The following is a 54972-nucleotide window of genomic DNA, read 5'->3' on the forward strand; positions in this document are numbered from 1 at the left end:
ACTGTCACTGCTGTCTGTATCCGAACCAACTGATATAATAATGGATTCTATAATATTGTCAATCTGGGGTTCTGCGGCTGCATAGGTCCCTTTCGATTTTCTCTACGTGCTTGCACTTTACTGATCATTCTTCTGCGCCCATACTTGATAACTTGTCTTCACATAGAGCTTTAGCTTGAGACATAGTGAAAGATGTATTTCTCATAGCCACATAACTTTTGACTTCGGCCCAAATTAACTCAATGGGATTGAGGTCTGGGTGGTAGGGTGGAAGTCGTAAGATGTCATGACCCTCTAGTTGAACAGTTTCGTCCAAGGCCGGACATGCCTTGGTTTATATAGCTGCACAAGTTAAATAATACCCACCTCAAACTTTTCTCACAACCCTGGAAATTTATTTTGTCCCTTAGCACCTCCCTCAATAATTTTGCAGTTGGTATTCGATGTTCTTCAATATGGCACAGACTGATTTTAGCGAGTGTGATGAGTTATTTGGGCTAATACGATTCCTGAAAGGAGGGTTTTACCGATGAGCCATAGGAAATGTTTTCGGGGCGCAGCACATAACGGTACCTCGCCACCCCTCCCGCCTATCACCACACACTCAAGGTCACACGCACAGCTTAAGTCCTCGAACTGTACAGGTCATGATTCCCAGTTCCTTTAAAGATGTAGGGTTTCTATTGGTTGTAGATCCACAAGTATCCTTGTAAGGATCAACACTCATTCTATGTTGCTGAGTGAATAATGTCCACTCTAAATGATTAGACAATGTGTAGTATGTCTCACATGGTCCATTGCAACAGATTTTGATTTGAGGTGTCCAAGTGAGATTTATATTAATAGTCATTTTTTTATGCTGTATCCTCCAGACCTAATGTTGTGTATCCTTTGAACGCAAATCTGTTTTTTTGTAGGGTATGAAACAAAGCCATTTTCCCTATATTATTGGTAGGCCTTTGAAAAAGAGTGTTCATGTAAGCAAGCAACTGTTCCATTCTTAACAATCAGTATTGTATTATCAGCATACATTAAAAATGCACTACTGTTATATCGTCAAGGCCTTCTAACATGTCATTGTAAATAAAATAAAAAGTACAGGTCGTAACACTGAACCCAGAGATACTACTTTTACATTACCTTGGGATTGAATTTTACATATTCTACCATGTTGTTAAGTGTGCATTTTATTTCAACTTCTTGTTTGTGTCTACAGTGGAGTCCCGCTAATCCGAACACGTGTAATCCGAACGTCGGTTAATCCGAACAGGTCCAGGAGGAATTATTTATAACGATAATGAACAGTTATAGGAACTAATTACATAAAAAATGAAAATGGGTGCATCATTTCGTACATAAACAAAGAAAACTTTAATTAAATAGACATACAATATTTTATTAAGACAAATTGTGTACGGTACAGTACATAAATAATGAAGTTAAATACAGTACCAAATTGAAACTTATAGGTTAAGTATGAGTTAAATTACTGTATTAAGAAGTGAAATCAAACAAAAATTGGACGTATAGTACTGATATTATTATTGAGTACAATATTAATTGTTAAAAGACATAAATTCAGTTATTGTCTTCTGTCGCATTGAAGAGTCTATTGGATGACGCGTAGTTTCGTACAACTATTGAACGCGTGGACCCGTACAATATCCAGTACGCTCACATTGCTTAACAATAAAACTCTCACACTAAAATACGGTAAATGTTCTTAGTATTCGCAAACACGTTTATTTGTCAAGAAATACAATGCAACAGTCAGAAAACATGTTTTAATAAACAATGTTGATAATTCTATAACAAAATAGACCCATCTCAAGTTTAAAACCGTATTTTTCTGTAATTCTGGCTAATCCGAACAATCACATAATCCGAATAGGGCTCGGTCCCAATTAGGTCGGATTAACGGGACTCTACTGTACTTGTACAACTGAAATCAAGATTTGGCTGTTTCATTTATACCTAGAGCTTCAGGTTTTACTAGGGAGTCAAGTTTTAGTGAAATCAAGTAGCGTTTCTGTAACCAATTTCCTGTCTTCCAGCTGATTAATTATAATCCTATGAATGTTATAATATTGTTGTTGTAGTTGACTTTCTTTTTACAAGTTTGTAGTTCCCAATTGAATTTTGTCAGTTTGACTTAATAAATTTCTGTCGGAAAATAAAATTTGTTTTTCAAGGTCTCAAATTTAACTAACATGCTCTGTAATATTGATTGATGCTCTTGTGTTTCATCATAATCTTAAAACATATTTTAAATAAGAACTGCTTTTTTCCCTTGTTTTAAACAGCTTGTGAATCAGGTATTTATTAACACAATGTTTAAATTTCACAGAGCTATTTTAATTCCTCTTCAGACATTTCCCCAGTCTGAATAGAAATGATGCCCTCACTACCAACCTGCCAGTTTGCATCACAAATCTGCTGGCATACGTTCTAAACTAAAGTTTATTTTCTTCAAACAGAGCAGAGGGTATGTTCCTAATGCTGTAGTTTCTACAAAAAATAGGTTTTGTGATATTGCCATTTAGAATAATATATGGGGATTATTCAAAAAGTCCTTTATGACATTATGTCTGATTTTTATCAAAAGCTTATGTCAATGGAAAAGTAACAGGAAAGTAAAAGTGTAAGACAGAAAAAAAGTTTCCAAAATAATGGATTAGTTTCTTATTAACAACAGAAAATAATACACAACTGTTCAATCCATATATGATTTTCCATAAAACAAGTATTCTGCAAGATAAAACTCTACATATTTTAAATCTAAATTGAACTAAATTTCTGTTCAAAGATGATAGTAATATTGTGTATCAAGAAGTTGTTACGATGAAATTTTTGTACACGAATCAATCTGAATGAGAAGACACAACTGTATATAATCTCATAGACTGGATACCAATGTTTTTGTATTGGACAGAATTAACCCTTAGAGCGTGTGCTAAAATCGGCTAATTTACCTTTAACGCTCATTTATTAAAAAAAGCCAAAGTTAATTTTTGCGAACACCTTATTTAAAAAATATTTGTAATCTACAGTACATGAAAAGTTATAAAAAGCATAAACAATTTTTTTGGGGTTCAAACGTTTTTATTGTAATTTATTTTATTATTAAATTATTTGATAAAATCATCGAAATCAATCATTGGGGTTTGTCATCTTATAAGAAAATAACTAACAAACTAATTAACTAAATAAAAAACAAGTGCAAAACACATTAGAAATACGCCTCACTAGCTAAACATACATTGACTGGCGCCGAGCCCGTAAGCGTGATCAGTGCTGTGCGTGACCTTCTGCTGCCCCGCCTCCCTCTATAAATAGATGCAGTTGCACCCAGTGACATCCGACCTAGGGTCGGGAGCTACATTGTTGTAACTACATGCGTTGAGCTACATTTTAGTCTGTGAAGATTCCATTTGTGGAATAATACTACATAGCCGCACTCTGGGTAACCATGAAGGCTAAAAAAAATAAAATATAGCTAAACCGTGTTTACACGTCAAAGGCAATCAGAGCAAAAGTAATTATATTGCGCATATGTGTCAACTGCGTTTAATTGGTTAAGACAACGTGTGAAGGTTTACATATTAATAAATAACACATGACGGAGAGACAAGATGTGGCTCAATTTACCACAACTGATGCACTAGATGTCATTTTTAATTGCAGGATGTGATTGAACTGGCAAGTTGAGGACTACGAAATCTTTAACATTGTAAAATTGGTCAATGCTTTAAAACACCTTAACTCAAACTCATTCAGATGACACTTTATTTAAAGAACTTCTATTGTTTTGTTTAAATCTGATTAAGAATAGAGGCAACACATGTGAACAATGTCATTATATTGAATTCACATAATCTTCTGTACCTCAGATATAAGATCAACATCTATGTTCAACACTTCTAACAAACCCACTTGTACCTGAGTCTTTAGTTATGCCCTGTATATTCAAAAACTTCTCCAATAATACAAATCTAATTTGTAAGCAATATCACATGCTTTTTCCATTGTTGTGCTCATCAATGTTTAAAATTCCTTCAATTTTAGAGAAATTTAAATGATTAAAATTAGGGTTAAACCAAATTAAACTAAAATATTTTTTATTTGAATTACACTGAACTAGTCCAATCACTTAATTATTGAAACCAGACTAAAAATCTGTTAGTCATTACCAAAGCCAGGATATACCAAACAGGTAAAGCCTTAACTAATTGAAGTCTGCTGAGATATCAACTTTTATTAATTCTTTATTCATATACATCTGAGACTGACCATTTATTAACCCTCGAAATGGTAGTAATTTTTTTCAATAGATGGCAGGCCATTTTTTAGTGTTTTGTGCCTGTACTTTATACATTTCTACCATAAACCTACATGTATAATACATCATTGTTTTCAGGAAAATGTGGAGATAATAATTATGGTTTAAAAACATTATGCATAAACCACATGTTTTTAAATTGGTGGGATTGTCCCTGGTAAAATGTGATAATATTATAAATACGAGTATTAAGTGAGACAGCCAATTTAATCTTCATTTTATCTAGTTTCAGGAAAATAATAGTATCCAGGTTCCCTTGAAGAATAATTTTATATGTGTATGTATGTGTATATATATATATATATATATATATATATTTTAAACCACAAATAATACACAAATGGCTAAATTTGTTAACATTACCAAAAAAATATGCATTACAAAACAATAAATTAATTAATAACCAATATAAATTTGAAAACAAACACTCCGATAATATACTTTTAATTATTGTGAGACCTTTTGTTTTCAAAGAACACAATCATAAAGACCCACATATATATTTAAAAATGAATGTTTGTCTGTATGTCCTTTATAGACTCAAAAACTATTTGACGACCATTATGAAAACTTGTATATATATATTTTTTTTCACGGAGAAGGTTTATATGCGATGCTCATTGTGTAACTCGTCACCAGTGCTGCAAAAGACAAAAGTTTTCAAAGTGCCTGCACACTATAAACTGCAATTATGAGACAGTTATGTATATTAAATAGCCAAACACTATTTGAAGGCACTAAATTATCATGTTTGTCTCTAAGATAAATTTTTGGATGAGCTTAGAGGTTGTGAATGTTAGACCACTTTATAATAAAGTACATGTATGTGTACAACGGCTATAAACATACAGATTTTCTTGATCGTGGCAAAAAGGCAAACTACATCGGTGTTGGAAATATAATTCACTTGAAACAGAAGTGCACATACATAGGCAAAGCTTATGAAAAGTGTGTGAAGCCAGTTAAACAGCTAGGAACTGAATAAAAGTGGTTAACAGTAATAATATCAACAATTTTGTACATAATTAAAAATACAAGATAATATTCTATAACAGGAGAGTATATCTATGTATGTGTATATACCGGGTGTCCCACGAAGAGGCTTAAACGTTTGATTTTATATTACTTGCACATTTATGCACCGAACATTTTCAAATTATACACAATTCATTAAATAGGTTTTATAAAAATATTCTGTGGAAATTTCAGCTCTCTAGCAATTGTTGAAACAAAATGGTGGCATTATGGAAAACTGTAAATAGTACTTTACTATACTATAGTAAAGAAAAGAAACAAATTATTTATTGTCATATTCTAGAGAAATAAAACATTTCAGTCAGAAAATTAGAACATAGCCTATTAAAAAAACCTACAATTACAGTCCACAATTATTCAAACTGTAATCCATCTACAGCGACACACTGATAACAGCAATTAACAAATGAATCTTAAGCTCTTGCAATGAAATTCTGCATCTGTAGAAGTTGCTCTTCAATTGATTGTTTTAATTCATCATTATTGAAACTACAAGTATAAACTTGTTTCTTTAAATAACCCCATAGAAATAAATCACACACAGTTAAATCTGGGGATCGGGGTGGCCAATGTAAAAAATCACTTCCACAACCAATCCAACGGCCATGAAGGTTGTCATTTAGTAACTGCTTGACAGGATTTGTGAAATGAGGAGAGCACCATCTTGTTGGAAGATTTGATCCATTTCTGGAACTATAAAATAAGGCAAGACTTGTTCATTTAAAACCTGTTCATATCTAGTCATTGTACTGTCTAAGATAGCACCCCACAACTGACAGCTGCCCAAACAGTAATTCCTTTTGATTTGAGTAGAGTCTGTTCAAGAATGTGTGGATTACCGTTGTAATAATTACAATTATGCCTATTTACGCCATTGCGGTAAAAAGTGGACTTGTCTGAAAAAACAATTTGAGTATGCCAATTAGGATCTAGTTCATGATACAAGAACAAAGTTCCACTCTCCTGTCCGGGTCATCTTCAAGAAGATTATGGACTAGGTGACTTTTGTCAAATTTAATTTTGTTTTTCTTAATTATTCTCTGTACTGAAGACTTTGGAACACCAGTTTCCAATTTAACCTTCCTTAGTGATTTCGGTTTACCTGGAGAGCAGAGCATTGATGCGCATACCAGTACTTCTCTTTCCTAATTTGATCCCCTTACAATACTTTTTTACGACACTTTAAGTTTCTAACAAAAGGTTTTTTCCACTTAAGTTATTGTTGGATTGATAGGTGGTTCAAATCCTGGGTAGTCAACCTGAAATTTTCTAATTGCTTCTGTAATGTTGCCAAAAGCAATAGCCCACTCACAACACTTCACTTTTTGTTCAACATTTTAATGTCGAAATGCTTTTAGCCATTTCTCGAACAGTAAAACTGTAATGGAGGAGGTTAGGTTATGTTTTTATACCACAAGCAACATTCTTCAACCAAACAGCTGTTTTCAACAATGAGCGTTAATTAACAGCTGTTCTTTAAAACTACAACGCAGTAATCAAATCAGGTAATTCAAGAAATTAATTTTTATAGGAAGTAAAATGTTCAATATGTCAATGGCTAATTTTGTTTCTACAATTGTTGGGGAGCTTTAATTTTAACAGAATATTTTTAACACCTACTTCATTAATTGTGTAGAGTTTGGAAATCTCCGGTAAATGGGTAAGTAATATAAAATCAAACATTTAAACCTCTTCACGGGACACTATATCCCACGAATATTATAAATGCGAAAGTTTGAATGTTTTGATATTTGGAGGTTTGTCCTCGAATCACGCTGATACTGCTATACGGATTGTGTTAAAATTTGGAACAGGTATAGCTTTTGGTCTGAATTAACATTTAGTGTGCTTTTTACCACCCATAACACATTCATTTCACCAAATAGTCGAATTCAAATTGAAAAATTAGTTTGTTTACATTGGAATGTTATGATAAGAACGAAACGTAATAATTCAGATTAAAATAGCACTAAACAGCTGTCGACAGCTATAATTCGACAAACCTTCTGAAACATCTGTTTACATTACTAATGAAAATAAAAAGATAATGGCGGGCCACTTATTATGCCAAAACACCGGGGGTGAATTTAAACGACCAGAACAGACCCATATTGACCGCAGCAACTTTTTAGTTGTACACTTTCGTCATTGGGATAAAAAGGCTAACTCTTATTATTACTGAAGCCATCAAAGAACTTCAATGGGAGGGAAATACTAATCATATAAAAACTGTTTCACTTTACGACTTCAGGATCCTAAACCTCTGTTCTTTAAACTTAAATCTAAATTGGATCAGGAGATTGGAATAGCTCTGAGTGACTATCGATTATCTCTAGACTGTCTATTATGTCATAGAAAAAGAATACATAGATATATTGTCCAGTTTTTAGTAAATCAAATAAAGTAACAGTGAATTTTGAAAAGGCCCAGGTTCATTATTTACTAGATTATTTTGGTTCTTCTTTATAAAAATTGTTTCATATTTTGACGTGTCTTTTCTCAACACAACCAGTTACTGTTAAGAATGACACGTATCGCATACCCTAGATAAACCCAATCAAGCAGGGGTTCAATCCAGGGGTCTAAATTGTATTCTTATGGATTATGTATGTCAGTAGGGTTCAGATGTATTGTTATCATATAAGGTGGTGGTAAAATTCAAGCATTTAATAAATCATTATTACCCAACTGACCTTTAAAAAATAAAGAATTTGAAATGAAATGGTGTCGATGTGTAAAATATTTAATGTCAACAATTAATGTACAAAAAGGATTTTACCCAAAAGATTAACTACCCAAATCGCTGTATAAATAAAAGCTGTCTCAACCGCAACACACTATATGTTATGTAAAATAGGATGGACAAAAGTAATATTAACACTAGGAATAATATATCATAGTAAAATATATATCAAAGGTTATGTCTGTATCTCACGAACTTAGGTTTAGTAAGAGAGTAAATAAAGTAAAAGTACCACTAATAAAAATTTAAAGGTAGCTAGTATCAAACTAACATAAATTAAGTAAGTAAAGTAAAAATATAGCCAGAGCAATAATGTATACGGTATGTTAGTTCCGTATTGCACCGAACATTGGTTTAATAAGATAGTAAATAAAGTTAAACAGCCAGTAATACACAATTTGAAGGTTAGGTCTGTATTGCCCAAACATAGATTCCATAAGATAGTAAATCAAGTAAAGAAACACTAATACCCAATTTAAGGGTTAGATCCGTATTGCACGAACATAGGTTAAGTAAGATAGTAAGTAAAATAAAAGAACCACTAGCACACAATTTAAAGGTTAGGTTCGTATTGCACGAACATAGGTTAAGTATGACAGTGAGTAAAGCAACATAATACCAAGAATAATACTTGTAAGTTAAGTTCGTATGGCACAAACTTATAAAAACGATACAAACGAAAGGTTAAGTATGATAGTAAGAAAGGTAAATAGCAATATTTATACGTTAGTTCCGTATCTCACGAACAATTCGTAACAATTGAGGTTATGTTATCAGCGCACGGAACATCTAAGCGTTGTGATCGTAATTTGTAGACTAAGCTCTCGCTTCTGTGCTGGTCGGTCCGTCTGACGATTTTGCTTTGGAGCGCATGCGTGAGTGATCGTTCATGCCGCGACGTGTCAAGCTTCGAACATGTCTTGGCATGATAGTTGAGGCGAACTTGTTATGTCTTGATCACGTTATTTATTGTTGACGAGAAAACTAATCCTTTAATAAAGTTTGAATTTATGACTAAAAATAAAAAAAAATAACACTACTCTTTAGTACCTCACAATATGCATCAAGGAATTTTTTACTTTTTAAAAATAATTTTGCATTTGGAAAAGTGTCCAGTTAATAACCAATATCTATTTTTTTTTTATATTTGAAAAGTGGTGCGACGTAACTGAATTTATTACTATGGAAACTAGTTTAAAAAAATTACAAAAAATATCCACACTAAGTATTTCCAAAATTTAGTAAAGCTTAAAACAAAGCTAAATCAAGCTATAAACCATATCCAAGATATATCAGTAATTTTCAAAATGGCTGAATGAAGACAATCTTTCTGGCAAGATTTATGCGTCACTGTGACATCACTTTTGCCAAAATAGAAGAAATTTCACCATTGAAGTCAGCAATTCTTACTGTTTAAAGTGGTATATAAATAGTGTTGATTTATGAATTGTCAACACGTGTGTCAGATCGACATAATGTTGATTGCCAGATAGGCCTAACCTATAATAACGTAAACATTAAATTTGATAATATTTTTAATCAAATATAATAGGAACTAGTTTAAAAAAAAATTAGTAAATAACTAGTAAAATTTCAAAATTTATTAACATTTAAAAAAAATGTTGTTTTCATATATATATATATTTGGGACTTTTCCGAAAACATGACTGTTATTCCAGTTCAGCAAGTAATTTAGTAATAGGTAAAAAAATTATTTTTCTACAAAACCCAATTGTTCTACATATACCCATATTTTATTTCTTTGCAAAAAAATTTTAGAGGTAAAAACAAGAATGTTACATTATGTTGCTTAGCAACATTAATGCAAGTGACAAGTTTTATATCTTGGTTCTAAGTTACAATGGCTAACTACTAGTCCTGTGCTCTAAAATATACAAATATGTATGCATTTACAAAATAATAGTAAATATTAAAATTCATTTTGCACAAACCACTCTTGAAGAAACAATTCCAGGTCTAACTTCAAGTGGAAAATGAAACTTACCACTTGTTTGAACAAACTTCTCACACATTGTGTAGATAAACAAAACATTTACTTGCAAATAATAACAAAATACTTATTGCAAGAGTCATGTACTGTAATATCCAAAACAGTCGGTGGCTGCAAATTAAAACCAATGTTGTGACCTTGTGTGGTGCACTTGTGTATCTATTAAATTTGAAGAGATATAAATAAAAGTTCATTTTACACAACTGGTTTATTTAACATTATGAGAAAAACAATAGATGACTTGGAAATAATCATAGAAGTTAATAGTCATATATTTTTAGAAACATGTGTTTGTTTACATCGAGTCAACATAAAAGAATAATTGTACAATATTTTAAACATCTGCTTAAGGCACTAACTATTCATATAATACAGCGTATTTTATGATGTATATTTATTTGTGGCTAAATGAGTGTAGACAAACCATATAATTGTTTTTGAGAATAAGCCACTTAATTGTCAGGTCTCCAGCTTCTTTTATTGTGTAGCTCAAGATTAGAGTTTTTAAGTATTTTTCTTATTTATTTGGTAGTGAGAGTTTAGTATATTACAATACAATATAGTATTTATTCTTTCCTGGTGGCCACAAATTAACTAATAGATTGAACAAATTATTCATTGAGTTCATTTTATTTAATGTACAAGGTCTGTAACTGAATACTCAATGATTACTCCTTATCTACGGCAGCTACTGTTATCAGATTGTGCATGCACTATCTTGCTACCCTCCATGCATGCAGCTGTCTAGCCAGTGTTCATTGCATGTATTTACATTGTATTTTCCCCTTAAAAATTACATAACGTGAAAAAGTACATAGTTTTGTTTTACATTGGGGAAAACATGTGTGGAGATTCATGGCCATACTTTTAAAAATTATAGATTTTAGGATGTTAACGGAACACACGATCAACAAGGGAAAGATCTGAGAGTTCTCCCCTGAAATCTTGATAAATAGGTATTCCAAATAGTATTTTTTGTTAAGACCACTAGTAAGATTACAATGTAACTCTTTAAAATTACACATGTGATAATGTTGATAGTTGCAATTCCACTAACTATAAGAAACTAAATCAGGTTTCAAGCTAAGTAGTATTAACTGTTTTATAATATGTTATTAATGAATTTTATATTTTTTGTCAGTCAAGAACAAAAAACTATTTTAATGAAATAAAATTTTCCTGTTACAGCGATTTCCACAAATTTTTGTACAAACCTCTGTTTTTTTTTTTTTTAACTAAAAAGATGCTTCGATTTCACTCTCAGAAAAATACAATGACTTACACAGCACAACTTTATACTTGTTATTTTACTATATCGCACTCAGTGAGTTTTTAAAGATATAATAATAAAACGTGTTGAACTGAGACATTTGCTCTAGATATCCTAACCATTTAAATGCAAAATTGAAATGATCACTTTTTGGGAATACTAAGTAAAAAAAACTTAAGTCTGTATGGTTTTTTAAAATCTGGTTTATACTTGACATTTTAATTCTTCACCTTGTCAGACAAAGTGGACAAGTTCAGCTTTAGTACTTTTTACAGTTGCAAGAATGCCTTTGAATGATCCATTCTCTTATTGTGCTAAATAGACCTTTTTGCAGATACATTATATATCACTAGTGCAGGAAAGCTGGTGCACTACATAAAACCCAAAGAAATTCTTGCATAGACATAATTGCCATTCACTGTTTATTGTTCTTGGATGGACATGTTACAACCCCCCTCAACTATGATAGTAATGTAATTCAAATTTATATTTCTTTAATCATGGAGTGTGAGACTGGTGGCCTCATAGCTTAGTTATCACAAATTGAATATCATTTATTAATAATCCAAAAGCACGTTCAGCTTTTTTACAAATTTCACAATATACTTCATCAGAAGAACTCCATATGATCCACCTGCTTGTTTTAAGTAATGAATTTTGGAAAATCCTTTATATATATATGCTTTGTTTCCTCAAAAAAAAAAAACAATCCGAAGTGGTAGGTCACGACGCTGATCAGTAAAGAAACTAATCCTGTCTTTATTTTTTGAAAAGTTGGTTTTATGAACAAATACTTCTCTATTGTTAAAAATTCTGTATTTAATATTTGTGTCAACACTAAGTTTTAAATAATAAGAGCCATTAAGTTCTTAAAGTTTAAAGTTTGTTATTGACAAAGGAAGGTTTGAAAGGATAATACGATTTCGGACAATTGCTATTGTTATATTTTACGAACAAATCCAACTATATTCTTCAGAGCATAAAAAATTCTGTACAATTTTCAGAATTGGGTAAAAAAGAAAATTTCTAAACTTAATAAACTCAGACCAACAACAAAGCTTCCTCTCAACACCAAAAACATGGATCCATAAAAGTACAGAAAATGTAAAAAAATCTTGTCATCACTGTACTATTTGAAACAGAAACTGTTGTTTTATCTAAATGTTGTAACTTTTCCGTGGTCGAAAAATCAGTAAAAGTTCTGGACTTCGAGATTGAAATTAAGTCAGCTGTTTACTAGTTGTCTGAGGAACAGGGTGATATATCTTGGTGCATCGCCAGACTTGTACTAAACACAATTCCTCCCATAAATACCAACTTTAATAGGGAGGAACTCAGGGAAGTATCAATCCTTGGGAAAGACAACAGTCAAAATATTACCATCTGACGAATGAAACGCTACTCTTATACAACACACAAAGATTATGGAAACTCTGAATACTAGTAAATATACCTTACTAAATAAAAATCCAACTGAAGCATTTGAGTGCAAAATAACTGAAACTCTTGACAAACATGAACATTTTTCACACAAATTTAGATAAAGATTTACTTATCATTCCAAAAAACACACATGTATGGCTTTCCAAAAATACACAAATCTGGTATTCCTCCCTAGCCAAGTTGTAGGGAAATGTCTAGTCCTCTTGGGCATCCTTACAACACTTGCACGAAATTATGACTTTTTATTAAAAATTCCAGAAAAACTCAAGGCTAAAAGATCAAACACTAAACGAGAGAACCAAACTTCCTATCCATGTAATTATAAAACTGTTAGAACTATGCACTCAATGTAACAATTTCAAACCAGAATTTAAAATTTACAGTTGAGGGAATCGTGATGAAATCTCCTCTATTGCCCGTTTTTGCCAATATCATTACGGAAGAGCCAAAATCCTTGGCTGGCTTCATCTCAGTTTAAAACAAAGATCTGGTGAGATATATGGATTTCATTGTCTTCCCTCAAAGTGACACTTATCAATGATGTTTTTGTTCCACATAAACAGCGTTTCTTCCTCCATTCGCCTAACCATGGAGGTAGAAGACCAAAACAAACTCCCCTTTCTGGGTGTGGGTAATAAGAGATAGGGACATCCTAAAGACAACAGTTTACACACATGAGCTAACATCTAAATTTTTAATTGAACCATAAGCCGCTGAGTCATTGTGCTGTGTTGATGTGAGTAGTTTGGTTACGTCTACAAGTTGTGCTTTGTTGTTGTGTGTTATCATTACATAGCAATTTTTGTGAAGGCTGATAAATTCCATCAACGGACTTGCATCAAGTTTAGCTTTCAAATTAAGAAATCACCAATGGAAACTTTTGCAACACTTCAAGAACATTCATTGTGCAGAACACATGTTTTTGAGTGATATACTCGTTTCAAGGCTGGCAAAACTTCAATTGAAGATGATCATAATTCAGGATGGTCTTCCACCAGCAAAATAGATGAAATTGTTAGAGCAATTTTGCACCTCATTCATGAAGACTATCGTCAGACAGTAAATGACTTGTGTAGTAGTGTTAGTATTAGCTATGGAAGCTGTCAAGAAATGTTAACAAAAAATCTAGGCATTTATTGAATTGCCACAAAATTTGTGCCTCGGCTTTTGACTGTGAACTCAAAGATACGTCTGAAAGTGACCCCACATTCATATCCAGGAATATAACTGGTGATGAAAGTTGGTTTTATGGTCATGATCCAGAAACAAAACAGCAATCATCAGTGTGGAAAAATCCACTATCACCAAGACCAAAAAAAGCAAGACAAGTGAGAAGTGTAACAAAAACAATACTTGTGGTTTTTTTTACATTAAAGGCATTATCCATTATGAGTTCGTATCACTTAGTGTTACAGTGAACTCTGAATTTCATTATAGCGTTTTGAGATGTTTGAGCGGAAAAATGCATAGAAAAAGGCCTGATTTGTGGAGCCAAAAACTGGCAGTTGCATCACAATGCTCCAGTTCATACTTCCATCAACTCAGTTTTTGTCCAAAAACAACATGGGTACCGTTCCATATCCTGCCTATTCGCCCGATTTAGCCCCTTGTGACTTTTCCTTCTTCCCAAATTAAAAATAATTGAAAATGCATATGAAAGGTTGCTGTTGCTGAAGACCTACAAAAAAAAACACAGGAAGTTCTCAACAGCTTTCCGGAAGAGCAAACACCAGCTCAAAAAAAAATCAGAAATCCAGTCAGCAAAACAAAGTCAGGTAAGAAAATAAAAATTAGCAGACCTAATCCAGGAACTTTCTGTTACCACCTTGTATGAATTAAGTTTTTACACCCAATGAAGAGGGTAGATTTAAATCCTCGAATTGTAGTGTTATACATTTTGTAACATATAACTGTCTGAAATCCTATTATCCATTTAATATTCTCTGATTAAGACTACAACGGTTTACTTAAAAAGTATATTAAAATATGCATTTTATATACAAATAAGTAATTGCAAAGTGCATCGTGAAGTGAACATTATCAAGACGATGACCTGCCACAGCGGTTGTTCATAAGCAAGCTATGAGCAGATGATTTCACAGCTCAAAAGTTCATCATAATTGAAAGTTTGAGTTAATGAAAAATTTATATACAGGGTGGGCCATAAGTCACTTGAAAAAATGCATTGCGATAGTAAATATTAATTTATTATAAAGTATATATTAAATATAAATGTTTATAATTTTAATTGTCATACCAAATATCAAAGACATAGGCCTACCTAAAGTAAATTTTTTAAAGTGTCCTCCATTATTTTCTATACACATGTAATCTTTTAAACATAGAAGCACATATGGTGTCAGTGATGGCTTTGGTAGATAATTCTTCAAATACAGATTCAATAAGTTCTCTTAATTGTTGTAGATCCTTTGGTTTCTCTGAATAAACTTTGTCTTGTACAATTCCGCAAATTGAAAAGTCCATTGGGGTGATATCGGGTGAACGTGCAGGCCATTCAGTTGTACCTCGTCTTCCTATCCATTCAGCAAAAGAAATCTTTCACATTGTTCCTGTAGTAAGAAGGTGAACCATCTTGCTGCCAAATTAATTTTTCACAAATAGGTTCTAGTTGTTCGAATGCAGGACTGTTTTCCAATTCAACTGTTACCTCATATAAAATATCATGGTAATTAACAGCATTAACCGTTTGTTCAAAAAAGAATGGCCCAATAAGTCCATATTCCAGCCCACACACACTACAGGGGCATTTAATTCAGTCTGTATGACTAAATGTTGGTTTACAGAATCCCAGTACACGCAATTATGTCTGTCACTTGACCTTTAAGTTTGAATATTGCCTCATCACTCCAAAAAATGGATTTTTTATAAAATGTATTGTCAGCTTCTTCTCTTATTACATACCACTCACAAAATTCCATTCGCCTGTCATATTCATTCAAACCTTGCAGTAAAGTAGGCCGATATGGTTTCAGCCCTACTGTTTTTAACATTCTTCTAATGCTAGTTCTAGATATACCAAGCTCACTAGATGCTCTTCAGGTGGATTTTTATGGCGATTGGACAAAACTTTGCGCTACAGTCATGACGTTTTCTTCTGTTGTAACAGATTTAGGCCTACCTGATCGTGGAAGCTACAGATCTAGTCACTTCAAACCTTTTATTTAGATTATGAATGGCTTGTCGTAATAATGGCCTACTGTTTGGGAATTGATTCACAAATAACTCTACTACGTCATTGTAATTATGACATGTAACCACCACTGCTGAATAATAAAAAGACGATCTCTTATTGGGAGCTTATTATTCATGATTAACGTAACTATTTAGAAAACTTAATGTACCAAAACCACTTCTAACAAGATGGTATCTTCAACATAACTCAAACATAACCTAATACTAACAGCCGACAGGTTACAACTAGAGTTAAAGTTATACTGAGTGACTGGTAATGTCAAGTGACTTATGGCCCACCCTGTATGATGATTTCTTAGCATTTAATGCAAGTCCATTGTTACTAAACCATAATCGAAGATAGTATAGATCTTGTTGTATATAATTCCACAGAAATCGTTTTGTTAGAGCGCTATAAGATAAAGCTGTATCTTCAGCGAACCCAGTTAGTTTACCATAAAAGAAGCCTTTATAAAGATCATTAATAAAATTTTTAAACAATATGGGGCCCAAAACAGATTATACACCAGATTGTTCCTCTCATATGAGTCAATAGTTTTTGGCCAAACACTATATCCTTCATAGAAATGTGATATGGCATCATGTGAACCATCTGACTGTCCACGCTCAAAGGAACTAGATTTTAAACAGTTAAGGACATTGAACTGAATGCAACGGCGAATATAATGGCGATCCTGAAATCAGACTTTATTCCCAATATAACCAGTTTAAGTATCTATAAAGACTAGTGTCATCAGTTCTAGTTTATACACCACGGAACCACAGTTCATAAATTAATTCGTCCTTACTTACAAAGACCACCTTGAGAGCCATTTTTGGTTAAATAAATTTAACTTAACTATCACAACTTAATTGTATACAAAACAAGTTCTTGCCAAAGTTTTCACTAAAACAGTTTATTAAAAATTCACTGGATGCCTAACAAGCAGAGTGGCGCAGTCAATATAACGACTTGGATTGTAGATATTAATATTCCAGAATATTAATATTTAAATTATCAATGAGACATCCAAGACAATTAAAATATTTTTTTATTAGAAAGCTCCGAGTGAATATTCAGTACAATTTATTACTAAATTGTTAACTATTAAATATTATCTGGTTTGTCTAAAATAAAAACACAGCTCCAAATTAAAATAATGGATTTATTTTAAACCAGCAAAATAATAAGTTCAATGTTTCAAAATTTTCATCACTCTATTTTCCACAAAGAATTGACAAACCGTTTATTAAATTTAAAAGGTCCTTTGCCAAGAAAACAAAATATTAATCAAATATATCAAACTAAAAAAATTATGGTTGCTTGTAAAGTCGGTTTTACGGGCGAAGATTTTACGTGACAACGTCTTTTTCTCGGTAGAATATTTATTGATATGAATATTATTAAATTGCACAATAGGAACAAGGAATTGAATGAAAATAAGAATTGCACAAATTTTAACTATAGAAATATATTTTGTTTACTAAAACATTGTACATAATTTGAAATTAACACATTCGCTACCGAAATGTAAAAACTTTTTCGTTAATATGGACCGGCTGGCACACATATGTGCCGGCTAGTTGATTCTTATAGACCGATGGCACATATTTGTGCCGCTCGGTACAGTTCCAGTGGACCGACGGCACATATTTGTGCCAGTGTAGTATTATTAAATAAAAGGCTGTGGTAACGATCGGTCTATTCTTTCGACTTCATTCTTTCATATCGGTCTACAGGGATGTCTGGCACATATTTGTGCCGCTTGGTCTCTCAGTATGTTCACTTTTTCTTCCTTGGTGCAGTTCAAGGTCTCAGGTCAAAAAAGCAATGACCCAGTCAAATTGAAGAAGAGGCTACGGTGTCATGTTTGTAGAATAAGACAGAAAAAGCGGAAAACAACTTTCTTCACATGTTCCAGCTGCACAGATGAAAAGGACAATAAATTCGGACTCTGCATGCCAGAGTGTTTCAATGAATTTCACAAGTGAAAAACTAAAACAAAATGTGTGTTACCTAAGACATTTTTATTTCCTAACTGTTTTATGTCAAAGATAAAATGTAGCTCATTACATAAATGGAGTTATAAATAAGAGACATTTGTGTGAGTTTTTTTTAATAACATATTCTGCTATTTCCAAAGTGTTTATCCAAAGATCTTGTTTTAGTTTGTACAATACACATAACTACCATGTCAACACTAGTTTTTATTATTTTCCCAATGTGTCCTAACACAGTTATGGCAATTTTTACTTGACTTTCAACTAGAAAAAGTTTATATTTGAGGTTAAGCCTAAGCCTAATTTTTTGCTACAGACCGACCGGCACATATATGTGCCACTAGCCAAAATGTATACAACGTAAAAAAAGGGATGTGGAATCAAGTTATACGTTTGCCTAAGGCTATAAAATGATATATAAATTGATTTGAACAAAGTTGTACTCTTGGGCTACGGTAATGACCACACTACTTTGAGCTGGTCTGTGAGAAGTGCCCAACTCACACAATGGTGGTCTATCTTGATGGACCTACCGGCACATATATGTGCCGGTTGGTAGCGAACGTGTTAATTAAAATTTGTTATTGTAAATGGTAAAGTTGAATAAAACATTTACTAAAATTGGAATTTGAAATTCTTGCTAAACACAGTTAAATTCTAACTCCACACGTGGTGATTGGTCGGTTTAGTTCGTTTGTTTGGTCGCACTGTTATGACAGGTTAGAGGTTATAATTTGTTATTTTAAATGTTTGACTAGCAATACGCGCTGTTTCTTCTCAATCGACTGAATTACGATTGATTGCAGTGATTTAAACTAATAATTTACTTAACACCATCAACATTTGTCAATAGTATGACATAACCTATAAAATCAGTTTTTCAACTTTTGTGTCAATCTAACAATTAATCAATCAATCATAGTTTACGATAATGAAATATCAGTGTACAATTATTTACCTTTATTGTTGTAGTTGTTGTAAATGACGAATCTAAGCACTCCACATTTTCATGAATAAACATAGTTATCTGCTTTATCCCGTGCGGCGGACCCACAGTTATCTGCTTTATCCCGTGCGGCGGACCCACTGGACGGGCATCGTAACGTTACCGGGCGTTACACTTTTTCATGAGTGACTCCGAGCCGCAACCTAATTTAAGACGTTGTCACGTCAAAATCAGAGCTCTCTTTTAAAATAAAATAATAAAGTTTTCAAATAAAAATCAAATACCACTTGGAAATAACTAAAATAAAAATGTTCACTTCTTAGTTCACTCACAATTCAAAAATAAAAATTTAAACTTCTCTTTCCACTAGTTGAACCTTAACTTTCAAGTTTCTGTAATTCAGATTACAACTCTCTCAAACAATTATTAAAGTTCAATTAATTACCAATTAACAATTCACAATAAAAAAGTTCCAATTAAATATTAATAAATTACTAAATTTCCAAATTTCAATTAAAGTTATTGACAAAGTTCAACTTTACTTCACTTTTCTTGCAAGTTTGAACCAAATGTAACTTGTATGATTCTATTATGCTCTATTGTTCATCGAGAATTAATTAAGCAGATTGCTCTGTAGTTTCTATGAATTTAATTTTTTCCAATAAAAAGACAACAAAATTAATTTAATATCAGATATGGTAGAATATTTCAATAAAACATACAATAAATTTGGTGCTTACCTCAAAATCCCTCACGGAAAAAAAATTTAGAAACACAGTGCACTGTAATCAACTTAATTCACGAAAATTACCAAAAGAAGGGTGAAAATTATGAGCTGGCACTTATATACTTCCCCCTTCCAACCAATTCTGATGGACATCCGCGATGTTCTCTCATTGGTCCAGCTGTATCAAACTAGAAGAACAATAGCCGTAATAAGACAAGTTCTGATCAATTCAAGGCAGTGAACCGCCTTCCTAACGATTTAAAACTACCAGTACTAACTTGCCAAAGGATTACATATTCGTTTTTATCCTAACTTCTCACAATCTAATTTAAAATAAAATCCCAATATTTCGTTCCCAAAATTTTCATTTAATTTAAGGTTTAATTTAAAAAAATAAACCAATGTAGCTTTAAAAACGCTACAGTATCCTACCGTGTTTTATCTCTATGTATCCAGTAAGATACATAAGTGTAAATATACTGTAAGAGCAGGCTTAGCCAACTTTTATCGGATCTTACGGACTTATTTACCACTACGACTACACTGAGTATCTATAGACAAGCAGGGACAGTTTTCTGATTTTCACCCTGTGACATACTGCAAATAAGGTGGCACGTTATTATAAACAATTATGAATACATACCAACATTCCAATGCTGTGATTTGACATTTTTACTGTAGCCTAGAGTAAATGGTGATCTGCAGGCTCATGATCTAGGTTGGTATTATGGACAATCAAGGACTGAAGTTTTAGATATTATGAGATGATCATTCCAGTTACATAGGGTAAGCTGTATCTTATTCTACTTTATTGACAGCACAACCATATGTTTAATTAATTTTACCACTATTTTCAATTTGTTTATGTTTATAGTGTGAAAACATAGAATAATCTTAATAGTAACAAAACAACTTATTTTGACCTTGTCTGTAACTGTTGTTGACTACAAAGTAAAATAATATCCAGATAAGAAAATGAAAAAATATACTTTAATTGTATATTAATTAAGTATGCAGTGCTTGGTCAGTACTTTATTTCATATATAAAAGACAAATTTACTATTTAACTTTTACTATGAATTTAAAAGAGTATTAGAAAACCCATCTTAGTTTTCTTTTGACAGAAGTAGCTTCTCAGATCTGTGTGCGTCCATGGTGTGTGTGTATGTGTAAATGATCAAGAAACATGGCAAAATCAACTTTGGAACAAACAATACTGACCAGAGTAAATTACAATGGCAATACATATACATTTTTTACAAATTTTCTTGATTGTGGCAACAAGGCAAACTCAACATTGGTGTCGGAAATATAATTAATTCAAAATAGTGCGAATCAACGAGTAACTGCTAGTAAATGATAATTATTTCTATGGACATTCATTATTTGCCATGTGTATATAATTTTGGGTATAATTTAAACCATACACTTTAATTAAAATGAGTATATTTACACATTGAGTGATTAAAATCTTTTCCTTGAAATTAGTACTGCGGAAAAAATAAACGTTCTTCTTTTGAGTAGCACTGGAAACTACAGTATCTTACTGATATTTTAAAATCACGACGATTAACAGTAGTTATGATACAATCACATAGGCCACGGTACGGAATGTAACTCTCAGGTTGTTGGGAGAAACATGGTTTGCCACAAACACAAAATGAAGCACTTTCCAAGTGATCTATTAACGTTTGTGGTAGCGTCGCTTCACTGAAGTAAAGTCTGTAACAAGGCAACATATCAAAAAGTAATAAAATAACTAATAACATGATTATAAGATTGTGTCTTAACTTAAAATATAAATGTCTAACAAATCATATAGTAGGGGAGCCTGAGATGCTAAATTTACAGTTTTTAAAGCGGATCTATTGGATTGTGAAGATTAGGTCCAAGTTTGCCTTTTAGTGGGGAGGTGTGCAGGTACAAATTTTTAAAAATGGAAAAAAAAAACAGTCACATGGAAATATTCAAGCGTGTCAGACATTCATAGTGTATATGACGTGCTATGTCTTTCTGATAAGCAAGAGATATTAATCTGACTAGTAGGGAACAGAACGTTGTACAAAGAGGTAGGAAAAAAAAGAAAAAAGTTATTCGAGCATGTCAGATATTCAGAGGAAATGTTACGTGAACTCAAAAGAGTGTCCCATTCAAATTTCGAACAATTTGGGCGTGACCAAAAGTCATGACAGATTTTTGAAGATGTAAAAAATGCGACCTTGAAATACACGAGCACATGACTTTTATACAGATGGTTCAACTTGATGTAGTAGTCATCTAAATGATAATCTGACAATTATATGGAAGAACATTGGTAATCTGACAATTAGAAATTTTGGATGTAATAAAACAATGTACATAAATATGTACAATTCTATCATTTATTGATATAACACTATAAACTTATCCCAAACTTCACCCTTTTTTGTTAATGAACTTTGTTCATTATGCCTCTATATTAGGGGTTTTATATGTTGTACAAGGTTTCTCCCCATACGATTTTCTGACGCGCTTGAGTAACACGCAAAATCAACCCAGCAGGGATCACTTCTGGCTGGTTTATACCTTCCAGTTTAACCCACCACTGGTCACAGCAAAAACCGGTGTGTCACTTCAATCTGGGCAACCTTATGGATGTCCAGGAGCGGCACATCACTAACCGCAAATGACGAAATTTCTGGGAATCATGGGCAATTCGATAGGTCTAGTCTACTGTGGGAGATGACTGTTGGAGTTGGTGGGGTTTGTTCCCCAACCTCAGAGGTTCTTGTTAACCTCAACATGGGTGTGCCACCCACTGCCTACTTTGACTGGAGAGGCTGGTTAAGAGCTGGCTTCCCCTTCTGGGGAGACATGACTTTGAGATGTAGTGCCCTAATTTTTCCCCATGTATCTCGATATGAGGCGGCCCCTACTCCCTAACCTTACCCATCCTGAATATCCTGTCACTCCGGCAGCAGCGCAAAGGTTCTTACAGGACTAAGTGCAATTTATAAGCTTCTTGTCCTAAGAGAACAAAAAAAAACACGCAAAATCCCCGCTTGGGCTCCCATACTAATACAAGCTGGAAGATCTACTGTACAAACTTTACTGGTGTTGAAATTGAGATTTTTAAATTGTAAAGACTGATTTCTGAAAAAAAAATATAGTAAAAAATAATAAAAGTAAAGCCAAATTTTATAATAAGATTGCATGAAATCAATCCAGCAGTGAGAAATCTGAATTCTCTCATAAACTAAACTAATTGATATGAAAACTTTTCTCAAACAATCCTCATAAATAATAACCGATACATAGCATTTGTTACAAAAACCACATACATATGGCCACAATCCATTAGAAACTTTTTTTGCACAAAATATAATGTTTTCATAAAAATATTGGAATACGTATAATTTGTTTGTTGGATGATCATCCAGGCTCAGGGTAAATTAAAACAAATAATTGTTGAGTCCAAAATTTTCTATCTAGCCTAAATTAAAATTCTGAAATGACATCCTAAGACTTACAACCCATTAAATGACATAAAAACTATGAATTGTGGTGTAAACAAAAACCAAACTTGAATAATTCATTTGCTCAATGCACCTAAATATGTATATTTTATGAATTAAAAAATGTATTTTCTGTTTAATTTATTTTATTTGTATTATAATAACAATTTAAATTCTTTTAATAAAGGCTGTTAAACCTAATATAATTATTATTAAATTATATAATTATTAAAACCAAAGCCAAGTGATACAAGTAATACACAGAGCTACAGAGTTGTAATAGAACAGAGACAAGGAGATGCTTTTCCCACTCCCCACCACTGGAGGGGGACCCCTCCTGTGCGCAGCTGCTCAGCTGCTCAGATATTTGCTTCTGCGCAGATGTCTTTGTGAGCAATTTATCTATACCAACATGTGATTCATGTTTACAAAATTCTGATATTGATCTACAATAAAAGATGCAAACAACTTGGGGAAACTAGATATTAGAAACTGTATTTGAACCACAGCACAGTGTGACTTCAACCACACTAACAAGTTTACTTCATCAATAATTGCTTGCTCATATAAAGCACAGTGAAGTTTTTCTTAACCCTTTCTGGGCCAGGCGGCAATATATTGCCGCCATAGATCGCGTCTCAAAAGTGCCAGGCGGCAAAATATTGCAGTCGGTGACATATGCGAAAAGCGCCAGGTGGCAATATATAGTCTCCTTGATATTCATTGTTTTTTTTAATAAATACGACGTCAAATGATTAAAGTTTTATGTTTTTTTATTCCCTGGTATATTCGTTGATAATTAATATGAATATCATTTTTATTTTGGAGGTCTATGCATTTTTATTTTGTAATTGTCACATGACATTATCAGCTGACTCGATCTTTTCTTCTTAATTCTTTATGCTTTAGTGTAATCGTACTATTGTATGCAGGATTCTTCTTCATTATTTTATTTTTTGGTTATAAATATTAGTAGTGTTAGTTGTTACGTGCTTAGCTATTGTGTGTAGTAGTTACAATAACTGACAATTTGCGATCTCACGGAAGTGAAATTGTAAATAGCACATTTGTAAATAGAAAAAGTGTAAATAAATTTCAAATAAATTGTGTAAATATTTCTTGGTAAATAGTGTTTTTAACTGTATTGAAACTGTTAATGGATCCTACAATCATCTGTTTATATATCTATACAAGTAATTTGGTGCAACTTTTAGGTCATTCTCTAATTTTTATGAAAAATTATAAATTTTAATCTAAGAGACTGCACAATTACCAATTTTAGCCTGGCACTTTTGACTAGTCACAAGGGGATATGAGATGTGAAAAAATTTTGTAACATCTCATATTTGGTCCTGGCTCTTAAAGGGTTAAACTAATTATTATATAATTTTAAACACAGTTCCAAGTTTATTTACCTCTTAGTTATGACACACGCAGCAGCAATGTCTACTAAAGGAGGTACAAATAGGAAATCTTTGGCAGTCACCTTCTTATTCAGTTTTTCACAAAAAACATAATGGCTGAGATCAAGGCATTCTAGTCTCAACAATTTTATACTTCCTGGCAGATAACTTATCTGATTTTTACTTGCAGTGAAAAACCTAAAAACAAAACAAAATAACTTATAAATATAAACACCAATTAAACGTAAAAAAATTTGCTTATTAGTATAGATAAACAGTATGAAGAATATGCTTACTACAAATTGTAATTATTCAGTGAGATACCTCAGTTACTATTTTAACTATTGTAAAGAATAAATTGAAAGTCCCACAGTAAAGAGCCTAGCAAAACAACTAGCTGTAGTGTTTTCTCATATAAGATTCTTCAATACGGAACTTGTATCTAAGAAGAAAAGAAATATTTACATCCTCCCGGCAGAAAAAAGATAAATTGTGTAGCATACTAAGTTGTAGGCATAAATGACACTAGCCTATTTCCATGGTTGGACATGCACCATTATAAAACTCATTCTTATCTATGTAGAAATAAACTTTTATGGAAAATCCAAAATTTACAGATGAAATCTTTTTTGAGATATCTTGCCATATGATGTATTTACATTTTTTTTCCAGTAAATAAAGTTTTATAGCAGTGTTCAAATACTAGAGAACTACAACATCTACTGTTTAAATATTGTTACCGTCTTTTAAAATTGTCTAGTAATTTTACAAGACACAAATACTTTGCAATTTTTATAACAAATCCAACAGTACTTTTTGCAACATAATCCGTCAACGTATAAGCGAGCATAACCACTTGCCGGGAGCACCCAACATATCACAGTTGAGCGGTATCACTTGTTTGCTGCTCCCTGCTTGTACAAGTGTACCTTTAAAGTGGTCCTGCTCGCTTACGCATTGGTGGATTTTGTTGGAAAAAGTACTGTTGGAAATTTAATGAAATTGGTCAATTATTTGGTGTCTGTTAAATTTTATGACTGTGCTGGTTTTTTGTTATTTGACTTAAAAAATTCCAACAGACACCATTTTGTCAATATTAAAGAAAATAATGCAATTATTTTTTGAAATTTTCCTCTTATCCATCCAATCCCATATGCCAAATTTGGTTTCTTTAGCATACCTAGTTTTACAGATAATACGTCATTGTTTTAAAACTTTACAAAATGGTGGCCGGCAGCTAAATGAGACATTTCTTGACCTATGTTTATATGACTTTTTTGTTTGAAATGATAAATAATAAATAAATGTGTGTGTGTAAAACAAACTTTTTACAAACTTTCATTCATTACCTTAAACTCCTCATGTACCCTAATGCATTGGGAAGACTTTCCAAACGGTTGTCATCTACATTTAAAGTTACAAGATTGGCAAGCTTTACCAGCTTATCAGGAAGAACACTTATCTGAAAGAAAAAGAAAATAATCAACATTTAATAGAATCAGTTAACAAATATAAAACAGGACTTTGTTGGATGATTACCTTCATTATATATTACATAAAATAGATTACCTTCATTATATATTACATAAAATAGATTACCTTCATTATATATTACATAAAATAGATTAACTTCATTATATATTACATAAAATAGATTACCTTCATTATATATTACATAAAATAGAACTAAGTTTCAAGGCTGGAATTAATTCTTTGTCAGGTGTCAAAAAACTTATGCAAGCTTTGTTTTTTTTTTTTTGCAAAAAAAAAGCAAATATCAAGAAATGGTGATGAACTTACCAAAGTCAAACTTAATAACAGAACACTGTACACAAAACAATCAATCATATATCTGAAAGTCCAGAGTAGTCAATATATATATATATATATATATATGTGTTATATTTAGTTATCTAAAAAATAGTGTTCTATTTTTCATAACTTATAGGGATAGAAAGTTTATTTTCAGCCATATAATTATGAGTTATGTCACATTTTTTTAAATATGATTAATACTCATCCATACACTTTTTAGTTTTTTTGTTAAGTGCTTACTTTTTAACATCAAATTAAAAAGCGTTTGAGATTTTTTTTCAATAACTAATAAAAATGAGAGTTTCATTACTCATAGAAATCATCTACTTAATGTATATGAAACTGTGCGATTGTTTATATTGATCATTGGTACATTGTTTCTTCAGTTGGTACTGTCAAAGCACACAATCAATAGTATAATACATATTTATTAATTCTCCAGTGAGTCAGTCACCAATTAATTAATTAGTTACAAGTAAATGAGGGACTGCTCCTTTCTTAAGCTTCCTCTGTTGGATCACAAACATCCACTTACTTTATTTGATCGCAAATCTAGTAGCTTTAGTTGTTTCTGTAAGTTTCCATTGACAATCCATTTCCAGTTTCCGCCAAGTCCTAAACTGTTATCTCTTAAATGCATTTCTGTCAATTTCGGTAAAGATGAACCTAATTGTTCAGGCAAAGTCGTCAATTCATTGTTCTCCAGGTATAAAACACAGAGATTGCGAAGTCTCAGTATTCGGTTATCCAATGTCCTCACGTTTGCATTGTTAATCTGGAATAAAAAGTAAAAAATAAGTAATAAATATCAGAACTCATTAACACCTAATGGCTTTTGTCGAGTTAATTTGTCACTGACACGATTGAAAAAAGAGTCTCTAATGAGTTATTTTCTCATACATTATCTGTTTATTTTGATCTGTGATGGGTGACTACGAGACTAGCAGAAAAAAACTGAGAAATAAATAAGGCTATGTAGCTTACTGTTTTACCGCTAGATCGTGTGAGTATGATTGACTTACATTGAGATGTGTAGTTTTCTCGAAAGCATAACATGCGCCGAGAATTGTGTTACCAGTGCAAAGATTGCGATGTACGTTTGTGTGTAGCTCCTTGCTTCAGGATTTCCCATACCAATAACAACTACTAAAACTAGCATTTAAGGGGCGTCCGGGGTCCATTTTGGGCCAAAATTTCAATTTTTATTTTTTGACATTTTTGTATTTTTTGGAATCTTACGAGTAATTTGACATATCATACATACAATTTGGACGAGTGCAACCTTATGTAATTAATTTATTTGTAATGGTCTGCACTGTGTTTTTCGCTGGCAGGGGCGTCAGGGCGAGGGACGTATGTTTATACATACTATAGTTGTAATAATATAAGCTACACATACTTGTTGTGTTGGTAACACTGTTTGTTCTTTACTGTCATATGGTTCTTTCTCATTTGTTGTCATCTGTTATAACAAAGTTTCTGTGTTATTTGCTTTGTGAATTGTGTTGTTTACACTTCCTGATGATAAAACTATTGGGGGGAAAGGTAGTTTGACTCTTGAGGCTATAAATGAAATTTAATTATACTATGGGCTGGCCATTAGAAGAAATTTTGACAGTCTTGAAAATATGAAGAGGGCTGTTTGGGCGGAGTATTTCCATCTCATTTCAACAAATAAAGAACCAGCGCTTAGTTTGTGTCCGAAAACTGTTGATACGTGGTGCAAATACCAACATGCTATCCAGAAGAAAGCAGCCTATATGACCACAATGAACACTTCCACATTGCCCCTGTAGTAATGGAACAGGTTAAACAAATTTTCACTTAGCTAATTCCACGCTGCTGGCGAAATGTCTTCATGGACAGACCCAAATTCCGGGCGAGTCGCTAAACAGTGTGGTGTGGTCGAGTATTCCAAAATCGACTTTAATTATGAAAAAGACCCTTGAGTTTGGTGTTTATGAAGCCATTGCCTGTTTCAACAAAGGAAACATTGTTAAATGTGAAGTACTCAAGAAATTAGGTATAATGCCAGGCAAAAACTGTGTTGATGTTATGAAGCGATTCGACAGGATGCGCATAAGTAAGGCGCAAAAGGCGGTGGAAGAGATTGAAAAGAAGTGTCACCAGAAGCGGGAGGCAGCTAAAAGACGTCTTTAGGATATATATGAGCAGCAGGAGGATCCATATAACCCAGCCTATGCAGCAGGAATGCACTGAGATACATGAGTCACTATTGTTTAGGTTATAGTCTAGAAAAAATGAAATTCCCGAAAAACTTGTTTTTTTACACTTCGGTACCCATATCTTCCAAACTACTCGAGATATTAGTATAGTTTTTGTTTTGTTTTGTTAAAAATTTCATGGTTTATATTTACAGCACAGGAAATTTGGTTTTAAAACCTAAAACCAATTCTACATGGTTGCAAAGTCAAAATTTTCGAACAAAAAAAGTAAATTTTAGAAAAATTTGTTAAAATACCTAAATAAAGTTATTTTAGAAATTCCTGTGCCATAAATACTCTAAAAGACATACATAACAAAATAAAAAAAATTATACTAGGTTACGTCGTAAGGTTTTAGAGATATGTGTACCTTAAAATGACTAATTTAACATGCGCAGCATATGGCCCCCGGACGCCCCTTAAAAACTAGTGTGTGTAAATAATTTGTGTATAATGCGAGAAAAAGTGTACTTGGAAATTCATAAAAATATTAATGAAATAAATGCATTTAAAAGAAACATTAATATATAAAAGGTAAAAGATAAAGTTTATACAAGCTCAATTTTAATATTTCGCTATAAATTAATTATTTTATTAATCTTATGGATAATGCAATTTCTTTCAAATTAATACAGAATGAAACAACATTTCCAACAATTCCAGATATTGTTTAATGGAGCAGAGAAATTCAGATGTGAGCCTATCAGTAAGGCAAAGCTAAATAAAAAAATAATGGCTTTTGAAGATAAATACTCCATGGACTACGATCGGTGTTCTCATCGTAGTTTTAAAGTATGTCAGATGCTACTTAGCTAAATAAATCTCTTATGTATATAATTAATTCAGCCTTCATAACTGGTATATGCCTTGAAAAATTAAAAATAAGAAAAATAAAATCCCTCAACAAAAAAGTAAATTTTTCTGAAATTACTAATTTCAGACCCTCTCTTGTCATTTTTATTCAAAATCTATGAAAAACCAATGTATTCTTGTGTAATAAAACACTTGGAAGACAATAATCCCTTAGATATGGCACAACATGGTTTCAGGTCTGGCCATTTCCCTGGCACAGCAACCATAAACTTCAAATACTTCTATTCAGAAGGTAAATTGCAGTTTGTGGAACTGAGTCGTGTAAACAATCAAAACCAGTTAATTTCTATTCAATCAAAATTAAGTTTAATCAAACATGGAGTTCCACGCAAATCGATTCTAGAACCTTTATCATCCTTATTTTTCCAAAGGGATTGTCTGGAATAATATCTGACAACTTGTGTAATAACACATATATTTGCCTTTATGCAAAAGACGCTAATTAGATTGAAATAAAGTTATTCCAGTTGTGTTATTCACAAATACAAGTACTGATAGTTCAACATGTGTGTAAAATTAATATTGTTTTTTTCTAGTCCCAATCCATTTTCTAAATTGTTCAAAAACTAATTTTATCTAATTCACCAAGAAATATAATATCCCAAAGAAATCAATGAATACAAAACTAGAAAGAATGGAATTGGAAGTAAAAAAAAAAAACAACATTTTTGGATTGAATTATGGGTAATGCATTGTGTTGGGATCAATTTCGAAATTATAGCAAAAGTTCCTTCTTTCTCTGTACCTTATACACAGTTTAACAGGTTTGGGATTTAAAACCCTTAAACATGGTTTATTTTGCACACATTCAGTCCCATATATCTTTTAGAATTAGTATTTATGGAGCACCCTTAAAAATATGGATAGATTATTAATTTGACAAAAGAGAGCTATATGAACTATGATAAATTTAAATTTGTAACTGTCTGTGAAAGAATCTTTTAAACACCTAAAGATAACCACTATCTATAGTATTTATATTTATCACTGCATTCTTTTCACGAAGCAGAATTTAAGCTCTACCTCTCTCTTGAGAGCCAATCATTCATATACAGGGTGTTTTGTGAGAGGTTGGGACAACTTCAGGATATGATAGATGACACAAAACAAGAAAAAAATGTTCATATGAGCAATATGTCTTATCTCACTTTGTTTAGTGTCTGTCTATATCTCAAAACTCTCTGAAGCAAAAAACATGAAATTTGGTATTTATGATGAGCTAATTAAAGGGACAATTAAAAAATGTAAATATATATTATCATTTTACATTTTAAAATGGTGGAATTTGAGTTTTCAAAATTTGATATCCCAAAAACTGTTAATCTTACTTAAAAATTAAAAAAAAACAATTATTTATTTCAAATATAATTACAAAACTATCAATACCAAATTTGTTTGGAAAAATAAAATAATTACATCAATTTTAGTGTTTTTAAGTGTTTTTGCTATCTTACACATGAAAGCATATTCTTAGATCCAAGTCCTAATTATTTTTTATATATTGGTCTTTGTATCATTAACAGCTGTTTTTTAGTTAATAATACAAAATGATGAAATTTTTGCATAAAAATAGTATTAAAAATTGTTTAATTACAACGTTACAACCTTTTGTAACTGTTCTTTTTAATTTGGCTTTGATTAGCATTCACTGACACTATTTATTCCATTACAGTAGTAGTTATTTAAAAGATGGCTATGTACAGCAATGACCAGTACGCTGATATGTGTTTAGCATACATCGTCATTTTAAAGAGACAGATTCGTTTGTAACCACTATTAAAGAAAGATCCGTTGGACTAAACCATGAAATAGAAGAAAACATTTTGTGAATTGTTGATGGAAGTTCAGAGACGAGCGTGAGGAAAATAACATACATACCTGGGAACTAGAGAATCCTCACGAACCTGTGATTTGGTATCAGCAGCAGCAGTTTGGTTTAAATGTGTGGTGTGGAGATGACCTGCTGGGCCACATATTCTTCCAACCCGTCTTAATAGAAACATTTACCTACAATTTTTGGAAAGAACTTTGCTAGATCTATTGTGATGCTCAACTTGGAACAAGAGAAGATATGTTGTTTATGCATGATAGTGCTCCGATTCATTTCAGTGATAAGGTGACTGATTGCCTCAATGATATATACCTCAATTTTATGTAAAAATAAAATTTTTTAAGCATGTACATTTTAAATTTTATAAAAAAAAAAAACGCTGTTGTAATGCAAGTATCAATACATAAAAATAAGACTTAGATCTAAGAATTCCAGTAAGAAAGCATAAACACTCACCTGGATTAGAATTGGTTATTTTACTTAACGTTACTTCAAACTTATTAATGTAGCCTATTTATTTTTAAATGAGATGATTACCTTGAGTACAACAAATTTATTGGCATAAAGCAGAAACACTAGCACGGTAACTAAATTTTTAATAACCTTCCACTTTCTAATATTGTACTGGCACTGGTGTACTTTAGTGAAAACTTCACATAAATTAAGATCATCTATGAGCAAGCTGTTTAACAGTGTGCAAAATGTTAATACTATATAAATACAAAACCTATAGTAACTTTTAAAACCTAAAAAGTTGATTTTTAGTGTCAGGGGGACAAAATACAAATATTTTGTAAAATGTGTTAAACTTAATTAATTTCCATACAATTATATTTGCCCAAATAATGTAAAATTGTACAGCTTTATTTTTCAGTTTTTGAGATCAGATTCTTGCCTTACTTTCATTTCACATCATTTATTACTAGCAAAATTAGTAATATTCAGTTCATTCTTCATGTGCTGTTCGAAATTTGAGATTTGTAAAACCACATTTTAAAACTAAATACTTGTGTATACAGGACTAAAACTTGTTAACCTTTTAGTACGTTATGTGCAAAAACTTCTACATACTGATCAACCAACTATTGTCTCACATCCTTTAAAGAAGATACCTTAAGAACTACAACTATATTCGATTTTCATTTATCATACAAAAGATTTTTTTAAACATACCTGTTTCATATAATAAAAAAACTTTACATCAATAGGCTGTCTCTGTCAATAACTTACAAAGTTACATTTTAGGGAGCACTGAAATCCTCCATGAGACTGGTGCAAAGAGAAAGTATCGTACTGAGGACTCTTATAACACTTTAAATATCCAGAGTAAAAAATGATAAATATTTTATTTCTGTAACTTCTAATCAGAAATCTAAATTCGTTTCATCAAGAAAAGAATAAATATCAGATAACTATCAAAAACATTAATGACTGTCTAGGATTTAATTCAATTTATCTCTTGTTAGCTCACCATGATTGAACTGATTGTATTAAATTGTGAAATGCTGAGCAAAGATTGATTTTGAACAACACCGCTATTGTTACAGCATTTAAGATAGGATTAATAAAATAATGAATAAGGATACTTACTTGCAAATATTCTAATGTCCGAGGAAACCCCTCCAAAACTGGATACTCTTCTTTGGATGTTATTTTAAGTTTTGTTTTAATAGGTTTCAAACTTTTGTTTTGTATAGACTGGGTACTTGGAATTGTTGATAACTGACTTACGTAATTCCCATCCAAACCCAGTTTTAGAGTTCTTAAAAATCCTTTTAGCTGTATAGAATCACATTTTATAGCAAGATCGTGTTGTGGTTCCTTGAAACGTATTGTAGCCTTTCCTTCATTGATAAACTTAACAAATAAGTTGGCAATGTTATTTTTTACCTAAAAATTCATAAAAAATAATTAATAATTATTGTTATTTATTATTACTACTATTGAGAACACACCTATGATAAATCTGTCATGTCATACCATGCATTTCCTTTCCAAGACTGACAAGTAAGTAATATTAATATTGTAATTTATTATTAAAATTTTTTCTAAATGTATGTATTTTCAACTGCAGATATAAAATTGTTTTATTGATAAAATTCTTTTGGTTTGTCCTCATCTTCCTAATAAACAAGTTATAAACATCAATGCTATTATTGGTACTAGACACCATGAATATTGTAATTATTATTAATTACTTCTGGCTTATTTACAAGCTTTATAAGCAGAATTAAAGTACATTTTTAAATTTCCAGAGTTGATTGGGGGAAAAGGGCGGCAATTTTAGGACTAACCTCTGGAAAAATATGTAGCTGAGACTCTGACAAGATAGGATACTTTTCATTTACATACCTTAATAAAAGGTATAGGTCCTGGTTAATAAAAGTGTATCAGTATTAGCAGAAGGAACCACTGTTTTGAAATGTTAATTTCCCCAACTTAATCATTCCAAAAAGTAACTACCCTTTAAACAACGGTGAAAATTTTACTGCAATGTACAGTACCTTGTAAGTTATAAAAGTGATTAATCAGATATTTTATAACTTACAAAAAATTAAAAATTAATTTGTAAACAGAAGTATACAAATACATAACTTTATATTATATTTTTATTTACAGAATTCTCTCACAAAATTTTCTTTCATAAAATATAAAACACATTATTTAAACATTTTTTATTGGTGTAATTTCTATATGTACAGTATAATTATGATTAACTGAGCTAAACAGAACCAGATACAGAAAACATCTGATAATACAGGGATTGCAATTAAATATATTTGACAGAACAAAACAATACTGATTAGTAAAAATTGTTTATTTATACAATAAATTATGTGACCTCCCACCCAACTAAAACGGGCGAATTTTAACCCGCAACATTATTGCTTGAACTAACAACATCCAGAGTCAACTCAGCAGAGCGCCACAGTGTTCCACACCACCATACATCAAAAACACACCTTGTATCTGCATTGTAATTTTGTAAATGCTTCCTAAAAGATTATTAACTGAGAGTAAGAAGTATCTTGGTTAACCCTGTGACTTGGATAATTGAACATTTACTTTTTAAGCTATTGTAATCTACTATATCATGCTATAAGTTTTAGCCAAAAATATTCATAAATAAAATTAGTAAAACTGCTACTATAGGCTACTATCACACATCTATATATGTTCAAGTAATTTTCCCAACACTACATAAATGATCTACATTAAACATTTTGTATAATACCTGGGAAATATATGTATGTATGAAATATAATTCATGATCGTAAACTAAAGCCATAGTAGTAATAATATCAACATTTAATATTCCACACAGATAATATACATACACATTTACAATTTAAACATTTAAAAAAAATTAATTTCATAAACAAAAATTAGAAAATTCAATCAAACAAACCAAAAGTCAACCAAGTAGATTCGACTCACATTCAAAATATATTGCACAATTTATTCCTGGATTACACAAAATTGAAAATATTACAAAAATTGTACATAATGTCTTACTTTTATCTTCAGATATCCAAAAGGTACAACATCCAACTAAAACACCTAGTGTATCATTTGCAAATCTGCAAACTTGAAAAATAAACATGGCCCAGCTAAATTACACATAATAAAACCAGTTGTTAACAGATGTAAACCGTGCACTAAAACATATTGGGGTTCCTCCAAAATTAAGGAAAACTCAAGAGAATCCAAAAACAGTGTAACTGATTTACATATCCCATCATTAACAGATTAAATTGAGACTCTAAGTAAGTAATTTATAAAATTAATTTTGTAAATTATGCGAATAATGCATTGGACAAACATTATCAGAACAGACTTTATTTGAGTTACTGCAAAATTACATGTCATTATGACAATCGGTTCTTGTTTTCTGCCCCCCAAAAGGAAGTGATCTCAACAAAAAGGAGGCCACTCTGTCCCTATCTACTATTTGTTATTAGTGGATATAACTGATATCGAGGTAGGGTATTTTTCTTTATCGAGATGCTTGTGGTGATTGCCCACCACATTTACCAGACCGCCGAATTAACGATTAGAACCGGTCTTACTGATAAGCCGCGTGCGGATGGAGGACCGGTGGTGTGATAACGAGGAGTCTAGATTGAGTCAGGGTAGAGTGAGGACGTCTGATCGGCGAGTGGCGGTGACGGAGATATTACCTGTCGCAAGTCTTAGTTTTATTATTTATTTTAAGAATTTTGTGTTACACTATGGATTGATTTAATAATCAGGGGGGGGTTAGGTGCCGGAAAATTATAGGGGGGTAATTGTAAATTCTAAATTGTTAGTATGTCGGGGCGGGCTTTGTCGTGATGGGGAGGTCGGCGTGCTGTTGGTGTCGGTAAGTGTAGATTATCTTTGGCGGTTATTGAATTGTTTTACGATTTACTTTTAGTGTTTGGTCCTTAAATTACAACTTAAAATTCTTATCAAAGCTGGCAGGAGAATATTGTGTAATTAGGATTATGGTCGCTCCACGGTCTTCATCGTGCAGGCGGGTACAAGCCTAGTCCTGCGCGGTGACACGTTGCTTCCAAAAAATCCATCCCAAATCGTCACAATTGGTAGCAGAGCGAAAACTATAAATTTTATTGAATCAAATTATTTTACATCTGTTTTCAAAATCCTTGGTTAACTAAATTCTTAATACTTCATTTCCAAATCTTAAATAAATTTTTTTTTAATAGAACCTAAAACAAATCATTCGACATTATATAACTTTTCTAAATTGAATATGTTCTACACTTATTACTAAACAAGGTAATATCAATCTATTTATTTTAAAGAATATTTTATTATCAACAGATTATTATTATCGCGAAGCATTAATTAGTTTGCCTTTTAAATTGCCGTGTTGTTAGTATTTAACAATTATCTCCTGCCAGCAATTAAATTATTTAGCCATACTTACGATCTTTATGTATTTCATTACTTTGATTATAATACAATAATCGATATAATTAGTTTCCAACGCTGCCGACACCACGCCGACAATGGAGAATTGGCTTACATTTCAAAATTATTTTGTTGAAATTAATATTAAAAAACCTTTCATTTTGCATTACAAACATATTAATTATGAATGATTTATTTGGGAAAGTTTTCGGCCATATTTTAATAGACATATATACGAGTATATAACTAATAAAAATGGGGAATTGGCATCATAACAAAAGTAATTACATTTCAAAATTTATTTTGTTTACATTGGTACTGATAAACTTTTATATTGCAAACATATGAAATATTGAATATCAACACTTAAATTCGTTTATATTTGGTAATACTTCTAATAGTCACATATGTAATTAATGTAAAACAATTGTTCAAATGGCATATTTTCAAATTAAATCAAAATTTCAATTCCAACAGCTATGCTTGAATAAGTACATATACAGACAGTACTGCTAGTCTATAAGAATACAGAGTTGCGATTGTTGTGAAAGTTTGCATAGATCTATATAAACGAATACAACTGGATTGAGCTAAATTTATTTCAAGTATCCAAAATAAACCTATAAAAATACCAAAAAAATGCATAAAATTACATAAAATGTAAAAAAAATAAGTAAATGTCAGGATACTTTCAAACCAGTAAATGCTCACTTTCACAAATTTATTTCTTTCCCATATCCACTACACGGTGTGTTTTATTCAAGCAAGCTTTGGAAAACACTAAATTTTATATAATTTAATCTTATTACAACAGTAATCATCATCTTATTATAATAGATATTGGATACTAGATGGCTGGTTTTCTAGTTTTACTAATTAATTAGTGATACATTTATTACTATTTATTAATTTATACATTGATGATACGTTTATTACATTGGCAGTCAATAAGGTCTCTTTAATTCAAACCATACTAGATTATTTTAGAGTTTCCGTGTTTACAAAATCGATCTTTAATGATTATAACAGTTAATACCATTTACAGGAGTAATTTCACAAATAAATTGGGAGGTATGTTTTAACGGCAATATCAAGCCACAATATTGTATTTTCATACTATTCTGTTGATTGAAAACATTCAAAATTATAGCTCTCATTGAAGTATATTTAATCGTATCTATTAGGCCAATAAAACTTTATTTTAGATTAATAGGCCTATTGATCAAAATTATTACTTTTATTCATTCGATATAATTTTAAAACCACTAGCAAAATGAGTTCATATTATATTTTGGTTCCAGGATAGGGTGTACTCAGTTAAGGTTGGGTAAAGTTATATTATACTGGTAAATACCATATATTTTTGTCCGTTATCCCTATGTTTCATAAATGTCTGCAATTCAGTATGTTATTTTCAGAGCTACAACATGCTACAATATTAGTAAGTACAAGTTATATATTACTTCTCTCTATAATAGCAATAAAGCTTACATTAGTTATATCCTCTTAACCAAGATTTAAAAAGGTAAGTTAACTGATGATGCGGTAGTATAGTTGCTGGAAATAAATATAATCTTATCGCTTTATTATCAGTACCGGAAGTAGGCCTTATTGTTTGCCTTCTGCTGGGATTTTACAACATGCTTTGAGTTTACTTAATTTATTTAGTACACTCATTTCAAACTTTGGTCTTTCATATTATCGTGAGAAAATCTCGGACAGGAAACACTTGAGAAAGTGGAAGTTATGTTTGAGAGTTATTTAAAGTATTGAAATCAATTGAATTATTGAATTTAAATTGTAACATGTTAATTAGTACATACTTAAATAATTATTGTTCTTATTTATTGTAATCTGTAGATATTGAAACTTTGGATATTTTTTCACTGGGTTAAAAAAAAGTAATTAACTTATACGATAAGTCGAGTAAAGTTATGATACAACAGTTAATGAAAATTAAAAATTAAACATTATAGATTTTCCTGTTTATTTGCGTGTTTGAAATATCTCTTATATATATATGCATACTGTTGGTAATGAATGGTTTGATTTAAACAATGGCTTATTCGCACCCGTTATAGAGATTTGTCTTTAACTAAAATTAATATATTTTAGACTCGGTATAACTCATGTAATTTAATATATTTCTTGCCTCCTATTTTTAGAAAGCCCTACGCCTCGCTCTTACATAAATTAAATGAATAATTCTCACGTAATTCAATTAATGGGTGACTCACTAGCCCGACGTTATTTTTTCTATTTAAGTAAGTTCAAAAGTTCACAATTAAAGGTTGAGACAAATTTTAGTTTTTCAGGACTTAAAGTATGTGATTTAAAAGATAAAATCAAATCACAGCGACCTTTTTTAAATTCTGATTACCCTCTATTCCTGCTGATCGGCACAAATGATATTCTGAACGCCACGCCTGTTGACATTTTAAAGCAACAATTTGTAGCTCTATTGAAATGCATTCGACGGCTATGTCCAAATTTACACATTCTAATCTCTCAGCTTCCGGTTTATCCTCGTATTCAACGGTGCAATCACACAGTTAATAAATTAAATGCCTTCAACCAGTTTTTATCTTCATTGAAGTCGGTAAACAACACTATTGTTCCTACTCCCACGGTCATTTATAATCGAAAGTTATTCCATAAATTTTACCCACATTCGGACAGACTAGACAGCGTACATTTTAACAATGAAGGGTTTCTACTTTTGACAATGTTATTGAAAGATATATTAAACAAAAAACTCTTGAAACCAGTTATTAAAACCAGCCAAAATAGAATATAGACTTGTTATTTTAAAACTGAATTAAATGTTTCATAGGTTTAATATACAGACTGTTATTATTTTTTTTTGTAAAATAAAAATACTTTAATGCCAGTAAGTAATAAAAGGGTATCCATAAGATAAAATATGATGCATATATAAGCCTTAAGTAATAATATTACTAAATATAATAATTTTTTATTTATCCAATTGAATATTACGCTTAAAATAATTGGCCACTATAATAAAATTGAACTATCAAATGAAGCACTCAATTATTGCAGTAATTAATTAATAACAAATATATAGTAAAAGTGAAACATACAACAATATTAATTGGCAAACCCCCTTATGGTTACAATGGTACTGAATACCCCTCCATCTTTACATAATAAATAGTATTGTGATATTAGTATTGATATAATTTAGTAATTGATATAATTTATTTATATTGAGTCAAGCATAAATAAGATGTTAGAGTCCGAAGATATCCTCAAAGAAGACGTTAGTGTCACTGATCCACCGTATGAATGGGAAAAACGCCCTAAAGGACTGGCTTGGGTAAATCTACTAAATGCATCTCAGGCCAAAGAACAGTGCTTATGTTGGGGAATAACTCCAGCACCTAAATTAGAGAACAATCGTGTTCTACTAAAAGAGCGTATCAGTGGAGCCAACTGTCAAGTAACTGTTCTTAATCCAACAGAGTCGTCTACTAGTCATACAACCACAGACATTCAGAGTCCCGTAACCGATTGGATGCAAATAGTCCACACAACGGCAACCGCTGTGGGAAACCAAATTGCGTCAGCCTTGTCACAGATGCAGGGGACTTCACCGTCACCCTCGACATCACGCGCAATGTTGCCCTCTGTGTTAACTGATTTAATTACAGCTTTACCATCGCTTGATGGAATAGTTATTAGAAAACTACTCGATTTTGTTATAAAATTTAGGGAAATTTTGATGCTAAATTTAGCTAATCCAGACAGCGTCATATTAGCAATTTTACCTAAAACTACAGGTCAATTAAGAAATATCTGGCTACAAGCTATTTCATCAAAACAGAATCCGGAAAGTCTAATTACCACCGTACTCGATACTTTTCTGCCTACTAGAGCTCGTCAACAGGCCACGGTCGAACTTATATATAGAACCCAGAAACCAAATGAAACACTGGTTAGTTTTATCAATGATATCAGACCGTTAGCAGAATTGCTTATACCGGCTATTTCACCCCAGGAGATGCTTGAAATTGTCATTACAGGAATTAACCCTCAAACCAGAGCTCGATTAGCGGGTTTTCCGGCTCCAGCCACCATTTCTGAATTGTTGAGCTTAGCCCCCCGATTACAAGTAATTCAAAATACGGAAAACCGGCTCACACAAGATTTAAATTCACCGGAGTATTATCATCAAACTGGACCACAGGTCCATGGTGGACGTCAACTAAACCAATCTTATAGACAAATAGGGAGAGGCAATGTAACTTATAATCGATATCCCATACAAGATCAGCAAAATAGTTTTCATAACCGCCGCAGTCAATCGGGACAATTTACTCAACATAGACCTCCTTTTCAAAATATGAATACAAACAATAGGAATCAACTACATCATCAATTCTCCAGAAATCAATCTCAACGTGGATTTTTAAACTACAAAAGAGGGTTCTAATGGGCGGAGACTCCCCTCTTCTAACTTTAACCGCCCGTTTTGATAAAATCAAGCCAGCAGTGAAGACACCTTTCACCAAGTCGGCTCAAGCTCCTTCTTTCCCGGGAGTTCAGTTTTGTACAGTTCCTTTGACTTTTCGCAAGTTAATCATTAATTCTTTGGTAGATTCGGGTTCTTCATTCTCCATTATATCGAATGCCTGTTTTCAGAATTTAAAGAATATACCAAGGGTGATAAAATCTGTTTCAACCATACATGAGTCAGCCATTTCAGCCTCGGGACAAAATATAATATTTAATTTAAAGGTTATATTACACTTCAAAATTTCAAACTTGTCTTGGGATTTTCCTTTTCTTGTCACCTCAGAATTACCAATGCCAATTATTCTGGGCTGTGACTTTCTAACTAAAACTAGGATGATCATTAATATGGCAAATAAAACATTAACTTTTCCATATGGCACTCCTTCGGTCATGTATCTCGCTCAATCAGCTGAATTACCAAGTACAACAATATGTCCAATTAAGTTAGGGGAAAACCTCTCATCTGATCAAGCGGACCAACTGTTAAGACTAGTAAATGAATTTCCAGAAACAATTACTACTAAATTAGGCCGTACAAATTTGGTCGAATATCAAATCAAATTAAATTCTGATACAATCGTTAGAAATAGGCCCTATCAGTTTGCTCCACCAAAAATGGAGGCAATCAAGGAACATGTGGATCATTTATTGGCCAACGGAGTGATTAGACCATCAATGTCTCCCTATGCGTCGCCAGCATTTTTAGTACCAAAGAAAGGCGGAAAAACGCGCATGGTAATTAACTATAGACAGCTTAACTCATTAATAGATCTTGAGGCAACTCCCATGCCAACTATAGAATCTGCTTTCCAGCACTTAGGGCAAGCTACTTTCTTTAGTTTGGTGGATTTAAATCAGGCATATTTACAGGTCCCTTTACAAGAGAACTCAAAGAAATATACAGCTTTTGTTCTACCTTTCGGGCAATTTGAGTACAATTTTCTGCCTTTCGGTCTTGCAACCGGCTCTCAAGTCCTAACACGTTTAATTGATCAAATTTTTGGAGATATAAAATACAAATATGTGTTCAATTTTTTCGATGATTTGTGCATATACACAAACGGTACTTTTGATCAGCACTTGTGCCATCTCCGAGAAGTCATAAATCGGCTAAAGCAGGCAGGATTAACCATCAATCCAGATAAAATGACCCTGGCAGCAAATCACATCCAATTTTTAGGTCACACATTTGCCAATCATACCGTGACGATTCACACGGATAGGTGCAAGCCAATAGTTGAGTTCCCCGCTCCTAAAAACTTGAAACAGCTAAATAGATTCTTGGGTATGACAGCCTTTTATTCTAAATTCATTAAATCATTTGCAAAAATAGCGCAACCACTTAATAGTCTAAAGAAGAAAGGCGTAAAATTTACCTGGGGGCTTGAACAACAATCCGCATTCGAAACTTTAAAAACAGCCTTGACATCAAATGCAGTTTTGAAAATGCCGGATTTTAATCGATCTTTTGTTTTACAAACCGATGCATCAACCTCCGCCTTAGGTGCTTCACTCAGCCAAGAATATAATGGCAACTTGATGCCAGTGGCATTTGCTTCGCGACCACTAAACAAGCATGAGCAAAATTATGACACTCTTCAACTTGAATGCCTGGCTGTTGTCTTTGCCTTTTCCAAATTCCAACAGTATCTTGAACATAGGGAATTCCTTTTGCAGACGGATTGCTCGGCATTATCCTGGCTTTTAAACCACCCACGTCAAGTTGGAAAAATTTCTCGCTGGATTACATTTATAAATTCGTTTAAATTTCAAGTACAACATATCAAAGGATCGGATAATGTAGTTGCTGATTGTTTATCACGCTTGTTCGAAAACAGTGAACCAACTGAAGTGCTCGCAAATAATTCATCGGAAAAGCCATCCACCTTACCACAAGTGGCACTCTTGGCAGGATTCCCAGAAATGTTTAAAGATATTGGTACTCATCAACGTGAAGACCCTGATCTCTTAAAGATTATAAAGTCGAGTAATAGGCCCACTAACTATCAACTTAGTCAGGGAGTGTTGATGTACAAAATATCGGACAGACATACACCTAGAGTGGTATTACCTTACAAACTCATCGATATGGTTATTAAATATTATCATGAGTCCCCAACTGCAGCTCACTTGGGCATTAAAAAGACACAAAAGCGTATTCTTAAAATATTTTGGGCCCAAAAACTTGATACAATAATAGCAGACCGAGTAAGATCATGTCAAATTTGTCAACGTTCCAAGCAGGCTCAAAACTCTAGAGTGGGTAAACTTGCATCGGAAGTAGTTACAAGTCCTTTTGAAAAGATATTCATAGATCACATTGGTAAACTTCCTAGATCAAACAAAGGCAACCAATATCTGTTGACGGTAGTTGATGCGTTCTCCAAGTTTGTTATTCTGTTACCAGCTAGAAATGCTACAGCAAAAACTACAGTAGATATTTTGTCTAAAAACGTTTTTTCTCTTTTTGGGTTCCCAAAATTTTTAGTTTCAGATAACGTGTCCCAGTTTAAATCTAGACATATGGCAGACATGTGTATGACTTACGGTATCCAACATATTTACACTTCTGCTTACTACCCGAATCCTAGTCATGCTGAGCGGGTTAATAAAAATCTTAAGGTGGCACTACGAATTTTTCACGGACATAACCACAAGACTTGGGATGAGAACATTCACTGGCTGCAGGTAGCTTTTAACTCAGCATCACATGAAAGCACTAAAGCAACTCCAGCTAGCGTATTTCTAGGCCGGGAAATACAGCATCCACTCGAATTGGCATGGAATCTCGATTCATTACTGGCGCAAGAACCGCTACAAACAATGCAACAGCGTTGGGACAATGCACTCTCAAACCTAAAGAAAGCTAGGTCAATTAGGGAACGCTTATACAACGCTGGTAGGACAACTACCCACATCTCACAGGGTGACTGGGTTATGTTTCGAAATAATCCAATTAGTAAAGCTGCTGAGAACATCAACAGTAAACTGCTCCCCCTGTGGTCCAAACCTTGTGTGGTGGAATGCTTTACATCACCTGTCACAGCTAGACTCGTCAATCCTACAAATGGGAAGTTTATAAGAAAGGCTCATATATCTCAATTAAAGAAGTTTTTCATGCCTAAATATTAAGTCCGTGGTAAGCGACCATATTCCTACACAATTCTCCCTAGGTGATATTAGTTCAATGTTTCTTTTCCTCTTCTTTCACACTCTAACATTCTTCTTACACATTATTACACTTTTGGGTCCTCTGTTAGCGGCTGCTTGCACGGCTGCTGAGTCTGAGGGAGTTTTCTATGAGGGCTTCCCTACAGTGGTCTGTGGTTGATCGTTGGTGGAGTATCTAAATATACACTTTGAACACACTATGGAGATGAAGTCTAAGTTTCCTCGGTTGGTGGGTCCTTTGTATATTGTAATTTTTTTCATAAATTCTTTCTATATTGCAATTTTACGTAGCTTTTGGGTAAAATAATCTATGGTAAAGATGCATTTTTTTAATTATATTTTTAGTGCGCATCCTTTTACCGGATTGCTTATCAACCAGGAAATGCATAGATTCTTTTGAACATGTTGATCACATGGTCAAATTAATTTTTTCTTCTCCATAGATATACACAATCAGACAAGAAGAAAATCTACACATCTCTATTCTATCCTTTACTTTTACTAACAACTAACGTCTTACCAAAATGTAGGGAAATTTGTAGGAGTCATATTGTACAAAAACTAAAAATACTTTTGTGCTATTTTGTGTAATTTATGTTGTAATATATGTTGTGTTTAGGATTTGATTTAGTTATGTTGAACGGATAGGTTTATCCTGTCTTAAACTATTCAGACGAGTTACGAATATAAACATGATAAATGCATTAATCGTATGAAATACAATGATCTTTATTACTCGTAGCATCGTATGCTGCTCGTATGTGTGTTGTGTGTGAATTTTGCAAATTTAATGTGATCAAACGAACATTAAGTTGCAATATCTATGTTTTTCTAAATAATTAAATGTTATTTATTGCTAGATATATATACACCGTCTACATTCTACGTGAATTTTGTGCAAGCGAATATATGACTTAGGTGTTGATTGTAAATGGGAATATTTAAAAATACCTTTCCTTGTCATTTCACTATTATACCTTAATGTATGTTTTCCTTGTTAGGGATACCTTTGTTATTTGTGTGCTTATTTATATATTCGTGTATCCGACCTTTAATCGTAAAGTGGATCTATTTTTTTTTTTATATAACGGAGCTATTTTTGGATATCGCATAAGCAAGTTATGATCCAGCTGGACGACCATCCCCAAAATTTTTCGCCGTATATTACGCACCTTAGCTTTGCGGGAACATGGGCAATGTCACACACTAATTTAAAATATCCTACCTCATTACTAAAAATACTACAATACTTCGCCACACGACACGTCAAAATCCTATCATATTCCAATTAATTCCTAATTTAAGAATATGTGAATATTTGTAAATACGCGCATGTGTATTCCGAGCACTTTCCACATAAATTAATCCTTACCAAATTCTCCACCCTGACAATGGCCATTGGATAACTGAAAGCTATACATACCATGTGAAGAAACAGTGTTGTCACTGCAATTGCAAATGAAGTCATCGGATCAAGAACGGCAACATCTAAAGAAGAGACGTACCCACAGTGTAAGCACCAAAACACATTACCTCAAAAAACTCTCGTCTCTGGAAGAAGACACTATCTTCACTAGAAGTATCGCTAAAACCCACAGGACTGTATACGCACATCGACTGCAAGCAGAACAAATACAACCTATAAGGTCGCCAAAAACCAGGCGCGTAAACCACTCTCTCCGCACGGAATCCACATGCAATTTTATTTTCAGGATGACCAGAATTCAATCCTAATCCCTCACATACACTACACATAACAACTTTCTGATTGTATCGAACTCTTTCCTGTTCGGGGGGTGGGTGTGTGACATTTTCCCGTTGTTTTAGAATATATACAAAATGTTAACGGTAGGTGCGATCGCCTATTCGGTCATTACTTGAAGGGTGACTAGTACAAGAGTAGACCAACAGTTGGATTTTGTTCCATCATTATTATCAATATGTAATTGGTCCTCCTGTCGTCACCCGCTCTTCGATTGGTGGAGAGCACCCAAAATTGTTGGATATTCCAAATTGAAATTTTTATTAACTATATGTTTCTTCCTTCCCACTTCCTCTCCATTTTTTTTTCCTTTAGGGGGGGAGATTGTGGTGATTGCCCACCACATTTACCAGACCGCCGAATCAACGATTAGAACCGGTCTTACTGATAAGCCGCGTGCGGATGGAGGACCGGTGGTCTGATAACGAGGAGTCTAGATTGAGTCAGGGTAGAGTGAGGACGTCTGATCGGCGAGTGGCGGTGACGGAGATATTACCTGTCGCAAGTCTTAGTTTTATTATTTATTTTAAGAATTTTGTGTTACACTATGGATTGATTTAATAATCAGGGGGGGGTTAGGTGCCGGAAAATTATAGGGGGGTAATTGTAAATTCTAAATTGTTAGTATGTCGGGGCGGGCTTTGTCGTGATGGGGAGGTCGGCGTGCTGTTGGTGTCGGTAAGTGTAGATTATCTTTGGCGGTTATTGAATTGTTTTACGATTTACTTTTAGTGTTTGGTCCTTAAATTACAACTTAAAATTCTTATCAAAGCTGGCAGGAGAATATTGTGTAATTAGGATTATGGTCGCTCCACGGTCTTCATCGTGCAGGCGGGTACAAGCCTAGTCCTGCGCGGTGACACGTTGCTTCCAAAAAATCCATCCCAAATCGTCACATGCTATTGGCCTATATTGAAACTTGGCTAATCGAAACTGTGTGTAGGATAAATGTATTTTAATCAATAAAGTTCTATCTGACGGAGAACCACAGTATTTTGTAGAGGGCTCTCATCCCAGGAGGAGGTTTCGAAAACAGAACTGTCTTGTCACGCACTTAATGCACTTTCCAAGGGTGAACCTTAAATTGCGTTGAAGGAGCTTCTCTTACACTTCACCCCAAAACTGGTACAACAACCTCCCCAGGAAACTCAAACAAGTAAAATAGATTCTTTTAGAGTCAAAGTTAAGAAATAAAAGAACTGTGTCACATAGCTTAATTTAATTTATTGTTTAGGTTACTGTTAAGTTTGTCTGTATTTGTACATACATTGTTGCCTAGCCTATATTAAATAGTACCTAAATTCAAGCTCAGATCACACAAGTGCTTGTTAATTTTTTATATTTATAATATGAACATATGTATTTATCAACTTATGCAGTCTAATAACAAATAGTAAGCAGAGACAGAGTAGCATCCTAGCCGACATCGCTTCCTTTTGGGATGCAGAAAACAAGAAATGACCATCGTAATAACGTATTATTTTCATTGTTAGTCAAATAAAGTCTGTTTTTTTTTTTTGTTCCAGGTAAGAATTTAACTAAATTCAAAATAGTGGCCTCCGCATAATACCTAAGTACCAGTGAAACATATTAATGGTTAGAAGCAATTAGTTAGGTGGAATAGGAAGACAAAAACATTGTTTTATATTGGTATAGACAACTTGGGAAGTAATAGGCCTATCATCATTGTTTTGAAAACCAACCACCCAATATCGCATTATTTTAGAATTCTAGACTAATGAAATTTCTGCAAATACATAGTTGTTGATTTTATTTGATTTATTATGTTCATTAAAATGTTTATTATAGAACAAAGAGGGTAGGAGTGCAATCTTCTCTTTCCATTAGTACCAAACAAATTAAGCCAATTGTTCAAAACAATTATATTTTTAGTGATTGAACTTATCCATATGTCACGTATAGGCAAACCAGATTTTAAAGGTGATTGTAATCACTTGTACGTGTGGCGACACCAGATCAGAGAGTGGTCTAGCGAGCTGAGGGAGAGGACGTTTTCATAAATCCCTGATCTGACCCAGAGAACAGTCATACCCATGCGAGCTGAGATGACAATACAAATAATTTCTTTACAAATGCTTAGAGTTAAGGCAGTAAAGAATTTGAAATTTGCAATCGTCACTGTCTGTGTCTTTACCTCATCTGGGTCATAGTGATACTTGGGACAGTCTGTAATTAACGGTGTGAAAATGCCCATAGATTCCATCCATAGAAGGAATTAATCCTCTGACACAAATCCTAACCTGGTTCCCGAAATACATCTAACCTAGTTCCTGAACCAGTTCTTTAAACAAAACCAAATTAATTTTATTATTTGAAGATAAAAAGAACAAAAACAAAACAAAATTTATAGAATCTACTTAATTGGAATTCTAAAACTACATATAACGGTTTTAATGAACAAAGTCTACTCAATTTTACAGGCCACATGCAGAAAAAACATATCTATAAATGACCGTACCTCATAAACGTACAAACCGATTTGAATAAAACTTTCTATACACATTTAGTATAAAGGCTAGTATTCTAATATATAACCCTCATTCTTAGGCCATGCCTATTTTTGAAGCTATATCGATTTTACAAGTAAAATATTGAAAAAACAAATCTATAGATGGCCGTACCTCAAAAACGTAGGAGCCAATTTTGACAAAACTTTCTACTTAACTCCTATAAAACTTGTATTGTGAAATCGGTATAGTCCCGAAAATAGCTGCTATAAATGGTGATTATTATCGTAAAAGTACACTTTGTTCATTTCAAATTTATATTTGTAGTATTTATCGTGTAAAGTACAATTTAAGCGGGGCCCGGTTTTTTGTATCGATATTAATTAATTTTAGCTTTTGATATAATTAACTGATACTGATTTTTGAACAATAACTAACTTGTATTAACCATAAACATTGTTTTATGTAATATATATAAACGTATTTTCTTTTATACATAGTAAGCGACATACGAAAGCTCGTGAAGGAGTTAAAAAGTAGCATATTAGCTGATCTCCTTGGAGATCATCTCTGTGAGTATTTGTATAGAAAAGAAGTACGGTTTTCTAGAGAAGATGCTTCAACTTCTCAAAAGCGGTTAATCATTGCTACCCAGGAGAAAACATATAAATAATTACGCATATTTTGTATTATTATTAATGACTTTTATGTTATTATTTTTGTTTTTTCTATTTCCAAATCTAATTGTTTGTTTAATCATTAGAGCTCATTTATTATTTATAAGATTATCACTTTGTGCATTATATTAATTATTATGATTAAAAATATGATTGTCATTACGACGACTAATATACACGTTGATATGTTTTATAAATCCGTAACCTATAAATGAATATTAAGTATTGATGATTATACTAATAAATAAAAAAACCGAGTCCGCTTATCTTACTCTACCCTATTTATCTTCACATTACTAAATTAATATATATTTTGTATGGGTTAAGTTGATGAACTAGGTCCGGGTACTTCTTTCTATGGATGAAATCTATAGACAGTTTCAGTGGAATCTATGGACAGTCGGCTTCCAATTTGCTGTTATTTAGTTTTATATGCACTTCCACAGAGGGGTAGGGTACGATAAGCGGACCCGGTTTTTTATATCGAAGAATGTAATCATCGATACCTGATATTCGCATCTCGAATCCTAGACTATCAATTGATTGATTATGATTGTTATTTAGGACTATATATACTTTTATATGTTTTAAATTAAAATATGAGTATATAGGAATATAGGAAAACTCATAAATAAATAAAAAATAACATAAATAATAAATGAACCAGACTGAGATCAATCAAACAGGAAAACTCATAAATGATGAGCCTCAATTCATAAAGTTTATGTCATATATATATATATATATATATTTTATAGGTACTTTGGGATTATACCGACCACACCAGTATGAAGAACACAAAAATATAAATTTATAGAAACAAACATGATAGAAAGAAAAAACAACTCTTTAATTACAAAATTACAAACATTTCCAGGTATTGGGATCGGTATTGTTGTCGCAGTTATCTTATCTTTCTCAAGAATCCAGATTACGGCAGGCCGCGCGGCATCACATGATTTGCACGGTACATAATTGTCTTTCCATTACAATTCAATTTATATTTCTGATCAGACCCTCTAGAATTTGATATTTTACTGATAGATACTATCTTGAGGGATGTTTTTCTTTCGTTGACATCAGCGTGGGGCAGCTGCCGAAGCCTGCGCTGATGGCCGGAGGCACTTGCATTTTGGGTGGCAGAGTGTGATCAAGAATAAAAACAAGTTTTGAGTGTTTTTTCAATAAAGAGTTTAGTTTTAGTTTGGTAATGTTTGTTTTTATTTAATTTTTGTTTTTGGAGAAATGTAGAGGTAAAACACGGAAGTACAACAAAGCGACGCACCAGCTGAACGAGCGGCGGGACTCTGCAATCACGTTGTCTACTAGACCGCTCGACTTTGACCTCTGTCTGAGGATGGGGAGGGGTTTGTGATAAAACAATTCCTGTTTTATATTGGCGAAATATGTTCTACGCTAATCTAGTAATCAGTAGAAGCAAAATGTCAAATAACGATTCATGTCTGGGTGTGGTCGGTATAATCCCAAAGTACCTATATATATATATATAATTTCAATAAACATTGAATCGCAAAAAGTACTCCCGGCTGAGCAAGTACTTTTTGCGATTCAATGTTTATTGAAATTAAATAAGGCAATTGCCATTTATACAATTTAATGTATATATATATATGACATAATATATACGTGTATATATATATACACGTAATCGTATATAATAATACTAAGGTAACGTTTACTATTTGAAAGTGTTTACAACTCTTAATATAGATCAGTATCAATTGGTTATATTCATGGTTATGATTAAGTAATATGATTTGCCAATTTCGATATAAAAACGGGGTCCGCTTATCGTACCCTACCCCCTCAGAGAGGTTTAAATACAGAAATTCAAACTAATAAAACCTTGAATACAGAAATATATCATGCATTGTTATTTAAACTTTAAATGAGGTGTAAACTTTAAATTTTTCTTGGAATCTCGGAAAGATCCGTTAAGAAATTTACATGTATGATTACAAACTAACCTTGTACTTCTTACCAGACCCATTCTGGTTCGTTTGATGCAAAATATATAATTCTTTATCCCCAGATTTTCCTATTGCTAAACTACTCCTCACCGACTTTTTACTAGGCAAATTCAAAGAGGGTAGGTTTCGATCTGACACTTCCACTGTACAAATTATTTTCATTGTTTTACGTAAAATCACTACTTTAACCTAAAACAGTTTCAATTTTCAAACTTCGTAATTTTCATTTTTAATCCCTCCCTGTTTTCTTTCTTTCTTTCTTCTTCTTTGCTGAATTTCAGCAGGTTCTGCTTACTTTGAGCATGGAACCTCGATAAACATTCTTGTATGTATGACCAGTTTTTTTTTTGTTTTTTTTTTTAATATTACCTTATTTATAGATTTAAGAAAACTTACAATTTCCAGTATTATTTCCATATCAAAGCTCGTTAAAAGATATTTCAATATATAAGGTGGATCTATTTTCTTCGCTTTCAGTTTAGTGAACAATTCATGTCTGAAGTCGTTATATTGCACACAATCAAAGATTAAATGTTGAAGACTTTCTATGGAACCTGCATTGCATTTGAGGCATAACGGAGTGAAATAACAATTTATCTTAAATAGGGTTTCATTAACCCAAGCATGTCCAATTCTTAGTCTATTTATCGTTACTATTTTATGTCTACTCAGTTTGTAATTCTTATACCATGGGGAGGGGCTATCAGGGGCAAGTAGTGATTGTTTAATTGCGCCAACAAAATCTTCGGTACTTTGGGATTATACCGACCACACCAGTATGAAGAACACAAAAATAGAAATTTATAGAAACAAACATGATAGAACGAAAAAACAACTCTTCAATTACAAAATTACAAACTTACAAGCATTTCCAGGTATTGTGATCGGTATTGTTGTCGCTGTTATCTTATCTTTCTCGAGAATCCTGATTACGGCAGGCCGCGCGGCATCACGTGATTTGCACGGTACATCATTGCCTTTCCATTACAATTCAATTTATATTTCTGATTAGCCCCTCTAGAATTTGATATTTTACTGATAGGTACTATCTCGAGGGATGTTTTTCTTTCGTCGACATCAGCGCGGGGCAGCACCGAAGGTGCTGCCGAAGCCCGCGCTGATGGCCGGAGGCACTCGCATTTTGGGTGGCGGAATGTGATCAAGAATAAAAACAAGTTTTGAGTGTTTTTTTAATAAAAAGTTTAGTTTGGTAAATGTTTGTTTTTGTTGAATTTTTGTGTTTGGAGAAATGTAGAGGTAAAACACGGAAGTACAACAAAGCGATGCACCAGCTGAACGGGCGGCGAGACTCTGCAATCACGTTATCTACTAGACGCTCGACTTTGACCTCTGTCTGAGGATGGGGAGGTGTTTGCGATAAGACAATTCCTGTTTTATATTGACGAAATATTGTTCTACGCTAATCTAGTAATCAGTAGAAACGAAATGTGAAATAACGATTCATGTCTGGGTGTGGTCGGTATAATCCCAAAGTACCAAATCTTCCAATGACACTTTAAAATCTGTTGGTTCTTCACCTGCTTGGGTTGCCTCTTTTGCCAGCCTATCTACATGTTCATTGGGACCTATCCCCACATGACTTGGTACCCATTGAAAAGTGAAGTATTTAATACCTCTCATCATGCAGATTGTAATGGCTGATGCCAGATTTTCTTCATAATCTGCTGAACTTGCTGCCTGTATGGCTAGTATAGCAGCTTTTGAGTCAGAACATACTACAATGTTATCATAATTTTGTTCATTTGCTATTTCAACAGCCTTTTTATGGCATACAGTTCTGCGGAATAGCTGGATGCCTGGTTTGGAAGTTTATATTTGCATTCTATTTTTAAGTCCTGTATATACACGGCAGAGCCTGCGCCATCCTTGCTTCGTGAGCCATCAGTGTAAATTCTTAGATAGTTTTCATATTTCTTTCTCATTAATTCTAGAAATAATGCTTTAATGGCTTCTGGTGGGAGTAATGATTTTTTTCCAACTGTGTCATCAATCTCTAGTTCAAATGATATTTTTAAGTTCTTAAGCAGTAGGGGGCTATCAACGAATTCCAAAAGATTTGAATCACTTACTGCAATATTGTTTAGATTCGCCAGATTATCTACTGTGTTCACCAGTTCCGTGTATAGAGGTTTGGTTTTTTTACCCAGTACTTATGATGATAAGCTACTGCATGTAAATATCTTATATTCACATAGCATGGGTGTTGTGGATTACTTAGTGTTTCAAACAATATTTTCTCTGTTAAGAATTCTCTCCTTATATGTAAGGGAGGTAATGCTGCCTCTGCATGCAGAGTATTAGTTGGGGAAGATTTCATAGCTCTGAGAATGCATCTTAAAGCATGGTTTTGGACTATTTGTAGGCTTTTAAGGTTGACTTTTGAGGCATGACCAAAAATAAAGCAACCATATTCCAGCTTAGATTTAATTACACTTTTATATTATACCTTTGTTAGAAGCTGCGGGTGGACACCTAGCCTCCCACAAGCCAGTAACCTCAGGATGTCAAGGTCTTTTAGGGATTTGCTTACCAGTGATTGGATGTGCTCCTTAAAGTTTAATTTATTATCGATTATAATACCTAAGATCTTATGGCTATTGACTACAGGAATGACTTGATTGTCAACAGTCAATGTGGGATTTATGATTTCTTTCCTTCTACTTATTATGATAATTTTACACTTTCTTGGATTTATATTAAGCGATACCTTTAACAGGTATTGTTCAAGGCTGGACAAGGCTTCTTGGATCCCAGCTGCACTAATGTCTAGCTCTTTATGACTACAGATTAGGGTTATGTCATCTGCGTACAGTAGAGGTTGTACCTGTCTTGGCATATACCTACCGATGTCTGCAGTATACAGTGAAAATAATATTGGACTGAGCACACACCCCTGGGGAAGGCCTCTATATGCAGTTCTGATGAAGGTACCCTGATTGCTGTGAAGGTCAACCTTCTACAACTAAACCATTTAAAAATGTGCATTATAAATTTTGCTGGGATTCCTAAAACATATAATTTACTTGTAAGTGTTGGTATGGAGACTGAGTCATAGGCGCTACTTAGGTCCAGGGATGCAACAACTGCAGTTCTATCGTTTGTAAGGCTTACCTGAGCTTCGGTTATCAGGGTCAGCAGGAAGTCATTGCTTCCACTCTTCTTTTTGAAACCAAATTGGTTGTTAGGAATAAGTTTGTTCTTAGTGGTAAACCATTCTAGGCGGTATTTAATCATTAATTTTCATAATACAGGATATTAATGACATAGACCTATATGAGTTTTCAGATGTCCTATCTTTTGTTGGTTTTAATATACCTATTACCTTTATGTTTTTCAGGTATTCCGGGATGCTCTTTCCCTGCCAAATGTTGTTAAAGACAATTAGCAGAAGGGTTTTGGCTGAAGGGGGCAACATTCTTAAGATTAAATAGTTAATACCATCCAATCCAGGGGCGGTGGACTTGGACCTAGATTTGATAGCATGTTCCAGTTCGATTTCTTTGAATTCACCCTCAAGTTGGTGATTATTACTATTTTTCATGAAGATGGGGAGGTCAGTTTCTGATTTTTCTGGAACATAATCTGGGGAGATAGTTTTCATGAATTTATAGCTTAGGTCCTTGTCATTTGCTAAATACTTTTCGAAAATAATTGAAGCATTCTTCCCTTGCCTTAGTCCATTTATCATTTGCCATATTTGAGAGTTATTATTATAATTTAATCTTTCGCATAGTGAATACCATGCAGATTGTTTAGCTTTGACTATGATTTGTTTTACTTCATAATGAGCTTTTTTGTAGTGGCTATAGTTAACAGGTGTTATCTCCTTCGTAAATTGGCTAAAATATCTTCTTCTGGTGGCAACTGCCCTGGAACACTCTGGTGTCCACCAGGATTTTGAGTTAAAACCCATACCTTTTGGGCCATTGTGATATTTTGGCACTGCTTTTATAATTGATTCTTTCAGAACTTTCATAAAATCTTCATATTCTATGTCACCTTTGGCCTTGACAGTTAGAATTTGTACAGAGGCTTTCCCGGCAGTATTGGAGAATGCACACCAGTCTGCTTTTTTGAAGTT

General features: G+C 32.9%; 1 protein-coding gene across 2 annotated transcripts; it reads right to left on the bottom strand.

The window, feature by feature from the left end:
• Window positions 1-21136: 21136 nt before the first annotated feature.
• On the bottom strand, window positions 21137-51131 carry LOC124360729 (leucine-rich repeat protein 1-like). 2 transcript variants are annotated; one of them, XM_046814579.1, is made up of 6 exons: window positions 50868-51129; window positions 32939-33238; window positions 26955-27194; window positions 25954-26066; window positions 24617-24802; window positions 21137-21429 (listed from the first exon to the last, which is right to left on the bottom strand). In XM_046814579.1, the coding sequence occupies exons 1-6, from the start codon at window positions 51030-51032 to the stop codon at window positions 21192-21194; spliced, it is 1242 nt and encodes a 413-aa protein (XP_046670535.1). In that variant the 5' UTR covers window positions 51033-51129; the 3' UTR covers window positions 21137-21191. The 2 variants fall into 2 exon arrangements, with proteins under 2 accessions (XP_046670535.1, XP_046670537.1); XM_046814581.1 differs by lacking the exon at window positions 32939-33238 and having other exon boundaries at window positions 50868-51131.
• Window positions 51132-54972: the final 3841 nt, after the last annotated feature.

This window comes from Homalodisca vitripennis, chromosome 4, assembly GCF_021130785.1.
Source record: "Homalodisca vitripennis isolate AUS2020 chromosome 4, UT_GWSS_2.1, whole genome shotgun sequence".
NCBI lineage: Eukaryota > Metazoa > Arthropoda > Insecta > Hemiptera > Cicadellidae > Homalodisca > Homalodisca vitripennis.

What these genes read in the sequence shown, in the direction of transcription:
- LOC124360729 (XM_046814579.1), bottom strand. Translation starts at nt 51,032, where the DNA reads ATGAAAATAATTTGTACAGTGGAAGTGTCAGATCGAAACCTACCCTCT. An exon ending in GGACATTAGAATATTTGCAA is followed by an intron (nt 27,195 to 32,938) that starts GTAAGTATCCTT and finishes TTTTTATTCCAG; the next exon opens with ATTAACAATGCAAACGTGAG. An exon ending in TAGATTTGCGATCAAATAAA is followed by an intron (nt 26,067 to 26,954) that starts GTAAGTGGATGT and finishes TTTTTCTTTCAG; the next exon opens with ATAAGTGTTCTTCCTGATAA.